This window comes from Chrysoperla carnea, chromosome 3 (assembly GCF_905475395.1).
Source record: "Chrysoperla carnea chromosome 3, inChrCarn1.1, whole genome shotgun sequence".
Lineage (NCBI taxonomy): Eukaryota > Metazoa > Arthropoda > Insecta > Neuroptera > Chrysopidae > Chrysoperla > Chrysoperla carnea.
Window position 1 is genome coordinate 998,918 of NC_058339.1, and position 72,089 is coordinate 1,071,006.

Here is a 72,089-nt window from a genome sequence, read left to right on the forward strand (position 1 = left end):
GCTAGAAATTGGTGAATTTCCGCTGGAAGCATATTCAACTCTGCAATCTCTCTCTTACATGTTTAGAACAATGAAGGTAGGCTGATACAAAAAGAAAGCGCTAAAAATTGTATTAATTAATTACATACAAATGAATGACTGTGCTAGAAAGTTAGTGGATGAAGGCATACTTCACGTTGGGAGCAATGTGGATTATATCCAATGGAAAAAACGCGTAAAAGCTCGTGTGGAAGATTTTTATAGAGATAATATGCTGAAAAGTGTTGCAAGCAAAAGGTCTCTACAAACCTTTAATATAATAGGAAAATTTGATAATGGAGCCCCATATTTAAAAATGTTAGATGATAGGAGTTTGAGAAGAGTATTAACAAATTTTAGACTCGGAAGATTTGCTTGGGAAAACAAGGCGAAGAGAGATGGAGAACGTGTGTGTGTTTTGTGCAATGGGTGCGAGTCAGGTCATCATCTTCTCTTAGACTGTGCGGGAGTTGACTTAGTAATGCGAGACCATATTATACGTGTATTGGGTGATACAGCTGACAATATTTTAAATGTGAGAGATCCGTCTATGTGTGTGAAAGTTTGTAAATTTATAAGTGGGTTTTTGGAAAAAAGAAAAAATTTTCTTGTGTAAACTGTTTACTTTGCATCTTTGTATTTTTTCTAACTTTTTAGTTATACGATTATTATATTATTATTTCTGTTATTATTACTAGTATTATTGCTTTCTTAATTTTTTTTTTTTAACTATTTGTCAGGATTTGTTATTTAAGTTTGAACTTTGTTTGATTCAAATTTTATTAATTTATATCAATAAAGCTTATTATTATTATTTATAAGGCACATTTTTTACATTTAAGCTTTTGTTCTATCTCTAACGGTTTACAAGACCCAATTGACCTATGATGCTCATTTACGAACTTGACCTCACTTTTTACGTCCTGAGTACGCTGTAAAAATTTCAGCTCGATATCTTTTTTGGTTTTTGAGTTATCGTGTCCACAGACGGACGGACGGACGGACAACCGGAAATGGATTAATTAGGTGATTCTATGAACACCTATACCAAAATTCGTCAATGTTCTTCGTGGTAATTGTTTTTGTTTATTGGAATCAATATAATCAACCGAGCAGGTTCAACAACAAGAAAAACTCATAAACAAATTTCAAATTTCTCTTGATACTCAAAAAGAAAATCTTTATATTTACACTTTTGAATATTTCCTACAAATATATCACACGGTTCTTAAAAAAATATATTATCAGTTTTTAACAAAGATTTTAAACTAGTGCAAGCAAACAATTGACTGAGGTAATTGTACAAATACCATGTATAGATAGTGTTGATGGCCCAATCGTTTGTTTTTTAAGTCATGTAAATAAAGAAAGATATCTACACAGACATATAAATCACACTCAAATAACTGCGATATTCTCATATAATACATACTATATAATTTGCGCTCTCACGGGTAAATAGTGATGTTTACGAAAAAATATTTCAAACAAAAGTTGTTTATTTTTTTATAAGGAATATAAAAGGAATGATATCTGTTTTCTTTCTTGAGTTATCGTGTTTACAGACAGACAGACAACCGAAAATGGACTAATTAGGTGATTTATGAACACCTTTACCATAATTTTCTTGGTAGCATCAATATTTTTAAGCGTTACAAACTTGTGACTAAACTTAATAAACCTTTGATATATTTATATATACATGGTATAAAAACCATTAATTTTGATTTAATATTTGCCGCTCTTTACACTCATACCATATATAGACAGAGTGTCTTTCTTAGGTTGACATAATGCTTGAAACTCAATTAATAAATTTAATCGAGGAAAATTCTTCAAATGAAAAATATTAATTTCAAAGGGACACATGCTATACCGGTATCGAGTTCCATCTAAGTTTTTTCAAGTTCAGTTAAAATGGATAGCAAAAATCTAGCTTTTTGTGCGTTTGTTCATTCAATTTGAACTAAAATGGTCTTCATAGAAAAACGAACCACATTTGTTGGATTTATTAGAAAATTTTTTTGAAAGAGTGCCTAGATTTCGCAGAAACTATTATACGAAATAACAATTTTGATACGAAAAAACAGTTTTGGGTAAACCTTTTTTGTCTAAAGTGTACGGTTTGCTGAAAAATCTTTCGAACAAAAAATGTTACTTTTTTTATCAAAAACAACTTTCTAATTTAAAAATAAGTGTTCATCTATTTATTTTTATCGATAAAAGTTATTTTTCGAGTTTCAAGCACATGTCAACTTAAAAAAGCACCCTATATACAAGGTATATATATTATATGTCCAGGTTCGCTTAAATACATAGATTCCAATGGTGTTTTTAGTGTTTTATTTTATTAAAAAATTTAAATGAATTTTTCCACACAATCCCAGTTCTCGGAATAGCCCTGGTCTTATTGAGTCCTGATTATTGAGATTAATGTATATAATATTTTATGGATTTTCCGCCCCACATTTTAGCCGCTCGCTCCCCTCCCTGGATCGGGCAATGCTTACATGACAATTCTATAGCGGATAGCCGGATGTATGTAAGTATAGTTTTATAGTAAATAATATTTAACATTGATTCTCTATTGGAAATGCTTTTGAAAACGGTCTGTAACTGTATATATTTAATGAATTTGCATTAGTTTGGCAGCTGAAACTGGAAATCGGTCCAAAATGAAGCCAACCAGGACAAATTTTTATGCTAATATTAAAAGCACTGAAGCTCTGACATGTCATTATGAATTGGAAATTGTCTTTTTGTTTTTCAATAAGTAGAACGAATAAAATGATAATAATTTTATTGAAAACATTTTATACGATTATCATATTTTAAAAAAAATACAATACATTATTAAATATTTAATTACATAACATAAACTAAGCATTATTTAAAGTATGACTTTGGTGTGACGTAACCTTTTCACGCATTTTATTATACCAATTCTTAATTTTAGTATTACGTAAAACATCTTGAAATGCATCACAACCTTCGATACTATTTAAAACACCAAATACGGCTAAATCGGCTAGATTTGGTTCTGAACCACCCATAAATGTGGTACCTTTCTTCTTCAAGGAACGTACCCAAAAATCACAATCTTCGTATAATGATATGCGAACATCATCTTTTAAATTGTGCCTAGAACAAAGAACAGACCAAGTAAATTAGAATTATTTGTTTAATAGCTCTATAAAGCATAAGTTTAATTTAAGGTAGTATGGGTAAAATATAATTTTATTATATTAAAGATAAACATCTACATAATAAGTTTCAGAATGCCTTATCGACCTTTTTAATGAAATATTGAAAATTAAAAATCAATGGGATCCCGTGCGTTATTCTTTATACAAGACCGAACTCTTCATTTTTCCAAAAAACTTCGTTCACATGATCATACACATAACCAAAAAAGCGCTTAAAGTTTAAAAAATTTATATATATATATATATATATATATATATATATATATATATATATATATATATATATATAAAATACATGTTATCGATCATTATCAAAAAATATTAACGATTGATCATAATTCACATTGCAATTTCCGTATGTTTCATTATGAGTATGATAACTTTAAAAATCATTAACAGATGTCGTTGGCAAGTTTAATTAATATGTAACAAAAAATTGTTTACATAAAATAGACAATCGACTCCGAAAATTTAAAAGAAAAATAACTCGACCCTTTAAACCGTTGTAACGTTGCCAAATCTATTATTTTCCTTATGATACAGAATATTTCTAGAGTATAATATGTTGATAATATAGGAGTTATAACTACAATAATCAAATGAATGGTCAAAATACTATTTATTTTGTAATATAATTTTATGTATTATTAATTGTTATAAAATCAGTTTAATTATTATGATAAATTATGGTGATGTGCAAAGCTTGATTAAGTAAGAACAATGAAGCAATGTCTCTGTATATGTGTTTTGTTTTCACGTCATTTACAAATTTCTTACTTGAGCACCCTTTATTAAAATCTAAATAATTGAAAATACCTTGATTTTAATCGCTTCCCAATTATCCACATGGCAAATGCTCCAACATAAACAATTAATGCACGTTCCCAAGCAGGAAATAATCGTTCCCATTCACCAACATCTGAAAACCATGTGAATGCTTGTAAAGCTTCAGTTGGTGTTCTATACACATTTGGTGATAAAGAGTGTACTAATTTTGTATCAGCCCATTTTCTCCATTTCCTTTCTTCTCTAAAAATGGCAATTATTTTAATCAATTAACTTATTCACACAGTTTTGTAACCATAAAATGATTCTACAGAAAATTGGATAATTCGATAATTTAGTCGTATTTTTATAGAATATTATAGATTACTTTTATGATTCAGTCAAATTATACATGATATGTGGGTGAACCTTGCATCAAATCAGGTCTTTTTGTTTTTTTGATATGTTATTTGCAATAATAAATTCGATGTCTATAAAGGCAATGTTAAATTTAAGTTTTCGACGTTAGCAAACGACTGAATCATGCCGAAAAATACGAAAAACCTCGAAAATTTTGGGCTTATTTCAGTTGTTGCCGATTTTGACCTGAAAGGACTGGTTTTTCATAAAAAAAACTGTAGTATTTATTTTTGTACTGTAGTAACAATCTGAGATCAAGCCGGTTTTTATAGGACCGATAGTTTCGGAGATATAGATTTTCAAAGTTTATCTATTTTTTCAAGTTATAGGTTTTTTTTGCAAAATTTCGTCTTGTAAACCGTTAGTGATAGAACAAAAGTTTAAATGTAAAAAATGTTCCTTATAATAAAATAAACAACTTTTGTTAGAAACATTTTGTCGTAAACATAACTGTTTACCCGTAAAGGTGCATATTAGGACAAAATTTTGGTGTCCATTTTCTCCAAAACTATAAAAGATAGGGAGTTGAAAATTTGCAGATGGCTTTAAATAGTGCTTTTGTGAAATATTCAGGGAAAAAAATTATAGAAAATACTTTTTCGCAAATTTTCGAAATATTCGAAAACCAGAGATCTTTACAAAAAAATGTTCCAAACAAAACTTTTATTTTTTTATAAGAAACATCTTTTATGTTTAATATTTTGTCCTATCTTTAAAGGTTTACAAGATGAAATTTTGGGTAAAATCGTTAACTTGACAAAAATAGACAAAATTTGAAAAGCTCTATCTCTGAAACTATCGGTCTTATAAACGCCAATCTTATCTCAAAATGTTGCAAATTTAACCTGATTTTAAATGAATTATACAATTTTTGATAAAAAAACAGTCCTTCCGGGGTCAAAATCGGCAGAAACAGCAAAAGGATCAAATTTTTAGAGGTTTTTCATATTTTTCGGAATGATCCGGCGTTTCCCGTTTCGTAAACTTGAATTTAAAATTGTTTTGTAAACAACATAAAAAAAACCTGATCTGATGCAAGGTCCAATGTTTAATTTGATTTAATTATTAATTGTCTAGCCAACATCTTCAAAAAATAAGATATAGGAATAATGGTCGTAAAATACGTTTGACAATTCGTTGGATTCGGAATGATGTCTAGAAAAATGTACCGCAAGCGTTTTTGGCACATACAATTTTGCTAAAATTATAAACAATTAAAGATAAAAAAGATATTTCGTTTTTCGCTAATATTTCATAAAATATTAATATTTAAGAAATTTAAAAAAAAAGAGAGAGCAAATTGCCAAAAAAAAATCCCCACTCACGAAGCTCTACCTCCATTATTTATAATTTTAATTTAACGCTAAAAATAAGTTCCATGAACCTGGAACAGCCAAAGTAGCACAACCAGGAAAACAATACGGGGTTAATTAGTACTCGATTATTACTAATTAATTACCCAAAAATTGAATTTATTACTCCATTTTTTTAAAAATTAACACTAGTTGTGCTGGCTTCCACCGGAAGCTAGCACAACAGCTTCAAAAAACTTCGTATTGGTACAAAAAATTAAAAACTCATTTATTACTAATTTATTACCATAAATTTTAATTTTTTACTAATTAATTACCGAAAAATTGAATTGATTACTCCATTTAAAAAAAAATTAACACTAGTTGTGCTGGCTTCCACCGGAAGCTAGCACAACAGCTTCAAAAAACTTCGTATTGGTACAAAAAATTAAAAACTCATTTATTACTAATTTATTACCATAAATTTTAATTTATTACTAATTAATTACCGAAAAATTGAATTTAATACTCCATTTAAAAAAAAATTAAGACTAGTTGTGCTGGCTTCGAACGAAAGTTAGCACAATAGCTTCAAAAAACTTCGTATTGGTATAAAAAATTATAACGCATTTATTACTAATTTATTGCCATAAATTTTAATTTATTACTAATTAATTACCGAAAAAACAGCCAAAGTTGCACAACCAGGTAAACAACACGGGGTTAATTAGTACTCGATTATTACTAATTAATTACCCAAAAATTGAATTTATTACTCCATTTAAAAAAAAAATAAGACTAGTTGTGCTGGTTCGACCGAAACATAGCACAACTGCTTCAAAAAACTTCGTATTGGTATAAAAAATTAGTACTCATTTATTACTAATTTATTACTACACATTTATTTGTATTTATTACTGGTATAATTTTCCAGTAATTTGACATTGTTTCATTTTCTTTGTGAACCTGGAACAACCCATCAACTTATCTGTTTACCACCGTGGCGTTGCAGACCAATTTGTTGTTTTTAACTCATAACGGCTTTTTCATTGTTTGGATTATGAACGACATTTCAATTACAATTAAAAAATGAGTGTCGGACGAAAAGCTGCAATTGATAAAGAAAAGATAATTTCTATTTTAACGAGTTACAAGAATGATGTGCTCGATAAACAAACAAAAAGTGCGTTAGCAAAAGTCACCCAATTTGGGATCAGATTTCACAACAGCTTCAATCTTTGATAAAACCATCGTCGCTTTATGTGTATGCCTGCAAAATGTTTCACAACAATTCGACGTCGAGGAATTTCTATTTAATTTAATCCTTTTAGTCAACATTACTGAATGTTTCCATATTGCATAATTTTCAAAGAAAAAAAAATTAACAATAATAAAACAACTAGTTGTTCCAGGTTCACGAGAAAACTAGAACAATTTTTAATTACTAAAGAATTTTACAAGTAGTAAATTAAAATTTATGGTAATAAATTAGTAATAAATGAGTTCTAATTTTTTATGCCAATACGGAGTTTTTTGAAGCACTTGTGCTAACTTTCGGTCGAAGCCAGCACAACTAGTCTTAATTTTTCTTTTAAATGGAGTAATAAATTCAATTTTTCGGTAATTAATTAAAATTTATGGTAATAAATTAGTAATAAATGACTTCTAATTTTTTATGCCACTACGGAGTTTTTTGAAGCACTTGTGCTAACTTTCGGTCGAAGCCAGCACAACTAGTATTAATTTTAAAAAAAATGGAGTAATCAATTCAATTTTTCGGTAATTAATTAGTAATAAATTAAAATTTATGGTAATAAATTAGTAATAAATGAGTTCTAATTTTTTATACCAATACGAAGTTTTTTGAAGCTGTTGTGCTAACTTTCGGTCGAAGCCAGCACAACTAGTATTAATTTAAAAAAAATGGAGTAATCAATTCAATTTTTCGGTAATTAATTAGTAATAAATTAAAATTTATGGTAATAAATTAGTAATAAATGAGTTCTAATTTTTTATACCAATACGAAGTTTTTTGAAGCTGTTGAAACTTTCGTTCGAAGCCAGCACAACTAGTGTTTTTTTTTTAAATGGAGTAATCAATTCAATTTTTGGGTAATTAATTAGTAATAATCGAGTACTAATTAACCCCGTATTGTTTTCCTGGTTGTGCTACTTTGGCTGTTCCAGGTTCATGGAACTCTAAAAATAGGTCTTTTTGCATGATTTTTAGATAGTTGTAATTGAGACAAAAAATGAATACGTCACACTAAATCTTTTTTTTATTAATTTAAAAATTTGGAAAATTATGGTTTATTGTGACCACTTTAAAGAATTTATTACCTTTGTAAATTTATCTTAAAGTTAACTTTTCAACGAGTTAGACATTTGTTTATTAACCTCTCTCCCAGGGGCGTACCTAACCTCCCAAAAAAGGAGGTTAGGTACGCCCTTGAGAGATCGACTTTTTTTACGAAGTGTTTACACCCTAATATACAATTGTGGAAAATTTCAAAGATGCATTAATTTTTTATCTTTAATTGTTTATAACTTATTCCTAATCAAACCAGCTATCACACGTTTATTCGACCATTATCTCTATAACACAATTATTTTTGTCAGGTATTTGGACAAAAATTTTTATTTACGACTAGTTTCGGATTATGTTTAATCCTTCATCAGGTTATACAAAAAGACTATACATATACAAATTGTTATTTTACAAAATTATTAGATTCTGAAGAAGGATTAAACATAATCGGAAACTAGTCGTAAATAAAAATTTTGTAGAAAATTTAAAAAAAAATTTTGTCCTGAGAAAATAATTTTATTTAAAAAAATAATGAATGATATTAATAATTATTATTTCTATATTCCACCAATTTGAACTTGTTGACTAGACTATAAGGCATATTATCAGAAATTATTACAAGAAATTAATCCAATTGTTATCAGAAAACAAGGGGCTAAGTTCGCAAAAGTCAAAAAAACAGTTTTCTTGCTATTAAATAAAAAAGTTGACGTCGAACGCAAAAAAATTAAATAAAAAAGTTCTAGATCTCAAAAAAACCTATCGATTGACGTCTGGTAGGTTAGGTTATATTGGTTATACCTAACCTAACCTAGCCCAACCAACGTCTGGTAAGTCTGATTTGGTGCTGAGAAAATTTGAAAAAATGAGCGAAAATAATCGTTTTTACATTTGCTTATAACTTTTTTTCTTTTTCGATTTTAAAGTTAATAATTAATGAAGTTATGAGTAATAGTTCCACAAATTTTCAGATTTGTTTTAGTAAAAAAATTTGAAATTTTTTTGAAATGTAGCTTTTTTAGGAAAAGGACATCTTTCGTAAAAACTTTCCTCTTGGTCGAGGGCTAGACTTCTTCGAGCAAGGTATCTTAGCGGCAAGTGACATTTTTTAACTAACACACCTTTTGTAAAAACTTTCCTGTTGGTCGAGGGGCTAATGGTAGAGCGGTTTTTCGGGGCTCATTCTCTTCGTCTTAACTTCTTCGAGCATGATATTTTAATAGCAAGTGAAATTTTAGTGAGAAAACACTCGATTTTAACGGGATCATAGCCGTCGTTACACAAAAGATAACAGTTGCAAATAATTTTTAAATTTAAAGTAAGTATTTATTAGTAACGTGTGCAAATTTCAGACCTTTACGAGTTTAAATTTTTACCACAAAAAACCCATCCCAAAAAAATGCACTTTTTCGTTGCCCTGTTTCGGCATTAATAATTTAAAAAATTCACTTGCCGATGAAATATCTTGCTCGAAGAAGTCTAGCCCTCGACCAAGAGGAATATTTTTACGAAAAATGTCCTTTTTCGAAAAAAACCGACATTTCAAAAAATTTTCAAAATTTTTTACTGAAAAAAAACTGAAAACTTGTGAACCTATTACTCATAACTTCACTAAATATTAACTTTAAAATCGAAAAGAAAGTCATAAGCAAATGTAAAAACGATAATTTTCTCTAATTTTTTCAAGTTTTCTCGGCATAGACGCACCCAAATCGGACTGACCAGATGTCAACCGAAAGGTTTTTTTTTTTGAGATCTAGAACTTTTTTTTAAAATTTTTTTTTTTGCATTGGACTTCACCTTTGTTTTTAATTGCAAGAAAACTGTTTTTTTGACTTTTGCGAATTTTTTCGGTTAAAGTAGCCATTGGCCGAGCGGTCTAAGACGCTAGCCTTAGAACGTTGGACTATTTGGACTTAGGTTGCGGGTTCGAATCCAGGCAGCGGCAGTGTGAACAATTTATAATTAATGGGAGTGCAGAATTGATCACATTGTCGTCGCTTCGATAAGAACGAAGTAATCGCCCCCCTCACATCAAAAATGTAATTGTAAAATATGTTTGTAATTGAATAAATAAAGATTAACAAATAATGATGTGGGTGGCCTCTGTGATAAATCGTATGTCAAAAAAACGGAGGTTAAACACCCATTATTATTATTATTATGTTTTTTGGCTTGTTTCCTTCTATAATAACGTATTTTTTGTTTTTTGATAGCCATTTTGTCATCCGTTTCGTAGATTAATTGAATTAAGTACACAATTCATTTGTTAGACATTGCTTAGAATAAGATTCAGAACAATTTGTCCATTTTAGTTTTGGAATATATCTATATCAAAAATTAAATTTTTTATCAAGTTTAGAGGCGTACCAAAATTTTAAAAATTATTTTACAACAAATTTGCAAAGACAACTCGAAAGTTTGTTTATTTTTCTTGAAAATGAGCTATAAAAATTTCCTGTACGAACTTTTTGGACCCTTTCCAAGCAAAATTGACACTTCGGGATTTAAAATCCTGCATCTTCTGAAATAATCATCGCACAGAAATTTATAATTTATGCTTGAGTGCCAATATCTTGGCCCAAAAAGTTCATACGAGAGCTTTTAATAGCTCATTTCAAGCAATAAAAACAAAATTTCTAGTCGAGCCGCTTTATTGAAAAATAATTTTTAAAATTATTGTACACTTTTACGTTTCTTACCATTTCAAGCCTCAGTACAAAGTTGCAGGAGGTGATAAAAACTTTTAAACAATAGTTTCCAAAACTAGAAAGTACAAGTTTTCAAATATGCTATTGCGGATTCAAATTCAATGAGTTTTCATAGAGATATACCTGTTTGAAATTTTGGTACAATTTTGTATTAAGGAAATGTTTTTTTAATACTTTGGTTGTGTATACTTGCGGATAATAACGTTCTTTGAAAGCAAGTTAAAAATAAAACTAAAGTTTTTTGCTTATTCTAAGCAGAGTGAATAAAATAAATAATTACAGATAAATATAATCAACATTTTTCCAATTAAAATTTAAGGGAGTAGTGATTTGGGGTCAACACTCCAGAGTCTGTTATAAAAACTTATAATTTTATCCCCCGTCTTGAATTTTCGAATTCCAGGATAACACCTTGAGTCTTAGAGTTATGTTTTACTAAGAGTATATAATTGATGATAATGAGAATATAAAAATGTATTAGAAAAAACTTACGCCATGTCTTCAGGTGTCCTATTTGCAGGTACGGTGCCTTGGAACATTAAGAAATAGCGATTCATTATTTCAACTTTTTTTGTGCCATCATCATCAATAAACGAAACACTAGGATAAAAATTGATAACTTGTGACAATGTTTGTTGATTGTCTATTAAAAATGACGATAACGCTGATATTATCATCGAACTATCGTTTATTTGCTAGAGAAAAACATCAATCAAAGAACATATTTCAAATTTTACATAAAAAGTATAAAAACATCTACAAAAATCATTTACAAAAAAAGTATAAAAACAGAGTTATTCTGGCCAATTCTTTTTGATAAAAGAAACTAACTTACTAAATAATACAACAATTTGGACTAATTATTTTTAATACACATAACATGCAAGTTTTTTATCTATAGGCATCGAAATATACTGTCCTACCAAAAAAGGTATGTTTCGGCAAAAAGTGATTGGATCTGAATGAAATATAAATGGTTCAAAAGCTTGTACTTTTACTTTTTGAATCAATAATTACAAAATTTCATTGTCATTTTCATTCATTTTTCAAACTATTTTTCGTATCTAGAAATAATTAATTGGTAAAGTAAATTAAAAATGAGTTATTAATTACATTAATAATTAATAAAATAGCCAAAATTATATAAACAATTTTGTACAACAACAAATATATTTAGTTTTTATGTCAAAAATATATTTAGTTTTAATGTCAAAAATTATATTTAATTTTAATGTCAAAAATATATTTAGTATTAATGTCAAAATAATATTTATATTTAGTTTTAATGCCAAAAATAGATTCAGTTTTAATCTCAAAAATATATTTAGTTTAAATGTCAAAAATATATTTAGTATTAATGTCAAAATAATATTTAGTTTTAATATCAACAAGTGAAAACAAACAATTGACTGAGTTAATTGTTGAAATACCATGCAAAGTCAGAGTTGATTTCTTTATCACATTACACATACAAACATGTGACACATACATAACTGATAATCAAGTATAGTACATATTATAAAATTTCCGCCTAATTGGCGCCCTCACGGGTACAACAGTGATGTTTACGAAAAAATGTTTCAAACAAAAGTTTTGTATTTTTTATAAAGAACATTTTTTACATTTAAACTTTTGTTCTATCTCTAACGGTTTACAAGATGGGTCCTACGGACGCAAGACCCAATTGACATGATGCTCATTTACGAACTCGACCTCACTTTTTACGTCCTGAGTACGCTGTAAAAATTTCAGCTCGATATATTTTTTCATTTTTGAGTTATCGTGTCCACAGACGGACGGACGGACGGACGGACAACCGGAAATGGACTAATTAGGTGATTTTATGAACACCTATGACAAAATTTTTTTCCTAGCATCATTATTTTTAAGCGTTACAAACTTGGGACTAAACTTAATATACTATGTATATTTCATATATACATGATATAAAAATAGATTTAGTTTCAATGTCAAAAATATATTTACATTTAATGTCAAAAATATATTTAGTTTTAAGTTAAATATATATTTATTTGTAATGCCATAAATATATTTAGTTTTAATGTCCAAAATATAAGGATAATACTTTAGTTTTAACACCATATCAAAAAGTTAATTAGAATAGATGGACCGCGTTTTTAATAATGATTGTTCACAGAGTGAACAATCCATGGATTACAAAGTCTGCGTTATCATAGGGTGGACCAAAGTACAAAAAAAAAACCGCACATCTGTACTAAAAAGACCCCATTAAAGGTATGGCCAACCTGTAAATTACAAAATAGGGGTGATGCAAAATGAATGCGAGAAATAAAAAACTCGCACACTGATTTGTTCACCCTATAATTGTATTCATACTGGATGGCCATAACTGTAATGAGGTCGTGTTAGCACGGGGCTGTGGGTTTTTGGCCCTTGCGTTCATCCTGTGATCCACGAACTTATTTATTAATGCAAAAACAATATAAGAAAATACGGTAAATACATTGAGTATGTTAGGTATATATTTCTTTATAGTAGCTTTTTAATCCAGTATACGGGAAAAGAAAAAACGAAATATCTAAATTTTGACCTATTGCACCGATTTTAAAACTAAATATGATTTTGACAATAGAATTAAATATATTTTTCATATTAAAACTACATATATATTTCATATTAAAACTAAATATAATTTTGACATTAAAACTAAATGTATTTTTGACATTATAAAACAAAATATATTTTTGATATTAAAACTAAATATATTTTTGACATTAAAACTAAATATAATTTTGACATTAATACAAAATATATTTTTGACATTAAAATTAAATATAATTTTGACATTAAAACTAAATATATTTTTGACATTAAAACTGAATATATTTTTGACATTTAAACTAAATATATTTTTTCGTTTTCGTAAATTATTTTTATAATTTTGGCTATTTTATTAATTATTACTGTAATTATAAAGACAGATATGGTCTGAGTACAATCGTAGGCGTTCCGAAGATCTTATATCACTTCCAAAGGCCTTTATTAGCAAAATTGTTGCTGCTACTACAGGACACTGGCTAGGTAGGTGTCAGGGACGCTTAACACCTGGGTTTGATATTGTATCATGAACACTGCAGGAACTGCCACAGTGAGGAAAAGGAAGAAACGATGTTTCACCTTTTCTGTTACTGCCCAGCTTTTGCCACGAGGAGGTGGACTCACTTGAGCCAGCTTTTCTTTGTCTGATGTCAAAGAACTCCTGCTGTTCCTAAACAGCTCCAAATGGTTCATGGAGTAGTGGCCGGGAATGGGCCGACCTTTTTTCCGACTCACAACGGATCCAATGGTCTAACTGTGTCCCAACCCAGGACAGCCACTCTAACCTAAGGTAATTAATAACTCATTTTCAATTTATTTAACCAGTTATTTATTTCTAGATACGAAAACAAGTTTGAAAAATGAATGAAAATGCCAATGAAATTTTTTGATTATTTGCGTCAGTTAAATAAAAAATCCAGTAATTTGGTAGGTTTTTTCTTGACGTTCTAGGAGCATTTTTAAGAATGGTCGCTAAACTTTGCAAAGTATGTCAGTATTTATAGAGACAAATATTAATCAAAATCTTCCTGGAAACTTTTTGTCTCATTTTTTACAATCGTTGAGTAAAAGATAATCAATTTTCATTAAAAATTCGAATTAAAATTAAAGAGGATTTCATAACTTGATTTTAAAAAAGAAAATAAGTTTTAAGGACATTTTGTTTCAACAAAAACTTTCTAGACAAAAATATTGAATGACTCTGTTTTAAATATTTTAAATCATACCTGGTAACCTTTATCGTAGCTTGCAACTAAAATAGGTACTTTTTTATATTCTGACCATCGAATCGATTGTCGAAGAACTGGATCGACTTCTACCACATCATAAGAAATTCCATGATAATCTAAAAATGCTCGTACCTTACAACAAAATGGGCACGTTTGATATTGAAACAATGTTAATTTTAAGCCAGAAGTGTCGTTTGGATACTTTACCTAGAAATAGAAAAATCTTATAGTATCAATAATTTTAACTGTATTCTATGTACAGAATGCCACAAAAAATACGTAGCTGGTTGGATTTTGGATTACATGAAAATAAATCAAAAATATTTAATATCTTCTTTGTATTTAATAGTTTTTGTTGCGTCTAGTTTTTAATAAATTTTAAATTTTTAATGGACTTTTTTAGCACCAAAAACTGTATATCAAAATACCAAAGCCATAAATTAAAAAAATTCTTTAACCCTTCAGAACGGTCGCGTAGAGAAATATTCTCACGCTTATTTTAAAACCTTTTTTTCAAATGGAATGACTATTTGAAATTTTTTTTACCTTCACAACAGCCATGAGAATTTTTTATCACATTAGCAAAGTCGGTAAAAATACTGCATTTGGGATGACTTTGTTAAAATAATTCGGCTTATAATAATCTCCGTAGTTTCCAACCGTTATTATAAATTATACAGTATGTTTATTTCAAAAGTATCCACCCTTAATAAATTTTAACCTGATGTGCATATTTTTTTGAGTGAAAACACATCGATTTAGATATCGAAGGGGAAGTTAAAATACGATACCTAGAGAATTTTAGGTTTCCCCCATAGCCTCCCTAACTTCAAATTTCAAATGGCATCCCCTGTCTTGTTGATACCTTATTCGGAAGGCAATACAATTCTATCTTCAACCATGACAAAAAAAGAAATCGATCGATTGGTTCTTATGAAGTATTGTTAACATTTTCGTTACTCTCTTGGCTTTCTAGATTCAAAATTGACCGAGATATGCAATTTTTGCTTTCAATCAAATGAAAAAGTATCCATCTTGCAAACCGTTTGAGATAGAACATAAGTTAAAATGTAAAAGTTATTATTATTACTTTATGTTTTTGTTGTTTACTTTTAATCATCCATACGATATTTATTTACATCATGGTCTCTTCGATTATCATTGCTATTTTTAATATGATGCATATACAGTGTAAACTAAATTGAAAAATAGACAAATTTCAGGTTGATATCTCATTTTGTTTTTGAGTTATCGTGTTGTCAGGCGGACAGCCGGAAATGGACTAATTAGATGATTTTATGACCACCTATACCAAAATTTTGTTCGTAGCATCAATATTTTTAAACCTGGGACTAAACTTAGTATAACTTGATATATATTACATATATACATGGTATAATGACAACGGGAATCGGTAGAGCAATGAAATATAAGTAAAAAGTATCATTCAAGTATATTTCGAAAAGTCAAAAAAAGGTATGAGCAATTTTCTTTCCGTTAACTTTCATGCAAATGACAAAAAATTTTCATTTCAAGGCTTTTTACGGTACTTTAAAAATAATATGAAATACTTTTTCCAAAAAACATCAAATTTTTCAGTTATTCGAATTAAATACTTCGAATTTCAACCTCCAATAACTTGAACACTTGAAATATACCTAAAAGATACTTTTGGCTTAGAATTTTTCACTCTATCGATTCCCATAGTCATTTTCCACATATATTTTCCCATCCCTGCACAAAAGCACCACTCGACACCATATAAATTTTGATTTAGAGGGTGAGAACAAAGCTTAAAATTAAAAGATTTTGTCTTTTTTTCTTCTCGTTTACTGAAGTATCAACAGTAAATGAAAAAGTGATGTTAAATAAAAGCTTGGAACGATTTTATTTTTTTATTTGGATATGACGTAATATTTAGTAAAGTTGCAGAGATGAAGGTAGGTGACTCGCCAGTAATAGAAAATATTAATTAGTAGATGATGATTCAAATTTTGAGTATGTTATAGTTAACTATGGGTACACGTGCGCGAGCTTAGAAGTTTTGATGAAAATTTGATACTATCGAAATTAACGATTATTTTTAAACAATTTTTGTCTCTTGACTCTTTTTACTTCTCGCCACCATTGTGAAGATATGAGCGTTGACGATTATCGTATGATTGTGATCAAATATGTGATTTAAAAATGATTGAAATTATGCTTTAGACTATTCTCAGAACTTTTAGTGTCTTGGCATTTTCACCTTACCTCACCATTTTCCGAGACATAAGAGTTTAAATCTCGAAAAAGGGCGGAAACGGTTGAGTAAGTTGAAAAATGATAAGAAACAAAAAGTTCTTAGAATAGTCCATAATATAAATTTCAATCGGTTTTAAAAAAAAAGTAGTTGATCACAATCATACGATAATAGTCAATTTTGTTGATAACAAAATTTTAACTTGCGCATTTTTTTTATAACGCTTATATTTTAAAAACGATGAAGAGGTGAAAATAACCAACAGACAAAAATTGTTTAAAATCATCCAAAATATGAGATACAAGTTTCAAGTTAAATATTTGATCGAAACTACACAATAATCGTTAATTTCAACAATTTCAAATTTTCATCGAAATTATGTTTTGTTTTGTTTTTTTTTTTTTCAATCCCTTGTACCTCAAAAACGGTGGGTTTTAGGAAAAATGTCATGAGACCAATCACCGTTTTCTCAAATTTCATGATTTTTCAGCAGAATTAGCTTGGGTGAACTTCAAAGTGCACGCGAGCGAGCGCTTATAAGAAGAACACTTTCTAATCAATATGACTTTGTTCTACACACTCATACGAACATTTTGAGCCGAGTCCCATGAAAAGTCATATTGTTTCATAGAATTGCAACCATAATGGCTTCATTTCCTAAAGTAAGTACTTAATTAAGTAATTAAAAATACATTAAATAACATAGCCTGTTATGAGGATCATTATGTTATTTAGTGTATTTTTAATCCATAATTACTCTCTTAATTGGTCGGTAAGGTACCCAAATTTTTTATATAGTAGCATGTTTTATATAGTACTAATTAATTTTTTTCAATTATTTGCAATGGACCATTCTTAATCGTGATTAAAGTTAAAAAAAAAATATCATACTCGTCTTGATGGTTCAATTTTGGGCATATCCTTCAAAATAGGATGCAACATTGTTTCATTGATAATATGTCCTCTAGCTTCATTTAATTTGTATATCGAATATCCTGTACCACCAATTGCACCAGCTGTAATTCCAATAAGACCAATTTTCAAACCTCCAGATTGTTTCACCTTTTTCTCTGTAGACATTAACCTCATAATCGGTTTAAATTTCACATTATTTCTTGTCATTTGTTTAAATAACGCTGTTGCTGTTGCAAAATTATAAATTGACTTTAATGAAATCATTTTATTTATTTTAATCACTTGAAATTGTAAAACTTTTTTTAGTAACTATATAGTCATCAGCTGATACTAAACGTTGCCATCTAAAATTAGTACAATGATTTATGCCGGATCCGGATTTAGGTAATGCCGATTTTATAGCATTTTATTTGGGTTTAATATGGTAATCCACAAATGAAAACTTAAATTATAGTTAGTTAATTTAAGTGACATTCAAAAAATAAATTTTTAACAAAGTACAAAACGTGTTAATTCGATATTTACATGCAAATAAGAGCACTCCACATGACATTAAAGTTAATCTTTGTTTTTGACAGCTACTGAAACGTAAAGGTCATTAAAGGTCCTATAGTAAGAGGACCTCCGTGACCCGGGCACCCGTAAAGAATAAAATTTATTGTTTCATAATAGGGATTTTCATTTAAAAAATGATTCTTTTTTATTTCGGACAGATGTAAATCAAGTAAAGGCATATCACATATCTTCTATCTTTGTAAAAAAGCGCTGTTTGATAAAGATAAAATATATTCGATTTTCTTTAGTTGGATATAGTTTTTGAAATAAATACCACGATAATCCAAATAAAATTGTATATTAAGAATTTCTATTTAAAAAATACAATCAAAAAACAATTTAACAGACTTACATGTCGCTAAATCTGGATATTTCGATCGCAACGCAATCATCTTCAGTAGCTAAATTTGTTCATATAACACATTACAAACATTTTACACACAATTTTTATATTTGATAAAAGGGATATAAAGAGTGCAATTACTGCTCGTAAGATATTATTTATGTTTTTATGTTAATAATTTTTAATTTATTGTTTTAAAAAAGTTAATATAAGTTGCAAGTTTTTGTCATAATCAAACAAAAAAGTAATATCGTCCATTGAACAGCGTGCAATAATTGCTCGTAAAGTATTATGTAACTTTTATGTTCTAATTAATAATTTATTTATTTATGATAATCAGGAATGAATAAAATTAAAGCGATAGTAAATAGATTTAAAAAATATTAATATAAGCTTCAAAAGTTTGTAAAACCAAACAAAAAAATTAATATTCAAAAACAGCGCACAATAAGCGCTCCTAAAAAAAGATTTTATAATTTAAAAAATGTAAAAAAAAAAAAACTTTGTAAAAATAAATAGAAAAAATAAAAATTTGTTTTTAATTATTTCTTCAAATTTATTACCTTAAACGTTTGAACTGCGATTGATTATATTTATATTTGAAAATATTTCAGTTATCGTTGTCATTATAAATTCGTCATGTGAAACTTAAGTATCCAGTAACAAATTATTTTGCAACACAGGAATGTAATCCGCAAAAAATTTTAATAAATATAGAAAATAAGTCAGAAAAACTCTGAATAATTCTTTTGACATTTTTATAAAATACTTTTTTTAAGTATTAAAAACTGTTAGGTACTAATTCTTTTGACATTTTTATAAAATAATTTTTTTAAGTATTAAAAACTTTTACTAATTCTTTTTACAGCCTATAAATTTACTATTGAAAGTTTTAAAAAGTCGGAATAATTCTTTTTACAGCCTCAAAAAAGTTATTAAAAACTTTTTTTAAGTATTAAAAACTCTGAAAAAGTCTTACTAACTCTTTTAGTAAGTTTTATTAACTCTGAATAACTCTTCTGGCAGAGGACGAAAAGATGGAATAATTCCTACTTTTTACGTATTATTAGATCTTATTCAGAGTTTATAAGACTTTTTCAGAGTTTGTAAGAGAAAGTAAAACTTTGAGAACTCTTATTTAAACTTTGTAACAGTTTATTTTTTCCATAAGGGATTTCAGTTATCGTCGTCATTATAAATTCGTCCTGTGAAACTTAAATATCCAGTAACAAATTATTTTGCAACACAGGAATGTAATCCGCAAAAAATTTTAATAAATATAGAAAATAAGTCAGAAAAACTCTGAATAATTCTTTTGACATTTTTATAAAATACTTTTTTTAAGTATTAAAAACTGTTAGGTACTAATTCTTTTGACATTTTTATAAAATACTTTTTTTAAGTATTAAAAACTGTTAGGTACTAATTCTTTTGACATTTTTATAAAATAATTTTTTTAAGTATTAAAAACTTTTACTAATTCTTTTTACAGCCTCAAAAAAGTTATTAAAAACTTTTTTTGAGTATTAAAAACTCGGAAAAAGTCTTACTAACTTTTTTAGTAAGTTTTATTAACTCTGAATAACTCTTCTGGCAGAGTCCGAAAAGATGGAATTATTCCGACTTTTTACGTCTTATTAGATCTTATTCAGAGTTTATAAGACTTTTTCAGAGTTTGTAAGAGAAAGTAAAACTTTAAGAACTCTTATTAAAACTTTTTAACAGTTTCTTTTTTCCATAAGGGAAGAGGATCTAGACCAGGGTTGCCCAACCTTTTTTTGTCCGTGGGCCGGATTCATCATGACATACGATTTCGTTGGCCGGATTCTTTATAATTGCATATCTTAGTAACACCTTTGAAAAAAATTCAACATTTTCAATGAATTCACGAATATGTTTGTGCTGATTCATTTTTTTTAAATATTTATAAATTTTATGAAAATGTTGCGTTTTTTAATTTATTTTTAGAATTAAATGAAATCATAAAAGGTTAAAATTTCAAAAGAACAAAATCTGTACTCACGATTTATTAATGTGAAGTCTGATGTTGTTTTTCAGAAACTAATTTTTTAATATTTGGTTCAAGTTGAGTGACGTTCATCCTTAATATGTGAGCATCTCCTATGAAATAATTACCACAAGTAACTCCATGATTATAATTAACTTCACTCTGTAGTCACCTCGACTATCGGCCACTCGCGGCAGCACTAGTCGACATCGGCATGACACACCGTGTCATGCCGATGTCATGTACAAATACAAATTATTCAATCAAAATACATATAACAATATCAGAAATATTGTAGTTAATAAAATTCACAGAAAATACTTTAATAAATTTAAAAAATAGGCGGTATTTGGTCAATAATTTACGAATATCCGACTAGGAGCTCGCGGGCCGGATTGAGCTTCTTCGCGGGCCGGATCCGGCCCGCGGGCCGTAGGTTGGGCACCGCTGATCTAGACAGTGGAATATTTATTAATCTATTTATTAAAGAATGAAAAACTGCAAATTTTTAAAGTCATAATTTTCTATACCCGTTGATCATGAAGTATTTTTAGTTATATGCTAACGGAATGGCAACTATTACTATTTCGAGTAAAATGACTACTATGGGATATCAGTGTATTGGGCATTAAAATTTGAAGTAAATCAATACCAAAAAAATTTCAACGCGTGTACCTAAGTTATTTAAGCATCAAACTGTGGCACATCTTTTTCACAGTTAAATTATGTTCGCGTTTATTTATCGCACCCAGACTCGAGTTTATAGAGCTATTCGTAAATATAACATATAATACCTAAATGAAAAGCAATACTGATAGTACGATAATTACCCTGATAAAAAAGTTGCAGTCATGAATCTAATATTTCGGGTTCAACCAATTGGAATGAATGCGCTTCAATGAGATTAATTAAAATTTTAAATTTTGAATGAATTCAAAATTTAAAAAAAGAAAAAGAGTTATTAAAGTTAAAACGAATTCAGACTTTCAATCAAAATGTATTCCACATAAGTTCGACAAAATATGGAAAAGTTTTTTAAAAATCTGACATAAAATAAGATTTTTATGCACATTCTCATAGTAACCGTTGTACGTATAAGATGTATATCTGTCAAATGATTATTTTAATGTTTTATTTTCTTTAAAATTAAATAATTATTCGTTCTACGAGTTATAACAAGCGTGTGGATTCTATTAGTGCCAGTGTATATATGACAAATAACGTTCATATACACCAGTGATAAAAAAAAGAAAAAAGTATTGTATCAGGACCGCTCCCAACCAATAACGGTTCTTCTAGGAGAACCACCAAGTGAAAACACATCATGACTCACCCAATGAACTACACCAAAGCACTCCTAACCGAATCAAGGAACCAAGGAACAAGCCATCATCCTTGACGCAATTGATGGAACACCGATTCAAAATTATGCAACAGCTGTTGGTGCAAAAATTGGACCCCAACACATTCGATACATATCGCGAATTGCAAACAATCGGATATGTATGTATGTAGCAAGCAAGGAACTAGCAGACGCCCTTATCGACCCTCACAAGAATGTAATAATTAATAATAACAAACAATTGTAATTCGACCCCTGGTTTCCCGGAACAAGAGACTTATACTATACGTGCCACCAATAATACCTACAGAAATAATTGAACTTAAGCACAAGGAGACTGATATAATCCCAATGTCTACGGTTACTACGTTAAGAGCCGGTTTAAATAGCCCGGGCTACCAACACATACTTAGCTTCAGACGCCAACTATACATTAAACCCGAAGATGTCAAGAAAATCCCAAGTTCATGGAAAATCAAATATGATGACACTACGTACTGGATTTATCCATAGCTTGATAATATGTTATGCTTCGTGTGTAAAGAAGAAGGCCACTTGGCAAAATCGTGCCCAATCAATCTAGCTAACAATGAAGCCTAAATCCCTAGTGAATATACCACTTCAACCAATCACAGCATGCTTATAAATAGCGAGCAACAAACCAAATCTAATTCTTCTAAGCCACTTATTTCTACGAATCCGCCGCTACTAACTCAACAACCAAAGCCCAGTAACAGCAACATAATCAACAATCCCATTAATTTGCAATCCAAAAAACTCAAAGAAAGTGAAATGACTAATAGTGCGAAAACTTATCAACACACAACAAATAAAACCGAAGAAATTCTTAGAAACGAAATAGAGAAAAATCCACTAGAATATCCATACACCTTCAACCAACTATTAGAATTTCTCAACAAGTGCATTATTAACAAAAACATAGAACAAGTAACCACTGAATGCAACCTCAAGCCCACAATACTAGCACAAATGTTACACACACTGCATCCAGCACTAGAAACAAAACCCAGCAAAATCAGGTTCACCAAACTTATTAAGCGATTAGAAGCTGAGACCCTCAATGATGATGTCTCGTCAGTGAACTCATATACATCAGACGGTAGCCAAATAGATCTCGATAAAAAAATCAATGAAGAAATCAATTAGATATATCCAGAAAACCTACTTACACATCCGTAATTTAAAACCACCTCACCATGAATATATTACAGTGGAACTTAAATGGATTCTCGGCCAAACGGGAATATCTTCAAATCCTATTATCACAAACAACAATACACTGTGTATGCCTACAAGAAACAAACTTTAAACAAAATAACTACTTACACCTCAAAGGATACAACATAGTATTTAAAAATAGAAGTATTATGGGACGCGTTAATGGGGGAGTGGTAATATATCTTAAAAACAATATAAATTTCAGCGAGATAAAACTAAACACAATGCACGAAGCAACTGCCGTCCGCATCAACACCCATACACCTATTACATTATGTAACATTTATCTACCAGATAGCATATTATTCTCACAACAGGACCTAGAACAGATAATATTTCAACTACCTCCCCCATTCATAATTTTAGGTGATTTTAACAGTTGTAACCCTATATGGGGTCCCATAACTACAGATTGCAGAGGGAAAATACTTGAAAATCTCATCAACTCTAACGACGAGCTAATTATACTCATCAATGGAGCAAACACACACCTGAACATCAATTCAGGTCAGTGCAGCGCTATCGACATCACTATGGCTTCACGGGATATAGCCCCCTTTTTAGACTGGATGGTTATGGAAGATCTTTACGATAGTGATCACTTTCCCATTATTATTACTGTACAAGATATTCGAAAATGAAGTCCCAACAAACGCAGCCCCCTAAATGGCAACTTAAAAACGCTAACTGGGATGAATTCCAGCAACTTACTTTAAAACATCTGATCGACCTACCCAACCCAACAATATTCTACACAATACCAATAAATGAAATAATCAACATTTTTAACAATCATATAACCGGTGCAGCAATGTACTCAATATCAAGAAGAGAAAATTGCAAATTCAAAAGATCTGTACCCTGGTGGAATATCAACTGCAGAAACGCTATAAAAGCTTCAAAAAAAGCATACCACACACTTAAAAAGAATCATACCGAAGAAAATAAAATTATTTTCAAGCGATCAAGAGCAATCGCTTGAAGAACAGTCAAACAGAGCAAAAAAGAACATTGGCATGAATTCACTTCATCAATAACACCAACCACACCAATGACAAAAATTTGGACCAAAGTTAGGCGTATTAATGTTAATTACTCATCATTCCCAACACCACTTCTACCAGGTACAAATAGTAATACTCCACCAGATACAATAGAAATTGCAAATCATCTCGCAGAAAACTTTGCCGCCAACTCTGATGAATTCAATTACTCGGATGAATTTAAACAAAGAAGAGAACAAATGGAACATATACCGGATAAGCCGTGTTACAACCTTGACCCAATAAATTAACCATTTTCCATGAATGAACTTCGTCATGTTATTAGAGATAGTAAAAACACCAGCCCAGGACCATTTTCCAAATGAGTGTCTACAATATTTACTAGTAACCTACAACCATATATGGGTGAATCAAACATTCCCAGACCAGTGGAGAGAAGCTATAGTGATACCCATCCCCAAACCCAATAAGGATCACACCAAAGCAACGAATTATAGGCCTCTCTCACTAACATGCAACTTATGTAATATTCTCGAAAAAATAGTATCTAAACGGTTGAGATCGAAACTCGAAATTGAAAATCTTATCTCACCCACACAATATGGCTCTCGCAACATACGCTCTACCACGGACCACCTTATCAACCTCGAAGCAAAAATCTGCGACGCACTAGCAATAAATGACTATCTATTAATGGTTTCTTGAGACATAGAAAAAGCCTATGAGATGACATGGCATACTATCGAAAAAGATACCGATTTAAAATGGCGTACCCCAGGGATTAGTCCTTAGTGTATTACTATTTCTAATAGATCTAATAGAATAATAATGAGATGCACACAATCGTACAGACGAACTATTTGTTGATGATGCCACGATCACACTCCGAGGAAAAAACCTCCCACCAACTCTCAAAACTATGCAGAAAAGTCTCCTTAAACTTCAGGAATGGACTAAAACAAGTGGCTTCAAATTTTCAGCCTCCAAATGTAAATTCATATTATTTAAACGAGGCCATGACACTAATGAACCCATGGAACTCACACTCAACGAACAACAACTTGAAAGAGTAAACAATATGAAGGTGCTGGGACTCAACTTCGATAGCAAAATGTCGTGGAAACACCATGTCAAGCTGCTCAAGAGCGAAAGTCAATCCAGGCTGCGGATATTAAAAATACTAGCAGCTAAACGAATCGGGGCAAACCCTGACACCCTTCTTATGATTTATAAAACCCTCATACGCTCAAAAATACATTACGCCTCTATTATTTATGATTCAGCTAACCCCACGATACTACATACAATAAATAGTGTTCAAAATACTGCATTAAGAATTTGTACTGGCGCCTTCAAAACCAGTCCTATCTCACATTCTTAATCATAGTCATTCTTAATTATAATTAATACCACTAGCTAATTCTTAATTATAATTAATACCAAATGTGTTCATATAATTAAGTCATTGTTCTTAATAAACTTGAAGAGGCTCGGGAAATATCTGGGATCATTGAGGATATCCTTGGCTTCCGAGGGTAATCTATTTTTGTTTCTTTTATGCTATTTTATGGTATAATTATAACACATGTAAATAATGTATAGATCTCTGCGGTCGCTAATGACCTAGACGTTAAAAGCGACCTTAAATAAAAAAAAAAAAATTTTCTGCAATTTGCACATGTATATATGTTGTTACTGTTGCCTAGATATAGAGTAGAAGGAAACTATAGCGTGTTCATTCATGACATTCTTATTTTATTTAAAAATCCCTCAATTAACGCACATTCTAAATGTAAGTTAAACAAGAACACTGCAACAGAGACTATATCAGTAAACAGATGAATATCTTAAATGCGTAAGTTTAAGGCGATTTTTATTTCAAATTGACGTTGATAGATGGTGTAACAAGCTTGTAAATTATAAATAAAAACAAAAAGAATTTTAGTTGGTAGTACTGAAATATTTTAGTTGTAAAATATTAAAGTTTGTAACAACTCACTATGAAAAATTTAATTCAAAGAGGTTATATATCATATATCAATTTAAGTATCATATATTAATTTTGAATTATTTTGTAAACATTGACACATTAAAATAAAAATATTTGTCATAAAATTAAAATATGGCATTGCGTTCAATTCGTTCAAATTTATTTCGTTAAGTGTTGAGAACGTTCACAAAACCAACAAAAATATGTTATTTAGAACAGACAAAAACATTTCATTTCTAAGTAAGTTTTTAGATGATATATTTATATTTCAAAACGAAATTATGTAATAATTAATATTAGAGTTCTTATCCAAATAATATAGAAATAATAATATTGAAGATGGTAGTCGTCGAGACGAAGATGAGGTTATTAAAAGTCACCCACATTTGCCGTTCACTGTGGCTGATGCGGAAGTACGGCCTCATGCACATCATTACTAATTGTTAACCTACAGGACTTTATTAAGAATATTGAAGGTTAATGAACAACGATATCGCAAATTTTTTTAAAAGCTGTTGGCTAGACTTTAAAATTAATAAATTTCATTCTTTTGATTCGAATCGAAATTTTTATATTCAGACATCTAATAAATCTTTATTAAAAGCCATCCGTTCTAAAGATGAAAATTTTCTAGATCGTGAACTTGTTTATTTAAATTTTCTTGACCAATATGCATTTGTTATTGAAGAAAGTAACAAGATTATAAATTAAATAGCGAATATAACCTTTCCCTTAAAAATAGACTTCTATATTTTTAGTCTATTCTAGGTCTTTTAGAGTATTACTAACCTAAATTATTTTTTAGGTTTGATGTATCAACATGCCACTGGACGAACATCAATTTTTAAATATCAAATCGACCTGGAGTCGTTCTTCATTCTTCTCAATTTTAGTGAGGGTTTTAGTTACCCAACTTCAATGAGTGTTTTAGTGGCTCAATTTAAGTGAGTGGTTTAGTGATCTTTAAGCCAGTTATTGTTATTATTGTTGTTATTGTATTTTATTTTTATATTTAGGAAACTATGTCAAATTGAAATAATAATTCTAGATATTTTCATATCAATATTTCTTTTCTAGATATCAATTTTTAATATTTTTCGTTCTTTTTGCTATGTTTACGTTTCGTTTCAATTATTTTCATTTTATTTTAATCTATAGGATTGAAGTTTTTTACGTGGTTTTCCTCTTAGTACGAGTATTCATTATTTCTTTTCTTTATGTTTCTTATTATTTAATTATTTTCTATTGACTCTCGAACAACCTTCAATCAAAATTTTAATTAATCTTGGTTGGTTTCTACGATTTTTTCTTCGACAAACATTCATCACAAAATAAAATTATACTTAATTCTGTATGTATTTCTATACAAATTTGAGCAGAGACGGCAAAGACTATATAATTTGAGTTATTGAAAATTGAACACATTCATCCTATTTGCAAGACATTAGAAAATTTATAATATTTAATTAACTTTGAAAAATATCTAAAAAATTCAATTTTAAAAATTACATAAAACTTACTTATTATAATTGAATTTTATAAATAAGTTTTCAAAGTTAATTAAATATTATAAGTTTTCTAATGTTGATGCATATAGGTCATAGGATAAATACCATTTTTATGCAAGATAATATCCCTACTATTCAAGATAAGAACCTTATTATATAAGATAATAATGAGATCTATTTTAACGATTTTACTAATTTAGTTTGCGTTGACCTTCAGAGATGGCATTCAATGGCATGCGATAAAATTAGCATTGACTTTCGCTTCTGTTTTACCGATATATTCTCTGACTGCAACTACTGATTTAATATTATGTTAAACAGACCATACTTTTAATATTCTCAACATCCACTTAAAAGTCATATTTTATCACGCATTTGCGTCTTGAGATGTTAAAAGGGGAAGGAAACAAAACTTTTTCATAAAATATATTTCATTTCTAATAGTAAAATTTATATCGTTGTTTGGCGTATATATATTACCACCGCTATATTTGAACTTATTGGGAGTAGTTTTATTAACAACTTGCAGTAGGTACTTACTTTTGAAAAGTAATCCTATTCAGCTTGTCGTTGGTGGGTCCACATAAATAGAAATTAAAACTCGTCGTTTTTTTACATTTTTCGATCTCAAATACTATAAATCAGATAAAGTTAATAAACAGAAACTCGCTATACATCAGAAATTACGAAAAGTAAATAATGAATGAAATAATGCGTTTGCCAGTGTGCGAGACATATAGAAGGAGTATTATAGGTATATATGGTGTTTGGAGCCATTATTCAATTTATGAAGCATGACATTTTATAAAATTGTTGCCTTTTAGTCTGCCTCATTAATTTTTCTTACCAGTCGTTTTTAATATATTATCGTAAATGGAGAGTAGTTGAATAGTATTTAATTGTATAAATCAGATTTGTCAAAAAGCGGACCTCTAAGTCTCCCACTCAACCATTACTATGGAATAAGGTGGTCTATTCATGGGAAATAATTCAGCTTCATATTTTTGTCTAATGGAAGGTGCATTAGGTCTTGCCACTTTCTTTATACCGAGATATTTTCGACATATTTAAATTATCTTGGATTGAAGACACTCCCTTGATGTGGCGAATACATGTTATAGATGGCGGTAGCCCAGAGCAGAAGCCATGTTGGTATCTGTCTATTAACCGACGGTAAGCAAATGATGACTTCTGTTTGATTATCAAGGCCCATAACGTAAATGTTTGATGGCACATCATCACAAGAGGTATTAATGGAATTTTACTCTTTAAAGCTAGTACTTTTACTTGGTCGTTTGTACTTAGATTTGACTCGTTTATTACATTGGCACCCACATTTTAATTTTGCCATAAATCCGATAAGTTATTTTACAGTACTGCATGTTAAAAAGTGTTAATAATACGGTGAAATGTTGAAGGCAGCCTCCACCCAAAATGAAGTTTGGGGGAAGGTAGACATTCCTCATTCTCACTTCTCCCAAACGCCCGAAAAAAAAGGTAAGATGGCTTGATTGATATTAGTCGGAAAGGGAAGGAGAAATATATCGGCTAGCATTACGGAACATTTATACGAAGGGAACTTATTTGGCAAGGAGCAGAAACTTTTCTCTATTTTTACTAATTTTATTTCTCTCTATCTCGAAAATGACCGCTCTGCCATATATATACGCTCTATGAGAGAAAATGTTTTACATCGACTCAGGAGCTTATTTATCACGCGCCGAAAAGTTAGGGTTCATCGATTTTTTTTACGTACCATATCCTAGAAGAAAACTAATTATAATATGTTGTTTTTATTTTCTTTTTAATTAATTTATTTATTTAGTAATTTTACTAAACATGGTTCATGTGCCGCTTTGAAACTCTGGTTTAGAAGCTCTGCGCAATGCCCACTAGCCGTGCACTGCCATCTTCAAGTTAGCGTGTTATAATTAAACCATGTGATGAAACGTCGATTAAGAAAATTTTAGTTTTATATCGTTTTGTAATTCGTTTTTGTTAAACATAATAATTCAAAATGAAAACTTTAATGAAAGTTTATATACTTTAAATGGCACGCAAATTTACAGTTTTTAACCAAATAAAACGTATTTATTCTACAGCTACATGTAAGAAGAATACCATAGAAAAATATAACCTATCGGATAGAATGAAAGGAGTCTTGTTATAACTCTATAAAGAGTATAGACGTGTTTCAAATTTTGTCTGCAAGATAATTCAAAAATACAAAAATTTTGTATTTTTGTAGGAAATGTGTGTTGAACTTGTTTATATATACCTACCTGTGGTGAGTCGGATATTTTATTATACTATATAATTTTATTTGTTTTTTAATAATACTAATTAATTTTTTTTTTTTTTTTATAAATATAATTAAATGTACCTATATAAATATTTTTAAATTTTTGTCTTAAACATTACCCACCTTTAAAAAGTGGTTGAAGATGATCCCCCCCCCAGACCCTTCTCGGGCGGGTCTGGGTAATCTTACCTCTGGAAAAACACAAATAGATAAGCCACCCATCCCTTCCGTTCCCTCCGATCAAGAAAATAACTCCCACAAAGAAAAACTGGTTTACAAGTATCCTATTAATTCATTCGAGCCATTTAAAATTTTTATTGAGTCCAATGATCAAAATATAGGTAGATTAAATCCATTGGCTATTGGGCGCATTTTATTCAATAACAATGTGCAAAATATTATCATGGTGGAAAATTTGGGTCGCAACAGGATTTGCGTCCTATTGAATTCCAGTACATCTACGAATGCATTTCTTGATAACGAAGTACTCAAAAAAGAAAACCTTCATGGCTATATACCTAACCACTGTGTTACACAAGTATGTATTGTTAAAGATAAAGAGGTTAATAGCGATAGGGTACTCTTCTCGAAAATATGAAAAATAACAAAAATATTAAAATAATTAAAGTAAAACATATGTCAAGGAGAACAATATCTTCCTAGGGCACAGCATCCTATAAACTCTCCACAACAATTCAAGTTACCTTCGAAAGAACCTCGCTCCCAGAATATGTCACTCTCTTCTACTGCTCCCGTCCCGTCGAAACCTACGTATTTGTCGTGACTCATTGCTACAATTGTTATAGATTCGGTCACATCACCAAAAATTGTAAAAAGACCAGCTCGCTGCGCCATCTGTGCTTGCCCACACGAATCTATTCATTGTCCTAAAGACACTCCCAAAGGTTGCATTAATTGTTTGGGAGATCATTCTGCAACATACAAAAATTGCCCAGAATATAAAAGGCAAATTGCAATTAAAAAGATTATGGCTTCCAATGGCCTCACCTATTTTGAAGTTAGTGGCGAAGTGCCGAAAATATTGAGTAATTTTACTATCCCCAATCCAATTAATGCAACATTTCAATTAATGACGGCTAAATCAATAATTAGACAAATAATTAGACGGCTAAATAAATAATTAGACGGATTCATTCAAAAGTTACCACTTCGACAACTAACCTCCCTATCCTAATGAGACTTAAGGATTCCACACCCCCTACAAGCCTTGTTGCGACTCAAATTAGTAATTTTTTTACTAACCCAAATAAAAATAGATAGATCAAACTCCTCCAGAGAATATAATTTCCCTTCAACGCCTTTTTCCACTTTACCGTTATCCAATGGTCCAATCTTTTACACACTTATCTCCGTATTAGACTCCTTTAATTTAGACCCAGCTATAAAAAAAAAAACATCGTCCAAACTATGGGGAGCAGATTCAATAATGGATCAGTTGGCTCAAGAACTCAAACTGCTCCAATGGAACATACGATGCCTCACTCAAAATCAAATTTTTCGAAATGATACATATGATGGATATGGTAGTACCTCAATTCTTGTAAGAAGGGGTGTTCTGCTCAAATCATTTCAGTTGAGTCGAATAACCCTCTCTTCCAGGTAATTGCAGCGAGAGTCCATTATCTATAGTTTCCATTTATAATAACTCCTCTCAAAATAGTTTTGAAGAACTTAGCTTAATGTTTCAAAATCGGGGCTAATAGATAACCTGTCAATGCTCTTAACCGATGTTCAAATTTCTCTCTCTGAGAATGGATATCTGGTTTGTTGTTTTATAGACGTGAGAAGAGCTTTTGATAATGTTGATGTAAATATACTCACCAACATCCTCACATCTTTGGCGGCTCCTCCTAAATTAACTACATTTATATATGCATTTCTAAAATTTCGTTATCTCGTCTATCAATTACCAAAATCATTTAACCGGGGCTAGAACTTAATTATTGGGCTTACTTTGGGCTCCAATATTTGCAAACAGCTATATATCATGTTTCAAACGCTCTATCCTTACTACATAGCCATTTAATTTTCTCAACACATCCATTCCTTGTCAAACATCCGTGAAATTCCTCGGAGTCATTTTTGATGGAAAGTCGAAATGGAACTCACATGTCGACCATATTGTAAGTAATTGTAGTCCACGAATTAACATCATCCGTACCCTAACTAAAGTTTGGTGGGGAGCTGATCAGAGTACTTTACTTACGATATATGGACTAATAATTCGAAGTTTCATCGATTATGGTTCTTTCTTCTTATGCTCATTAGCTGACCAACGTTCTTATAAATTAGATAAAATCCAATTTACGCATTGCTTTAGGCAAATGCGGTCCTGTCCCACCATCTCCCTTTTGATTGAGGCACCGGATGTTTCACTAAAAGTCCGTCGTCTGCATCTTTGTACAAATTCCTCCTATTGGAGGTATAAAAAACTCCCTTTACTATTGGTGGCTTATCGAGTATTTGCGTTAATTCCCATTTACCAATCATTTTACTCTCCTTCTTTTCCTTTTTCTCTCCTGATATTTAACTATTCCGATCATGGTTCATCCTTTGTCAATTCCACTTTCAATAATTATCTTAACACCATTCTCCCTAATTACACATACATCTCTACGGACGTTTCCAAGGTGGGACCAAATTCACGTGTATGAGTCGCAATCCATTGCACTAACAGTGCGCATTCTTCCACTCTGAGCATTTCTAAACACTTTTCAATTTTTTCAGCAGAATGTGTCGCTATTTTAACACTCTCATACGTGGGCGTGGAGTCAAATGGAATTGAAATCGCAGCTATAATATCCGACTCACTTAGTTCCCTTTCCCTCCTAAAACAAAGTTGTATTTACTCCAAAACCCCATCTCTTATAGTATTGATAAAAAATATTGTATTTAAACTAATTCAAAAACGTTTCTGCGTTGCCTTTGTGTGGTGTCCGTCACACATTGGTATACTTGGAAACAAATTTGTGGATATGTTGGCTAGGGATGCAGTTCAAACTGGTCCAGAAGATGAATCACTTCCAAACGCACAAGATCTGTGGGCCGTCTGTAAGAGTTCTATGCTGAGTGATGATCCAAATGTGGAATACATCGCCTTGTGGGATACAAGGGCGCAAACTGTATGAGCTACAGCCGATCCCATTGTTTGAATCATGGTTCCACAAATGGGATGTTGGCAGAAAAAATATAACTATGTTTGGCCGTCTTCGACATCAGATGTAGATGTGAGTATCATTATTATGATATAAATCATATACTGTTCGCCTGCCCACTCCTTAATCAGCATAGACAAATGCTACTAAGCTCCCTAGCCCGTATGGGTGTTTTTGGTCCTACTTTATTCCCCACCTCCTATCCTTAAATAAGTATGAAATCCTTTCTGCAATTTGTACCTTCCTTAACAAGTCCAAACTCCGAATTTAAATGCAATATATACACCCCCCCCCCCCAACCCATGTTTTCTTCTCTTTTTTTAACTATTATTTTGCTTTGATTATAAACATTTTTATGTATAACTCACTCTATTGTCAACCCTTCCGCGGCCCCCAACCTATGTTTTTACGTGTTATGTCCTATGTATAAAGTCTCAGTGGGTCCCGACGACGAACTTCCTATCTAATTTCACATGTGTTCCTGTTTATATAAATGTAAAATAGAAAAGTATGTTTTAATTTTTTCAATTTTTTATTTGTTTTCTCCTAACTGAAAATTTATCTCGTTTGTTTTATTTTTTTTTTTTTTTTCTTTTAAGATTTTGCTATTTGGTTTAATAAATCCAAAAGAAATTTTATATATATATATCTTACATGTTTATTTATTTTATTTTTTCTAATTGAAAATGTATTTATTTATCTCGTTTGTTTTTTTTTTTAAGTTTTTTTGTTTTTTTTGTTTTTTTGGTTTTTTAAGAATTCATCTGTTTAAGAAAATCCAGAAGATAAATTTTGCTTTTTTATATCTTTATTACAGTTTTTTTTCTTCTTTCTTCTTTCTGAATTGTTTATTTATTTATTATTTGTTGTTACTTAATTGTAATTTTTTTGGATAATGTCTGTATAGCAGATTTGCTGAAGAAAAAAAAAATTAAAAATTTTATTGCAAACACAAAAATTATATAATAATGAATTTACATGAATTTTCTTATAAAAAGATTATTATTTAAAATATAAAATTTAAAAAATTTAATTACGATAAAAAATTATTTTAGGGCTGTTTTCGTAAAATTAATAAGCATAAACACATATTAAACTTTTAATTCTTTATAATAATCACCAATTACGATTTTTATTGAAATGACATTAAATTTCGTTTCTAATTTATATACAAAATTCTGAAAATAAATTAGCTAGCCGAAAATGCATAACGTAACCGCATAATTGTGCACAAAAAAATAGTAATTTTTTATAAAACTTTTAAAAAAATTTCTCATTTAATCAATTAATTAGTAATTGTAATGAAAAGTGATCAGTTTGTGAGTCTTTTATTATTTTCTGTTTAAATTGTTCTGGTAAAGGTTTTTAAGTGTTTAGAATATATTTCAACATAACATTAATCACGTCATTTTAAGTGTAGTGAAAGGTGCAATTTGACATATCAATGACCATAACTTTGTACAACATATAGTGGCTTAGTGGTTAGAGCGCTGGTCTTCTGTGTAATGTAGTTCAGTTGTACTAGATTCGAATCAGCGTAAGTATAATTTTTTTTTCTTCGTCTTATTGTCTTTTAATTACCAAAAATTTATTTACTATGGAGTCCCTTGAAAACAAATTCGATCGATTCTATTATCGAAAATTGACATGTTGAATAAAAATATTGTAGACACTAACACTAAAATATCAACAATCTTAGGAGAAATATCCACTATCAAAGAAGAGAACAGATCTTTGAAGCAAGAGGCAGAAATTAAAAGAAGGAACTTAATTTTCGATTTACCAAAAGATTTGGTTAACAATAAACAATTAAATTCAGTTATAAAATCGTTTCAGTAATAAAAGAACGGAAATTCTGAAAGCTAGACGAAACCTCAAAGGATCTAATATATATGTCAGAGAAGATTTCACAGCTAAAAAAATGAAGCAAAGAAGAGCGCTAATGCCTCAGCTTCGTCAAGAAGAGAGAAGTAACCCCGGAAAAAATATTTTACTCTGGCTTAGTGGAAAACAAAGTTAAGTCTTATAATAACGCGCAAACTAATAAAACCGATAAAACCTCAATCCCTAACGTTTCTGGCAATGAAAGAAAATCTCCTTCGTTTTCGGAAACGGAATCTCCAAAGCAGAATTTACCAGCGAGTAAAAAAAGAAAAAAAGTTCAAAAAGCTAATATCCATGGTACAGATTCTATATGAAATTTCTTAGCACGAATGTCAAAAATCTGTCGCAGAGAGGGTCCTCTTCAAAAAAACTTTGCTCCAACGAACTTCGTCAGCTCAGTTTAAAGGATGTGGTTATACGGTTCTGGAATGTTGAGGGTTTGGAAAATATGTTTAATGTGTGTGTTACACAAAATGTTGATGTGTGGTGTATTTGTGAGACGTGGTCAGTGTTGGAAAGGTTTGATCTGCCTGCTTCTTTTTAAGACTACAAATGGATTAGATCGGGTGCAATGAAGGGGTGTAAAGGCCGGGCCAGTGGTGGTCTAGCCATTTTATTAAAAAATCTTTTCAATTTGAAGTTCTTCCATCCACGACTCAATGGTGGATTATAGTTAAAGTAAGTATTAATAGTTTTGAATTTATAATAGGGAATGTATATTTTAATCCTAGTTTAAACTTATGTCACTTTAATTGTAGGGTGGGTAGTTTGGGAAAATTGTGTCCTGAAATCTGTGCTAACACAAATTTAGATTCTGAACGAACGTCGATTTGGATTTAGTTCAAAATCGCAGAGGAAAAGATTGAAATAATTTTATGGAACTAAATGGATTAATTCTATTAAACGGGAGGTATTTAAGTGATTCACCAGCTCAATTTACATTTTGTAGTGCTGTTGGTAAAAGCACTATTGACTTAGTATGGTGTCATTCAAACTTTTTGCACTTCATCAAAAATCTTGCGGTACTCAATGAAATTTCTCTATCTTACCACTTTCCAATAGAATTGACTTTAACTGTTAATTATAACACCACCATATCCTGTAATACTATTTAGGCAGTCAGTAGCATAAGATGGGATCCCATGAAAACAGATGAGTACAGTCAGCTAATGTCGGTTGCGTCACGAATTTCTCTAGATTGGCAGTTAACTTCCATTAATGCTCTATATGTAAATTTTTTAAACGCAGTTGATGAGGTCTGCTCATCCTTGAAACTCAAATTTGATTTTAGGTTGCAGTCTAACAAAACTCAATACAATAACAAGCCCTGGTTTGACTCAGATTGTAGAGCCTCTAAGCTTGAAGTCAAGTGTAAACTTGGAATGTGTAGGCGCAGCCGGATTTGTAGTGCTTCTGTAACTGACTATTTGTCTCAAAAATTCAATTACAGGAAGTTATTGGTAAACAAGAAGTAAAACTATCATGCTTTCATTTCAGCAAAATTATCTTCTGTGAAAGACACTCGTGAGTTTTGGAAGACAGTAATTCATTTAGGCCCAAAAATAAATTCGATGAGTATATTTCAATACACGAGTGGGATAGTTTTTACTGTGATTTATGTCAAAAATCCTTAGACAATAACAACTTCATCTACTTCTCGGACGTAAGACACCCCTACTTGGACAGTGATATTTCACTTGATGATGTTACGGATTTTATTAGATCATGAAGCGATGCTAGTAAGTGTTACGAATATTAGATGTGGTAATTAAAAAAAAATAATGTAATGAATTTCTTTAATTACGATACCAAATTCCTCCGCAACCCCCAGAACACTGAGATTGATATTTAGCTAAAAAAAAAATATAAATAAATTTTCTTAAAGGGAAACATCTCGGTTTGTAACATTTAAAAAATAAAGAATAAGATTTTCACTAATGTTCGAAACCGGAACAGATAAATTCGCGTGCTAGGCCCAAAGATAACGCCGAAGGCGATTACCCCCCAGAGAGTCTTTAAAAAAGACAGAAAAAAGTCTACGTTTAAAATTAAAAAAAGAATTAGTTTATTTTATCAAATCAAAGAATATAAATGTCTGACATAACTTAAAAAAGAAAATATTAATTTACAAGGCGTCAGTCATTTTGTGACTTACATGAAATTTTAACTAGTTGAATATAAAAAATAAAGTTATGAAAATATCTTATGATAATAACTTTAGAAAAAAAATCTTAAATATAAAAATAAATGTTCCTGTATACAATTTATAATCACAGTGAATTCAGTTTTTTTAAATTACATTCTATAAAAGACTGAATTCACAGACAAATTCTAGCAGTCACAAAAAACTATTAAACTACACAATTTTAATTTATGCCAGGATGTCCTTTTACATCCTGTACAATTGTGCGTATTTAATAAAACGACATTTAACAAAAATATTTGTTTAGATTGTCGTATTGAAAAAAAATATAAATTCTTAATAAGAATTAAATAAAAAAAATTATAAAAATTTAAGTAATATAATTAATGCCACACACTAAAATGTGTATTGAAAAAAATGTGAATCCATGTTGGAATAAATAATTTAAATTAATCATTCCAACATCCTTCTTCCGTGACGGCTGGAATTCAAAAGAACGATTTTAATTGAAAACAAGACTCAGCTTAGTTAGTGTACCGACTGGTGACAATATACAGAACTATCAGTTGAAAAATAAATAAACTAAAAGTTGAAAAATAAAGTACAGTCACAGACAGAGTAAACTTTTCAATTGAATATGTACCGTCACAGACAGATTTAAAAATGTTTGGTATTTACATTATTGTTTACATAATTCATTTCTAATTAATTAATTTTAATTAATTTGCCAACAATTTGTAACAATGAGCTATATGTAAGAATCAATAAGGCGAAAGAAAATAAAGCCCCTGGAACAGATAACTTGACCTACGTGTTCCTACAAAAATCTTCCCCAAAATTGGATTCTGTATCTGAATCAATAAAATGTTGAGCACAGGAGACATACCCAAGGGATGGTCACAAATTTTACTTACCATGCTTCATAAAACGGAAAACCTGAACAACCCAGAGAATTATAGGGGTATTGCTCTATGCATTACCACGTTTCTGCCAGTCTACTAATATACTAATAACTATTGAAAAATATCTTACTTGAACGTTTAACACTTTGGGCTGAGGAAGCTGATATTTTAATTGAAAATAAATCAGGGTTTAGGAAAGGGCGCGGATGTGCTGATAACATTTTTATACTGAATTCAGTAGCTCAATTACATTTACAGCATTCAAAAAAAGGTATATGCTGCATGCATTGATTTTAAGCGGGCATTTGATACGGTCAACCGTCAACTGTTGTGGCATAAGCTGTATAGTTACGGCGTCAGCTCAACAATTATACGAATTCTCAAAGCGATTTATGATAACCTTCCGAATAAGAATCAACGGGGAATTTACTCAAGAGTTCCATCTAAAAGAGGGTGTACTACAAGGAGAATCCCTGAGCCCGTGGTTATTTGCAATGTTCATTAACGATATCGAGGCATTTTTTCGTTGCCACGGTGTTCAGGGTCTTAAACAGAAAGCTGGAGATCTTGAATAAGTATGCACAAACGAACAAATTGACCATTAACTGCTCTAAGTCAAAAATCGTGGTTTTTCGAAGGGGTGGAAAAATTCGCAAAAATGAAATATTTAAATGTGGTACGGATAAAATTGATGTTGTCGGCAAATTTGATTATCTTGGAGTTACATTTTCCAGTTCCTCGGTATTTTACGAAACTTGCGCAAATTTCGTTCGGAAGACTAGAATTGCGACAAGTGCAGTTATGTTGGCTAGCTCAAAGTGTGTATCATGGACAGCAAGATCTCAGCTTTTTGATAGTATTGTGTCGAATTCTCTTTTATACTGTGCGCCAGTGGAGTTTGCGCTATCTCGATGAAACTGGAGAAGTCTCTTCTATTCTGGAGAAGTGCTCAAAAATTAAATAATTGTAGGCTACCGAAAATTTGTTTAGACCGTCTTTTTTATTTCGCCAACAATGACGTCGATATAACGGCCAATAAACATAATTGGGCCTTGCAGTTAAAAACATACTGTACACAAATAATATGGAACAAATTTGGTTAGAGGCAGATTAATCTTTGGTAAACATAAATAACATATGAATACGCGAATTGTTTATATTTAAAAGATGTAGACAGAGCTAAATCCTCCAGATATAGCCTAGTTTACCATACTTTTGAATATCATTGGGAATCTCATGCATATTTAACATCAAACCTTCCAATTTCATTTTTGAGGATCTTTTGTCAATTGCGTACATGTGGAAGGACTAGACTTGGACTGGCAATCGGCGGTATTGTTTACGTTATTGACACTGAGGCTGTATGTACTGTTTGTAACCTAAATACTACGGAAGATTTGCAGCATTTATTACTTGCGTGTCCGATTTACTCATATGCATGAAGATGCTTCCTATCTTCTAAGGGATGGGTTGAACAAGTCCCAAGCCTTCAAGAGTTGCTGGAAATTAATAATGATATAAGCTATGCCTAAAAGATTTTTAATTTCCTCAAAACTGTACTATGTTCAAGAGCGTTCGTTCTGGATGAGTGACTGCGTCATACTCAATTTTGTCCCTTTTGTTTCTGAAATTGAAATTTTTTTATATTAATGATTATCTGATATATTTTCATTTTATATAAATGAATTAATTTTTTGTTTGTTTTTTTATATATCTTTAATTATTATGATTATTATTATTATTTTAAAGATATATTAACGAATTAATGCCTGCCAAGGAGGGAGAGAGAATACAGGATTTACACCCCAGAGCCTCCCATCTCCTTGGGAGACATAAATCTTCACAAGGCAGCTATGTCTTTTGAAGAAAGTTCACTGACTTGTGGCCGTGTAGTCTGTACGTCCGTCAGTCCACGCGACGTCCGTTGGTCCTTCTGTTTTCCGAGTCGGTGGAACGTAAGTCTGTCTAATGTCCTAGTCAAGCAGGCTTCGTCCCTGCACCGCAGCGATGTGGAACCTACTAAAAGAAAGAAAAAAAAATAGAAATAGAAAAGGAAAAGGAAAAAGAAACTTCAAGGGCTGTTACTTGAAGACAGTCTGATGCGATCTCAATGTACGAAGGGTGCCTATAATGACAGCCTTCTGCATAGAAGAGATAAGGTGACGAAGATGAGACCTGCAGACCGGAATTTGAGAAAGATTCGTCTCGAGAGTGGGACGAATTCCGCCTAGGCAATCGATAATGATGACAACCATTTTGACTGAGTATCCAGGGTGTAGTTGTCGTAGTTCTTGTAAAAGATCAAGATATTTAGTCCGTTTTTGCTCCTCCTTCGTGACTATGTTCGTTTCTGCAGGCACAGAGAACTCGATGACGTACATAGTCTTAGATGAGATATCCTGGAGCACTATATCAGGCTTAGTAGCAGAGAGCTGCCTGGTAGTTGGAAACGAGAAATTCCAGAAGATAATGCATTTCTCGTTCTTGACGACGGACTCGATCTCGCCTGGAGCATATGGTAGGACTGGCGTAGAGTCCACTTCATACTTGTGTCTCAAGAAGTAGTACAGCACGCGGAGGGCAGCGTTATGGCGATGTATGTAGGTGTTCGTGGCATAATAAGGACATGCCGAGATGAAGTGCATCAGCGTCTCCGGCTGAGATTTGCACGCTCTGCACATTGTGGTGGAGACTGCTTCCTTACATACATACTTTTTGTGGGTTAGCGTCGCTATCACACCATCTTGGACGGCGATGATAAAGCATTCTGTTTCGGACTTAAGTCAAGCTGATCGGAGAAAAGAGAACGTAAGATCAACGGAAAGGCTACAGGTGTCTACATGAAGGTAGAACATTCCCTGGTGATTTTCAAGGAGGGAGCGTATTTTAGCTCGTTTCACAGCTGGACGAAGTCGAGATTTGGAGAGAAGGACCACGTTATCATCAAGATCACGATTAGACGGATCAAAAGCAAGGCCCAATTTAGACGCTGCATGTTGTGCTGCAGAGAACAAGAATGCTCCTTTACCCTGTAACTCGGGATTGCGCACGAGTTCCATAAGAGGGTCAGAACTATTTATGACCTGACAAGCTATACCTAAAACTACCCTATCATGTAGACATTCGACGGATAGGAGACCTCTACCTCCTTGCTGGGTGCAAACTACGATAGACGTTCATGAGTTTGCGAGTGCCTCTATCAAGTTCCTTGAGCTCCTCTATTGTCCATTTGATGGAACCAAAAGAATAGAGAAGGATGGGTATTGCAAGCATATTATTAGCACGGATCTTATGGATACCTGCCGCGAAGAGCTTTCTTGACAGTAGACACACTCTGAATGTGGTTTTCACCGACACCCAAATATGTGTAGAACTCTTCTTCATCGAGATGTTTCACGATGCTTCCATCTGTGAGCTGCACGTCTGCATCGTAAGGGACACGACCCCGCTTACAATGAATGACAGCACGTTTATCGAGACCAAATTCCATGCCAATGGCTTTCGCGTACTGATGGACAGCTTTGAGAGCTTGAGATAGACTGCTCTCAGAAGAAGCATAGAGTTTCAGGTCATCCATATAGAACAGATAAGTTACCTGATGCTTCCTATCTGTCGGGGGATCACAAAGGTAACCAGTTTCTTCTCGCAAGCGCAAGGAAAGAGGCATAAGGGAGATGCAGAATAAAAGCGGGCTAAGGCTGTCGCCTTGATAGAAACCACGCTTATACGTTACCAGATCTGTTGAGACAGTACGTTTACTACATCTAATGGTAATCTTAGTCTTCCACAAAGGTAACAGCTCTTCGATGCATCTGATGATATCGGGGTGAATTTTCAAGCATTTGAGCAGCACCAATATGAGTTGGTGAGAGGTAGTGTCAAATGCTTTCCTATAATCCAGCCTGGCCATACTCAGGTCGCGTTGATACTGACGAGCGTCTTGACAGATATATCTATCAACAAGAAGATTATCTTTGCATCCTGATATACCTCGTTTGTAGCCGCGTTGCTCGTATATCATCTGCCAAACCGGTTCTATGGTTGTGAGTATGCGTTCATTAAGAATGGAGGTGAACGCTTTGTACACGGTATTGAGACATATAATCGGGCGATAATTGCTCGGAACTGAAAGGTCTCCTTTTTTGGGGATCAAAACTGTTCGTCCTACCGCGAACCACTTTGGAAAGGTCCCGTACCCAAGGATATATGAAGTAAAGTGCCCAGCAAGATGTGCGTGTGTGGAAGGTAAACGTTTCTACCAGAAGTAGGACACAGCATCCATGCCAGGCGCCGAATGATTCTTCTTGTCTTTGAAAGCAAGGAATACTTCATCAGCGGTAACAGATGTTAGGACCGCTTGCTCTGCTGGGCGCGCGTTGCAGAACCTTTCGAGCAGTTTGATTGGTCTTATATTTTTATCTACACTAGTCGACTTTTCATACAAATCAAGCCAGTAGCCATCGATTTGCTCTATTGAAGGTGGATTCTCGACGAGAGAAGAGGGTTTCGCAAATAAACCGGAAGGATTCGATACAAAGATCTTGTTGTCTCGAATAAACTTCTCGCGTTTAACTAGCTTTTTTTCCGAACGAGAACTAGTGCACGTATCTTTTCAATGTTTCGCTGCTTGATAGTGAGCAGGATACCCTTGTTGAGTGTGTGGTGTTGGTGCTTGAGTTCACGCGCGAAGGCTCGCACCTTTGGCGTGAAAGGTTTACCAGCTCTCTGGTACTCTAACACCCACTCGATACGTGATACCGTCTGTCGAAGAGGGGTTAACTTGGAGTCAAGTTGCTCTATACGCATTCGTGTTTTCTCCTCGGCTGTCTCAGTAGACTTGGGGGCAGGAGAAAGAGCACACATTGCAGCATAGACTGAGCTATCGATCTCGAGTAGGCTACTAGTATTTGTCAGATGAACGTCGACGATCTGATTGATCAAAGCAAGGTCTTGTGCTTTGGCAAACGTTTTGCGATACTTAGGACGTTTGCGTTTATTTATTTATTTATTTATTTTGTTTACGGAACAAATCCATTTACACAAAATAATACAAAAATTTATGTGCAAGTAGTAAGAAATAAATAACAGAAATAGAAAAATGTAAAAACTATCAAGATTTAACAATTAAAATAATAATGATAATAACAATAATAATAACAAAAACAATAATTATGAAAATAACATTAATTATGAACAATGTAATAATATAAATATAAATTAATAACAGTAATCAATTTAGCTAATATGAGTGCGAAGTATATTTTTGAATTTTATAATGCTTGTGCTAGAATTGAACAGATCTGAACTAATGCCTATGTCATTACATCTCAACATCATTCGGGTCATAGGGGATAAAGCATGTAATTGGATTTCTGAGGTGGGATGTAAAATAGTTTTGGGGTTCTAAGTGTAATGGAAGGGACTTGAAGTTGTAAAAGGGAAAGGAGTTCAGGGGAATCGATGAGGTTGTGGAGTAATAATAATAATAATAAATTACTGTATTTAAATCCATTAGATTATTACAGGGGATGACATTTATTATACAAAAAAGATCTATTATTGCTTGATTAAAAAAACCAGCAAAAAGAAAAAAAAGATAAACACAATCATATATTAATCTTAAAAATTAAATAGAAAAATAAATATAAAATTTGATTGAATTGAATTATGAATTATTGAATTATGAATTTGATAAGAAAATAAAACATAACAAGTATAAAATTAAATTCAAGGAATATCATCCGAGAAAAAAAACATAATAATAATACCAATAGCAATAATAATAATAATAATAACAATAACAGCAAAAATAACAGTAAAAATAACAATAATAGCAATATTAACATTAACAACAATAACAATAATAATAATAATAATAATAATAATAGCAATAATAACAGTAAAAGACACTATCACAATCACAGCACCGTGTACCCTGATTAAACACAAAGTCAATTGAAACAACACAGATGCTAGTTTCTTATTCTTCTAGAAAAAAAGCTCGAAGCTTTAAGGCATTTATACAAAAAAAGAACAATCTGTTGACTTCATTAGGTCCAGAGTGGGAAAGCAATTCGGCTAGTGGATTCAATGATTGTTTGTTGACTACCTCTCCCAAATATGCGCATCTCAAATGTGCTAAAACTGGACACTTCAGGATAAAATGTTCTAGCGTCTCATTTTCCCTGGTATTACAGATTTTACACTCCTCCTGGCTGCTCCACTTGTAAACCACTCCTCTTAATAGGAGCCTGATGTGTAAATTTCCCATTAGGCGCAGTTGGACAATTAACCTCATGTGTTCTATGTTAATAGGCAAAGTTAGATAGTCGCATGATTTTGGCAGAAGATATTTGTATAGGGAAGAATAAGAAGACTCAAGAATTCTTGAATCATCCTGTTCTTTTATATTTTCTATGTATTTCTGGATCATGGCTTGTTGGTGTTCTTTTAGTTCGTGTAGACTTTGACTAGCCCAGATTGACTCAAACCCTAAGCTTAAAACAATTTGTTTTAGTTGGGATACCCAGTTATATTTTATAATAACGCTATCACTATTTGCGTTATGAAGTAGGTGTAAGTAGCATTTTTTCACAAATCTAGTGTCAGAACAAGCAAGAAGTTTGCTCCACCAATTCAAAACCATAGCAAGAGCATACGCTCCTAAGTGGTCTCTACTATGTTCTTTGCGAATCATATAATGTGGCGTATTACGTGGTAAATTATAGATTCTTTTGAAGAAGCAACTTTGCACCCTATCTAATTCACTTAGATGCCTCAGACCCCACACTTCTACACCGTATAATGTTGTGGAGGTGACAATTGTAGTAAAAAGCCTAGTTCTAGCTAGTTCAGAGTTACATCTGGCTTTCACAAATAGCTCCCTGACACTACCAATAGCTATGTTTCCTTTTTTAATCGCAGTGTTTGCCGCTTCTGTGAAAGTGCCCGAGCTAGTAAATATAACTCCTAGATAGTTGAATGCTCTCACTATTTCGATAGGGTTATTTTCAATGCGCAATTGAGTATCACTCTGTAGCCTACCACCTTTTCTGAACACCATTGCCTTTGTTTTTTCAGGGTTGATAATAAGTTTGTTAGCAACACAATAATTGTTAAAGACGTGAAGGCTTTCTTGCAGTTGTTTTGCAGAGTTAGCTAAAAGCGTGGTATCATCAGCGTAACACAAATGACTCACACACGTACGTTCATCTAATTCAACTCCCCTTATTAAATTTTGTTCGAAGTAGTCTTGCAGATCCGACATAAAAAAATTAAAAAGAAGTGGACTTAGCGAATCTCCCTGCAGAACTCCTTGCGAGATGTGGATGTTTAAACATTCATGATTTCTGGCAGTAAAAATTATTTTCGCATTACTATATAGGTTGGAAATCACAGATATCACTTTCCTGCTGATACCCAATGCATGTAATTTATACCAAAGGCAGGAATGGTTTATGGTATCAAAAGCCTTTTTTAAGTCCACGAATACTACAAACAATTTCCCTTTAACTTTTGTGAGATGATCATTTATTAAACTATTTAAAACAAATATGTTATCCAGGCAACCTCTTCCTTTTCTGAATCCTGACTGGTTCTCTGGAATGGCATTAGACAATTGTGCCCATTGCTGTAATCTTTCGCTAAGCATGTACGTATAAATCTTAGTGATACTGTTTAGCAGAGTGATACCTCTATAGTTGTTAGGGTCATTCATATCACCTTTTTTGTATATAAGACACAGTTTACCAATGGACCAATGTATGGGAGCCTTTTCAGAATTGAAGGCTTCGTTAAACATATTTAGTAGAACACTTTGCCATTTACTTGGTAAATTTTTTAAAAATTCATTTGAGATTAAATCTATTCCTGGGGCCTTACCTACTTTGATATGCTGTAGGGCTTTGAATAATTCATGTTTACGGAATGGCACGTCTAGAGAAGGATGAAGAACATCCAAGAAAATATAGTCTGTGGGAAATTTGGGCGGAAATAGAGTATTGAAGTAAGTTTGCCACGTTTCGAGAGATATGTTATCAGATTTAAGCTTATATTTTCTTTTTAGATCATTTACCGCTTTCCAAAACTGTCCTCCGTCCTTTACATTTCCTAACCTGTCTCTAATTAAGTCAAAGTATGAGTTTTTTTTCTTTTTGACTAGCTTTTTATAGTTTTTTTTGGCAGCCAAATACCCATCAGATGTTGTCATATCAAAATGAGAAAGCTTTGCCTGCCTGAACGCATTTTTAACCTTTGCTTTATGGACTTTGCACTCTTCATCAAACCAAGGTTTATTATTTTTAATAGTGCAAGTATTGGTGATGTAGATTGTTCTCTCTTGAACCATGTCGCAGTTTTGAGCTGCACTTGTAATATTTTGAACTATCGCGTTGTACATATCACTGGCTGAATATTTATCAAGTGCACATTCAGACTCATTTAATCTGTCAATATATGATTCAGCATGATCATCATTCCACTTTAGGTTCTTGAAAGTATAAGTTTGAGGGACATGATTTACTACTCTGTGCGATTGTTTCTTATCAGTATTATTTAACGTTACTATACAAGGTAAGTGATCTGACTTTAGTATAAAATCGCTTACTTTAAAATCAAATATTTCCAATAATGCCAAATCATTTGCCCATGTAAGATCCAACAAACTGTGTCCATTGGAGTTGTGGAATGTGAACTGTCCCCTATCATCGGATTTTGACCTGCCGTTTATAATATTAAAACCAACATCCTCTAGAAAGGCAGTTAACAGCTTTCCTTTTCTATCGGCAACCTTATCTAAGGAACTCCTTACTTCATTTAGATTGGTTAGCTCAAAAATTTCCTTATTGGTTTGACCCAGTAAACCGACTCTGCAGTTCATATCGCCTATCAGAAGAACAGGAATTTTATTGAAATTATTATAAATCGAGAGAATATGATCGTTGAGTGAGTCAATAATAAAATCAATGTCTAGAGAGGGTTTGAAATAAACGAAAATTATGACATATGAAGGTTGTGGAGTAATTTGAATATAAAAATAATATCAAAGTATTCCCTTCTAGATTGGAGGGTAGGGATGTTGTACATGTTTCTAAGGACAGTATAGGAGTTATCGTCGGGTATTAGATTAGATTTGAAGGCAAGTTTTTTTAGGAATTTGTTTTGAACGGACTGAAGGAGTGTATTGTTATTAAAGTAAGTAGGATTCCATACCGGGGAAGCGTATTCAAGAATTGGTTGAATTAATGCTTTATATAAAACAACAAAGCTAAGAGGGTTTTTAAAGTTGTACGAATTTCGTATTATGAAGCCTAACATTTTCATGGCGTGATTTCTTACTGTAAGTATATGACTATTAAACGTAAGCTTGCTATCAAATATTACACCCAAGTCTTTGACACAACTTACCCTAAAGAGAGGAGATTTGGCTAGATAGTAGGAGAACTGGATTGGCTGATGAAGACGAGAGAAGGAAATAATAGAACATTTGGAAATATTTAAATGAAGATAATTTGAGGAACACCAAGCAATAAGACTGTTTAATGTCGATTGAAGCTTGTTGCAATCGGAAATAGAAGAGATTCTAGAGTATATTTTAAGATCGTCAGCGAAGAGTAAAAAATTGGAATCTGGAAAAATATACGAAATGTCATTTATAAACATAAGGAATAGAAGAGGGCCTAAATGGGATCCCTGGGGGATACCGGAAGAAGCATGAAAGGGGAGTGATGTAAGATATTTTATTTTTACGATTTGCTGTCTATTTGTTAGATAGCTGCGCAACCATTTACTAAACGGTTCCGAGATACCCAGGGCTATCAATTTTGAAATAAGTAAAAAATGATTTACTTTATCGAAAGCTTTTGCAAAGTCTAAATATATTGCATCTACTTGATGTCCAGAGTTGAAGCTGTCCAAAATAAAATTTTGGAAAGTAGGAAGGTTGGTAATAGTTGACTTTTTAGGACAAAAACCATGTTGTTGAGGTATGATAGTGAATTGTAAATCACTACGCAGTTTCTCACATATTATAAAATCTAACAGTTTTGGGAATACAGACTGGATGGAAATAGGTCGATAATTTGAAATTGTGGACTTTTCGCCAGTCTTAAAGATAGGAACGACGTAATTATATTTCCAAGATGTAGGACAGATTCCAGTTTTTAAAGACAGATTGAAAATATAGTGAAGAGCAGGAAGAAGAGAAGAAGTACAACTTTTCACCAAAATTGGAGAAATATTATCTGGACCAGAAGATTTTCGTTTATCTAATGTTGATATTGCAACCTCTATATCAATAAAAGAAATGTAGTAATTATTTATGTGTATATTGGAATTATTGTCTGTAGATCTAGAGACTGACGATACTGCGGTGTTGGGTTCATAAACAGAAGCAAAGTATTTTGCAAAAAGATTTGAAATTTCGTTTCCATTATGACCAGTATCATTATTGTAGTACATAATCGAAGGCAAAGTTGTATTTGAATTTACTGAATTTATGTAGTTCCAGAACTTTTTTATGTTATTTTGAATTGAATTTTCTGTTTTTTCAAGATAGCTATTGTAGCAAAGTGCGGATAGTTTTTTCATTCAGCTCTGAGATGTGAAAAATTGTTATAATATTCAGTTTTGGTGCTTTGTTTGTAGAGAGTGTGATTATTTTTTTCCGTATTTTTTTAATTAGTTCATATGAAAACCATTTGGGATACAAGGATGAATTTTTAGTGACAATTTTCGGCACATAGACATCAATAGCTAATGAAAGGATGCTATTTAAATAATTAACACAGTCATCTACATTTGATAAATTAAACAAAGTATTCCACGGATAATGAAGTAAATAATTATTCATTGATTCGTAATCATCATTGGAAAAATTATATTCAATACTGTTGAATTCAAGATTATGATCAGGAGAAGACTGATAATACGCATAAATATTGAGAGTTGGATGATAATTATCTTCGTTAACAAGATTAACATTCGATTTTTTAACCACTACATTAGTATTAGTAAATACAAGATCAAGCACCCTGCCTAAACTGTTTACTGTCTGATTCACCTGCACTAAGCCAAGAACGTTAATGAAGGAATCAAAAACTATACGTGTTGAAGATGTTAGATGAGTTGGAACGGTATATTCTTCAGGATGTATTGGCCAATCGGGTTCATTAAAGTCTCCATATACGATAACTTTGGTAAAAGGATTTTGATTACAAATTTGTTCCACTTCATCACATAATTGTTGGTAAATGTCAGTTTTTTGATTAGGTGGGATGTAAACAGTACCAATAATGTATTTGGTAGCACCGATGACAGAAGACACAAAAACATGTTCAATTTTTTGAAGATTTGGACAATAAAAACGTGAATACACCACCACCATGAGTTTTGATACTTGTTTGTACTGTTCTATCACATCTATAAACACAGTAATTTTCAAAACCAAGTTCCGAGTCCAAAATATTAGATGATAACCAAGTTTCATTTATAATTATTATATCACAACCAGTAACAGGAATTGCACTTCTGAGTTTATTTAACTTTGAATTAAGGCCCCTAACATTCTGACACAATAACGAAAATAGAGAATTTGAACCGTAATTTACAAGTTTTTTTATTGTTGATTTTGAACAATTTGTGGTAGACCATTGATGTGCCGAATTATGAGGTTAGCCTCACCTGATGATATCCGCTTATTTAAATCTTCTTTTACTAATTTATAATAATTTTGTTGCATTTTGGTTCGGTCATTTCTGACGGATACCAATATTTTGTTTGCTTTACTAGCAGAGCGAAAGTTATCAATTAATACGTTTGCATCTTCTTCGTTTTCACAGATAATTTTAATAGGCCTGCATTTGCCGGGAGTTGGGTGTTTACCTAGCCTGAAAGTTCTGAGCGGCTTATTAAATGTTGGTATGACACTTTTAACAATATTTCCAACCATTTTAATGTCGTGATCGAGCCTCTCTTGAGGATGGACAGACGAGGATTCATCAACATCGTAGAGAATTAAATTCTTTTTGCGAGTTTCTCTTTCCTGAAATTCTGCGAAAATTTGTTCCAGAAAATCGGGTTTGCCACAACTATAGGAGTTATTTGTAGACGATATCTTAGATTCTAACTCCTCAATCTTTTGTTTCAGTGCTGTTAAATATTGGTCCAATTTATTTATATCAGAGTATTTATCATTCAACTCACTTATGTTTTTCTGCAAATCGATTAAATATTTTTTGGTTTCCATATCGTAACGAAAACAATAATACACTAGCTGTTTCGTAGAATCTTTAAGAGACTTCATCTCATCGCGAGATAGTTCCATACATTTATTATGAATAGGTAATTTGCAATTATAGCACGTAAATGTATCATTTGTACTAATATCATTTTGACATTTTAAACATAATGTTATGTCTAGTAGTACCATTTTAATAAAATAAAATAAAATAAAAATTTTATGTATACAAATTAGGTTAACCGGTGCCAGGATTCGAACGCACTAGCTGATGTATTGTAGATATATTACGCCAATCACTTATCCACAAAGCTACTTAAGTACTTAGAAGTAATGTCAAAATTAAAACACTTATCACATATTCAATAGCAAACGCTATATTATTTAACAATTTTAGGCGTGATAAACAAAATTAAGAACAAAAACAAAGTGTGATTACGTTAACACTAAAGAATCGATTTTTCACCACCAAACAGTTTTCCACACAATAATTTTCATTGATATCGCACGTAATATAAAATTGTCTATACTTTCACAACTTATAATTAAGATTATAAAGGTAAAACCACTAAATTTTACTTATTAAATACTTACACAGAGACACATCAACTTGACATTGACATTTTGTTTAGAAGGGTCATTTTCGGTTATAAACAGGACATTTTGAAACCGTTCTTTAAGCTCTTCCAAACGAGTGTTTGGTGGCTCAGCAGGAAGGATTGGAGTTTCCTTTACGTTCGCGTCCGTGGTCGAAGTGAGTGGCGTGGCTGTTTCCGCCGTTAACACAGGTAGTGCTGGGATATCTCCGGATATCGAAGGCGTAGGTGGTGAAGCCTCTTACACAGGTGGTGGTGGGGTATTTTGACATACCCTTTCCTGTGTCTCAGTATCACGTGTAGAATGATCTACACCAATAGCAGCGGCCTTTCTCTCATCCCTTCCTCTCATAGTCTGTTTCGTTTCATAATGCCTGTTGGGGGTTCGTCAAATCGGGTTTTTTTTGAGACGGGATACTTGATCGCGAAGATGTTGCGATTTCATATGGGAAAGTTCGGGATGCTTTTCGCACCAGAGGGTGTGCATCTTGCCCATATAGCCACGTCAAAAAAACACTCAAATGCGCCCCCATACACATTGACATAAAAAAATCTTCTGCTATTCCTAACGGTTTAAACCAATTTATGTGTATACATTGCCCAAATCGTATATTTAGGAGAATATAAAATATTACCGATATCCAATCAATAATGAAATAATTAATTTTGTGTTTCAATTTATTTCTCGGGAAATAACAGAAGGATTGACTTCAGTTATGGCCGTTGTTATGAGTAGACGTGTTTCTTGTTGTTTAAGTTAAAAAAGTTTAATGAAGTTTTTTTTTTTTTTTTTTTTTTTAATCAAATTTTATTAATGAGCGCTAAGTGTATCTGTGTTTAATTAATGGTGCAAAATTTAATACTTCTTCTCCTCGTCATTAATCGTTTCAAATATTAGTGAATGTTGTTCTGTTTTAAATTTCAACTTGTTTTAATGCTGATGCCATTATCAATCAAACAATCAAATTGTGAAAGCCACCGTGGCGCAGTTGGTTAAGGCTACATCCAAGAATTATAATGCGTAACATTATAATTCCACCTAGTTTCTCGCATAATTTTTATTTTTTTTGTTTTATAGTTATTTTAAACTTTTGTGGTGCATTTGAAATTTTAGTAAAACAAAAAACTGTTCAGACTTTTAAAATTATGGAAATTGGATTTTAACTGTGTTTTATTTAACATTGTCAACTATATGTTTTTAATTTTTAATTTACACTTTTATAATTCCACTTAACTAATAGCTAAGTCCGACGAGTTACGTTTAATTAATTATTTTCCAATTGGATTTGGTTTAAAATAATTGTAGTGTTTTTAAAATTCTAATAAAACAATGACTATCTGAGCTTTTAAAATTTTTGTGGTTTAAAGTGATTTCTTAACTCTACCTTATTTAAAATTGTGAACTAAACGTTATTTTAATACTTATTTTCAACTTAAATTTTTATAATTTTACTTGTGTACTTATTTATTACTTTTCTTTGTGCTAATTTTATTATCGCAATTATGGATAAACAAATAGAAAAATTAACAGAAGCCATCGTAGCTATGAATACTAACTTAGCTGCGAATAATAAAGCTTTAAAAGACTTAACATCTTGTGTATTGGATATGAAAAAGGGAATGAAATCTTTAAAAAGCGAAGTAGCGACTCTAAAAGCGGAAAAGGTGAAATTAAAAAATATTATTCAACTACAAGACAATAGCATAAAACAAATAATGCGCGAAATGCGAAATAAAAATCTGATTTTTTATGGGCTTCAAACTGTAAATAATGATAATTTACTGGATATCATTTCCGATACATTGAAGTCAGAGCTGAAAATTGATGTCCCCAAAAGTGACATAGTTGAAGTGCAAAATATAGGGAAAAACAGTGCTATGCTGCTTGTAAGATTTGCTAGTGTGGAGGTTCGTAGCTTGATTATTAAAAGTAAGAGATTGCTAAAAGACTCTAAGTCAAAACTTTATATCAGTGAGCACTTTAGTAAAGAAATACTCAACGATCCCCAAAAACTCCTTCCATTTTAAAAAAATGCGCGAACTAAAGGAATAAAAGCTTCCTTAAAATACAATAAATTAGTTTTAAATGGTGATGAACTAAGTGTTTTTGATATTGACCGTATTGAATCGGCAATTTATGGTCAACATACTGTAGTCTCTAATAATTATAATCAAGTAGATGCAATCGTCTCTTCGGAAATGGAATCCACGTATGAGAGTTCACAATTGGCTAATTCTCAAGAAAGTTCAAAAAGAAAAAGAACATTTAAAAAAAAAATCAAAAACCAATTCACGTATAGAGCACTATTTTGGTGACGCAGCAACTGGATTAAATTTGATAACTCCTGCCTAGCATTTTAACAGTGATTGTAACACTTTCTCACATAAAACTGCGGAATTTAGGATATCCTTCTGGAATATATCAGGTTTTAACACACTTTTTAACATTGATATTGATTTTTTAAATATTTTGCGCAATGCAGACATAATTGGGTTAACAGAAACGCATTTGATAAACTCAAACATAAACTTACCCGAGTACCTCGCAGATTACATTGTGTTAAGTAGTGATGCTTCCAAGATATATGCTAAGGGTCGAGGCAGTGGGGGTTTGCTGTTACTCATAAAAAGAACAACAAACGTGCAATATGAAGTCCTTAGTATTTCAAAATTATACATATTTATCAAAATTACATACGACAAAACATCAATGGTAGTTGGTCTTGTATACTTGAAGCCAGATTTGAACGATAAACAGTGCATTGATATATTGTAAGTTCAGCAGTGGAAACCATACCCATTGAAACCAATGACTGTCTATGGACCATAATGGGTGACTTTAACAGTCGTATCGGCCAACTTAATCAAGTGCCTGACGAAGTATTTTTCGAGACAAATTTAAGTTCAAACAGGATCTCGTTGCATGAATGTGTGACCCCTCGTGGTACATTCCTTGTCGAAGCAATGGAAGAAGAAGACTTTGTTGTACTAAAGGGTAGATCTCATTCTGACACCCCTGCGAACCCAACCTGCTTTACCTATAACAGCGGAAGTAGTGTAATTGATCTGGCTTGGGTTTCTTCTGCTTTCCTGAATTTGGTTAAAGATTTTCAAATTTTTCATGGATCAGGAGAATCTGTTCACTCAATATGTACCATTTGCTTTGAAAATGTTTTTCATTTTTCTCCTGTTGCAGATAAATTGCACCAGAAAAAGTCTGCTAACTATACAGAAATATTTCAATGGAATGATGAACAAAAGGATTCATTTCAAAGATTAATGGAAGATAATCCTAGAATTTATTTTCACCATCCAAATCCAGCTAACCTGTATTCAAACCTTCTAAAATCTATTGAAGAAGTATCTAAGGAAACTGGTATGGTTATAGTTCGAAATCAACCATGTTTTAAGGACCGATTCGCATTCAACAGTAAGCCCTGGTTTACCCGAGAGTTGCGTCTATTGAAAAAACAAACGGTGGAACACCGCAAAACTGCGAAAAAAAAATGAATACTCCGAAACATTTCTTAACATTTACATAAAATCGCGAAATACATACCGAAATATGGTTAAGAATGCAAAGAATAACTACGAGAATCAGGTTATCAAGAGCATTGCTAATACTAAAAACAACATTGAATTCTGGAAAACGGTAAACATACTAACACGTAAACCGTACAAAACAGGGTGCCTGGACATAAAGGAATGTGAAGAATATTTTTAATGTGTTTTCGCTACAGCCCACCCATATTTAGATAATGAAATTCAACTTGAAGAATTAATGGTTTCTTTAATTAAATGTAAAAACAATAAGTCACCAGGCTTAGATCGCGTTCCATATGAGTTTTATAAGCACCTACCACCCAATTGGACACATTATATTACCAATCTGTTTAATCAAACACTTTCCACCGAAACTACTCCACCAGACTGGTCAGAAATGCTTACGACATTATTACACAAATCTGGTGATCCAAAGAACCCAGTTAACTATCGCCCTATAGCGCTTTTCAATAAACTCCTGAAGGTATTCTCTAACATCCTCAATGCTCGTCCTACACACTGGGTTGATGAAGAAAAACTTTTACCAGAGTCCCAAAATGAGTTTCGTCCAGGCAGAAGTTGTTTGGATAATATTTTTATACTGAATACTTTATTGACTATTCACACTCGCCTGAAAGGTAATTATGTTTATGCGGTTTTCATTGATTTTCAAAAAGCGTTCGACTCTTTAAATCATGAGCTACTTTGGTCCAAATTGCACGGTATTGGAATATATGGAAAAAGCATCCAAGTTTTGCAACAAATATACAATACGGCTAACATAAAGTTGAAAATAGATGGTGGTTTATCCGACCCGATTAGAGTTCTTTCGGGTATACTGCAAGGTGAAACAATGCCTCCACTATTATTCAATCTTTTCATATCGGACTTGGATGACTGGTTTCGAAGCGCAGGTTTCAGTGGTTTTAATATTAATCAAAATTCAGACGTTCTAACTTTGTGCTATGCGGACGATATTATTCTATTTGGATACTCCCCGGGTGACATTCAGAAAAAACTTCACCATCTAAAAACATACTGTTTAGCAAATAAACTTACAGCAAACACAGCTAAAACTAAAGTCTTAATCTTTCGAAACTCACCCAAATGTAAACGAATGCCTGTTTTTAAATACGGAGATGTTCCAATTGAGGTGTGCCCACAATACATATATCTAGGAGTGACTTTCTCTTCCACCTGCAAATTTCTCCAGGCCACCCAATATGCAATTAAAAAAACTCATGCTGCAAACTCATGCTGGACGCGTTAAAAGAATCCTTTATGCAACAAAGTCCGACTCATGGCCTTCTAAAATGAAATTATTTGATAGCATTATAAGTGCAACACTGCTATATGGTTCCGAAGTTTGGTCCTATAATTACCTCAATATGCTGGAAACTGTGCAGTTAAAATATATAAAAGCCATATTATGTTTACCAAAGAATACACCTTATTTCATGGTTCGTTTGGAATCGAACAGAGACATGTTATCGGTACAAGTTTTCAAAAGAATGTATAGGTACTGGCTTCACTTACTAAACTCTCCAGAACACAGTTTAATTAAACTGTGTTATTTGCGCCTGAGGGACTTGCATTCTTGTCCAAAAAACATAACAGGTGGAAACTGGTACTCACAATTACAAACACTTCTGCATTTTTCTGAAAACCAGGATCTTTGGAACGATCAATCTATCATAACTATCAAAATATCGATGAATACTGTACTGGAAGGCTACAAACGAAAGCTTCACGAAAATGATTTAATTTCAATGAATTCATCCAATTACAGCAGCATGTATCGACATTTATTCAACTGCAATACACACTCGTTGCTTGAGTTTCGTTGTCCCATCGTCAAACTCAGAACAATTTGCCAAATTAGGACTGCGAGCCGGTTTCGTTTCCGTTTGCTTGAAATGGTCTCAAATACGAACTTAACAGTGATCAAAATTTGTAATCTACAAGAACCGGATGACTTAAACCACTTCTTTGTTCATTGTCCTTTATATACAAGTTATAGATTACAATATTTGGACAAATACCTAAGTGAAATTTTATAATATTAATGATCTGTATCACCTGTTTAATATTGAGTGTGTTGAAAAAATTAATGACATTTTTAGATTTACAGTGTCGGCTTTTCGGTTCCGTGCATTTGTACTGGACGAGTAATTAAACTTTAATTAGTATTAGCAAAACGCCAACCAGTTTTGTTTTGTGTCTATTTTTTTGGATTTTGATACATGTTAAAAGACATTACTAATTCTTATTGAAATACTTTTGTTATTTATTTTTGTTAATTACAAACTGAACTCTATTTGTTACAATCGCTGTAAGATTATAAACAAATATCTTTTATTATTATTATTATTATATAGCCACATCTCGATGGTTCACTTGCTTCGTAGCAAGTGAGCAGGGCAGCAGGGCAGCAGTGCCTTCGTCCATTGAAAGCGCTGAAGACGACTGTTTTGGGTGTTCGCTCGACTCTCTTGTGAAGTGCCTTGAGATGACTCTTTGTCGTCAGCGGCACGTCTAGTCTCCGGGACTAGTCGGGGATCCACAGACAAATTTGATTGCTCACCCTCATATCCGTGAGAGCTACCCCCTATAGGTAAGGAAGAAGCGTCACCTGCAGAGTGGCGAGGTTCTGTAGGACTATGTCGACTACTACCCGAGGACCGAAAAATCTACTTCTCAAATTTGCTATTATTTGGATTTGACTCATTTAGCTCCGCTGAGTCAGCACGGACCCACCTCGTTAGCCCATCACTTAGAGCGTAATAGATGGTTACCGGGTATGGCACGTGTCCTAGGGACGCGAGGTTAGGGATTGCCTGCCCTTATTATTATTATGATTATTATCATAATTATTATTATTATTATTATTATATTACATTTTTGTTAATCAAAAAGTTTTTGAATAATTGAAAAAATCTTGCAAGATTTTCCCGCCCTATTTTTTTCCGTCGTAGGTACAGGCCTACTTTGCCTATGCGTTACGCCCCTGATTTACCTTAAACGGTACGGTAAAAAAATGTGAGCCCCAATTCTGGCAACCTACCTTAATTGTATAACAGTTTATTGAGATTCACGTATATACATATACGCACAATAAGTTCAATAAAAACACTGTGTGACTAGCTTCATAACTATTATATGAGTTATCCCATGATAATATATCATATGAAACTAAATATTTATTTATCTTGTAGGTATATGATGCTGATGTGAATATTTTTCAATTCCAGACGAGTGATTTGAAAGAATATTATCCGTTTAGTATGATTGAAATGGGACATGACATTTTATTTTTTTGGATAGCACACGTATGGTGATACTGTGTACAGAGTTAACTGGACAGCTGTCATTTACTTAGATATTATTTCATGGTATTATTTGTGATGCAGATGGTCGTAAGATGTCAAAAAGCTTAGGAAATGTTATTTCACCAGATGATATTATTCATGGCATTTCTTTAAAGGTTCGTTTTTATTTTATATTATAAATGCAATTCTTTGTTTAAAATTTGTTTTATTTATAAACTTGTCACACGTATATAAAGTTAGCTTACTTGACTATGCTAGCAAATGTCTGTGAACTTAGCATCTCAATTAATATACCTATATGTGAACGTAATATTGTAGTTTCCGTCAGATTGTTGACGGGATACAAGAAAAGCCGTTCCTCCCCGAAAAGGGGAGGGACTGACGCGATGAATCATTCGAGAAATTCACGCTGTGGCAACAGCCTTGCGACGGCCCGAGTAATTGTTTGCTAATTAGCAAGCCTCAAATCGGCAACACGGGGTATCTCCTCGGCAGATATATGGAGTCTGATTATACGACCTATGGGCCAAGAAAGTAGAAGAGATTGATCCCCTTTGATTAGTATGACGTCCTCAACTTCGGGGGAGCAGCAGGTACTTCCATACCTTGTTACGTTGAATAAGTGTGTTTAAATACTCACGAGACCAATGTCTCCAAAAACTTTGTACTAAATGTCGTTATTTAACAATCGGTCACTTTAACCATTTTCGGGTAAAGAAGTCAAAGATGTGCCGGTGAGAAAGTGTCCAGATATTAAGTAAGAGGATGCCTAGGAGGGATCAGCAGGCAGATCACAAAATGGCGACTATTCAACACCACTTCAATACGGGCGAATATCGTGAAGTAGTCTTCAACAGAGTAGGAAGACTCATTGAATATGCGTTTAAGCAGTGATTTGACGCCGCCTTCCCACAAGCCTCCGAACCAAAGGGCGTTTTTGCAATTAAAATGCCATTGTACGCTTTTAAGAGATAAATAGTAGGAGATACTCTCGCGGTTATTTTATAAAAAGAGAGAAATTTCGTTAAAAAGGCGTGAGGCGCCAAGAAAATTCCGATCTTGGTCGGAAAAGATATCGGATGTTAGGCTTCGGTGGGCTACAAATCGATCGAACGCTGCTAAGAAACATTGAGTGGTAAGTTCCGAGACAAACTCAACATGAACACACTTAGTAGAGAAACACACAAAAATTCAAACGTAACCATTGGTTAAAAGAGGCTTGCGGGGGTTACTGGATCGAACTACGAAGGAACCGGCAACTCAAGGCTCTGGTAAAGCGGCCATATGGGGTGCAAAAGGTACAGCACGAAACCTGTAGCAAGTAGAACAATTCCAAATTATTTTTCGAACGAGACCCCGAGGCCCAGGAATCCAATAAGTGGCTTGGACTGAAGCTTGGACTGCTCTAGGCTCAGAATGAAGAGAACACAGATGAGCATGTATGCATATTAATTGAGATATGTATGCCAATTTGGGTAACAATCGAATTAATGGAGACGAATTCAGGAAAGGATTAAGCGAGCTGAGTGAAAGACTTATATTTTTTCGGACATTTGGACAATCATTTTTCCAAACTGATGAAGGAGGCGAGTGAGCGCTCCATGTTGAAAAGGGAAGGAAGGCTGCCCGGACAAAAAGGAATAGCGACATTGTATCGACCCGTTGAATCACGCGAGCTTTTAGGTGACGTTCAGCCAGAGTATCTAATGGATTAGCTGGGATAGAAACAGAAACTTCTTCAGTTTCCCAAAAATGTTGAAGCTGAGTGTTGATATGAGCAGTACTGAAAGCAATACTGAGCAGTAGTGAAATGGGTTGAGTAGGGGTGTTGCCCCCAACAGGACCGATTATTAACCACCCAGAAATACTATTGATAGTGGAAGAAAACCCCTGAATGGGTTGTGAATCCGTACAGAATATTATTGAGGGGAATAAATCAGCCCCTATTAGAAAACCCACGGGGAATGATCTGTAAAATTTGCTGTTAGCCAATTTGAGTGAAGCGAAGCGACTAATGGCTTCTTGAGACAATTCGATTGAAGGTAAATTTAAAGAAATAGTAAACATCACATAGGCTGTTGTAGAAACTTTTATTTCAGAATATTTGGATTTCAAGACGCACGAATCAGTACCGTGACAGGACGTTTCCATGACGCCAATACCAGAAATTTGAGTTGAAGTGGGTTTAATAGGTAAACCCAGAGCACGACAACATGCTAATGAGAAGGGGGTATGAATTAAAATTTGAGCGGTGCTCAGTAAGACCCCTTGAGGGTTTTCGGGATATGAAGTGCATGATAGACGTACTCGATTTGTTCGAAACAGAGGCTTTAGATGCCGACATGACGATGATTGAACTCCGGAATGTAGAGTAGTATGATGTTTGTTTGAAAACACTTGCGACATATATTTCTTGAAGCGTATTGCGTTCTTAAGCCCAAGCAATTGAAACACCGATTGATTGATGGTACAAAACGATATTTATCGGACAATTCCATTTTTAAATACGATGGACAATTGGCTTCAAGATTATTTAACGTCAAATTGAAAAAAATAAAATCAACCAAATCTTGATGATCCATGGAACGAATAGATTTTACGGCGGTCTGATGAGTGGTAAGAAATAAATTTAAGTTATTTAAGTTCGACAGATGGGTTGTCTTGTATTCTAGAATTTTTTACAAGTAAAAGCTGGCTATACGCCTTTTATTGTTGTTTCGAAAACGCAACGCTTTGTAAGGCAAAGGATAATTTTCGCGGGGCAGTACGAAATCGGAAATGACAGCTGCGACATCACCTTTCAATGAAGTTTTTAAATAACGGAATTTACAAATGTTGTCCATATTTTTTACATGGACAAGACTGTCAAAGATAGAATTCATTCAACCAAGAATCTTTATCGCCATGAAATTGAGGGAGAGTAATTCGCGCTAAGTTATTGCCATGTGAGGCATGTTGGACTGGATCAACCGATGTTGAATCAGGAACTTTGTCTGGCATTAGTGCCTTCATTTTGTGATACTGCAGCTTGATTGAAAATGTCAACAGGTCATATGCAATTTCAGCTGAAACCATTTCGATTCGCTTCCGTTTTTCTAGTGTAGAATTAAAGTTCAAAAAATCGTTTTGAATGCTTTTATGATTTTTAATAAATGATGACAACCTTTTGTATAATAACTCACATTGCAATAATTCACATTGCAAAAGCGCTTTCACGATGAAGAATAAGGCTTTCTATCGCCGCTTCCATGCTTTCACCATACTGTATTAAGCTATCGCAAACTTCTGCCATGATTGCGTGAGAAGACGAATAAAGGATTTAAAATGAACTGTTGATTGACTTAAGAGAACTATCGATTGAATTTTAATAATTGATATATTATCAACGGCCATTGAGTTGATAATCTTGATCGAACTGCAGACCCACTGAAAGGAGTCTCGGTCAATACCGACAATGTTGAATAAATACTGTTAAATGGTAAATCAGGAACCAATTACCCGGACACTCGGTACAAATGAGTTAGCAATTGAAAATTGTTTTAGAAAACTCGAAAACAACAATAAAAGTGAACAAGGGAGAAAAAAGAAACAGAAAATAAAGAAATGATAAATGAATTTAATGGACACCCCGGTCCAATAATTCAAAAAACATGAGGCGAGCCAGTCAATTAGTGTGTATGGTCCTCTTGAATATTTAAATTTTCAAAACAACTTAATTTTAAAATTGAAATTAACTAGAATCATAAAACAGTGTACAACCCAAATCTAATTTTTTGGTTTAAAAGAAATTGAATAATTGAATGTCTTGAATAAAACACTAAATTCGTATGCGATTTAATCAAATGAATTTTGAAAGTTTTTACAATAAACAAGCATTGTTTGACACCAAAGTGAATGGTTGCTTGAACGTTTGACAATCACAGAAATAGCGTAGATATTTGAATTGGCACCAGAATGTCATTTTCTGGTCGATTAATGGAAGTTGAATTTTTGCGGCGCAGGCCAATTAAAATGGCGGCGTATAGTTGGTTTAAAACATGCGTTGTTTACACGCCTGTTTATTGCATAAACTTGTTGATTTGAAGAAAAAAAATTTTTTTTTATTAATGAAATGTTTACAAATTTTAAATAATGAGATTATTATTCGCGTGTCAATAAGGTTTGCTCGGAAAAACAGAATGGAAAAGTTGAAAGTATCTCTGGGGATGATCAAACTTAGTTGCAGGATGCGATTGGTCATCAAATTGTCATGTTTAAGGCGTAAGTATAAGAAAACGGTTCAAAAAATTTTGGGCCAGTATGAGCATTTAATTTTACTACTATTTATTAAACATTTCTGTAAAAATCCTCGTTTGTCCGACATGATGGGGGTGGAGGTTACGTCAAAGGGCCCAATATTGGTAGACCACTATTATTCTCTCTTATAATAATAATTTATTTTGCATTCAAGAAAAAAGCAAATGGTTATTTATATTTTTTTAATAGGTTGTTTAATCGACACATTTTCCGCCTTCCACATTTAAAACGCCCCAATTTTAAAGTAAATGTAAACGTTGTTGGTTACACTGAAATGAAGACACTTACTAAGTTTCGTAAGAGTATTATTCACTCATTAAGTGGGTAAAAACTATTCATGTTTACTGGTGTTAATGTGAACAGCAGGCTGTTTAGCGACGGTTTCTATTAAAAACGCTGGAGTATCACTAAGCTGGAAAACTCAATACCTATAACAAAAACCAAAATTTATTGTATGTCGTAGCACTGTCTAGAATAACTCTAGTATTTATTCACTTACAATAAGCAGCATCTCGCAGAAATATTTATAACTTCACATTTTAGTCAATTACATGAAGTAGTTATGTAAATTTTTAATATTTCTTATTTACAGTATTTTGTAAAAAAACTTAACAAAAAAAAACCGACTTCAATCAATTTTGCTTAGAAAGAGAATACCCAAAAAGCCTCGGCCCAATAAATTTAGGGATAAAATTTATCACCCTTTCCCGCCGAGCAAATCGGCAAGATGTGATAAAAACTTTTGAGCAATAAATTCCAAAACTAGAAAAAAAAGTTTTCAAATGAGCTATTGCCGGTCCGAATTTAATGATTTTACGCAAAGCAACTGCTGTTTTAAAATCTTGTGTTACAAAAATGTTCCTTTAAAGGAGTCAAGCTTACGCTTGAGGTTGAGTTTGAATATCGAATAAGGCCACATGGCCATGTAAACCGTGCCACCATCTGGGAAAAGACATAGCAGGGTCACATCGTAAAAAGCTAAATATATTTCGCTTTTGATTCTCAGGTATATTCTCACTCAGTATAACTATTTCATTCCTGACAGAGCATATAAAATTTTCTTACGCTTTACTTTTTGTGCTTCACAAATAATCATTCATAAACTTACTATTGATAATCATATTCACCAACCATTAATTAGAAAATTTAAGAAAAATATTAAGTTCAATAAATGGCGAAAATGCATATAAATAACGCATTACATTACATTTTTCTATGTAATATGTCATATGTCCTCATTTTTACAAATAAACGCTGACGCTTGACGCTGGGCATAAGTCTACATTGGAGCATTCATAATTTGACGCTCAGAGTCAGCTTCAAGCGTCGTCATGAGGTTACAACTTTGGTTGAGAATACATATGGTGCTAAGTTCACAGACGTCCATAGTCTACTATTATTGTAGTTTCGTTTTGTTTTATTTGAACTTACTTACTTTTTCTTGCAGGTTATGTTATGTATTTTTTCTTTATCTCATATTCTATTTTGTTTTTTACTTCCATTATTCTTTATTAGATTGATAATGAAACAAAAGATAATAAAAGTAAAATGTTTTCATTTAGTTTTATTATTTTAATTTTAAATGGCTTCACTTTTAAAGTAAAAAAGTGATTTTATGATTTTAAATATTCATTGTTTTAGAATTTGCTTTTGTATTCTTTTTATCAGGCTTTAATAACTTGTTGCAATAATTCTGATGAAGGAAGAAGAGACGTACTGAGAACTTAATTACTGATATTATGATAAATTGTTAATAGTTAATAGTGGTTGAAAATTTGCCAAACATCGGCCCGTTTCATTCTCGAAAAATTCTATCATGAGGTTGTTTTTCATCTTGGAAATTTTCCACAGTTGGTTATTAGGTTATAACACGTAACAAAAAAAATTCTACCTCTCAGGGGCGTACCTAAATTCCTTTTTTGGATGTAGGAGGGATGGGGGGTTTTCAACAGCTTTTTACAAATTTCAAAAAAATTATGCATCGCTGAAGTATTTGTGCACATTTTCGTTTTTTTCGACTTTCTATCTTCAAAGTTGACCGAGATATGCCAATTTTAAAATGAAATTATTTTGCGCATTCAATGAAATGAAAAAGTATCCATCTTTATTAGATGCATAGTTTTTTTGTAATTTGCAAAAATTTAATTAAAACCTCCAACTACTCTCCCAAAAAGGGGGGGGGGTCCTTGAGAGGTCGACTTTTTTTTACAAAGTGTTTACAACCTAATTAACAACTGAGGAGAATTTCAAAGATGTATCATTGTTTTCTTTATAACCATGATATTCTATTTAATTGTATTAGACTTTAAGAAGATTATTGATTAAGAGAATATTTTTTCCGTAACTTATATTGATAATAGTCAAATAAGAGCCGAAACATATTTCGGGTAAAAATTTATAATTTTTGTATCGCATATAGTCTATTCCATGGACCAAGAGCCTCATTATTTTACCATTAAGCGACCCAAGGTACTCTTAGTATCTACGAAGCACACAAAAATATTTTGGGGAATTTTTTTCTTTATGCCAGATAAGCTTTTACAAAAGAGCTTCTTTAAGGGCGTTTGAGTGGAAGTCATTTGATGTGACATATAGATTTTTCTCCCTACACTCGTGGTTTTTATATTTACCATATATGTGAATCTTGTCAAGTTCTCATATTATTAGAAAATTTTTCAATGTTTATTAAGTATGTTTTAATTTGTGAATAATGGCATTTCAACAAATTTTGTTTCTGCATTTCTTAGTACAGTAAATGCAAAATTCCCCAGTATTGCAAAAAAAAAAAAAAAATGCCCCGCTCGGGCTTATTCTATTCTATGCTATATTTGTTATTCTATTTTCGGTTTAAAAAAAAATTGGAGTGAAAAAAGTTAAAAAAGTCAGAAAGTGGGAAAAACCAGTTTTTTGCAAAAAAAAAAAGATTTTATTAAAAAAAAAACCAATACTTGTAGCGCTAAAAAAATTAAATTAATAGTTGAAGTCAAATCCGATGGGAGCTTGACGAGAAAACACTGTTATATCGTTCAAAATAATTTTTTCTCGGTTTGTGCGACTTATAGGAAATCCGCTCGAGCTTTTAATTGTAACTTTTAATGGTATATTTTTGTAAAAAACTTTCGTCGAAAAATAATATCTTCTTTATAAGAGTTCATACAATTTGCAAAAATGCAAAAATAGGTGTTTCGCAAAAGTCATGCGTGATCGGTAACGAAGAATCTTACGATAACTTAAAACAAATATTTTCTTCGTTAAGAGTTTTCCTATAATCTCATAATTAAAATCTCCTAGATGCATAATGGAACAGTGAAAACGCAAAGAAAAAATTTACAAACGGGAACAATTTTTGATATTTTATATATACCTTGGTTATATACAAAAAGCAAATCTATAATTAAATTCTATAATTAAAATAAAAATCAATCAATTACAAAATTACAGTATGTGTTAAGAAATAGTACAAAATTAAATAGTACATTTAGATAGTACGAAAAAACGCAAAAATTAAAAAAAATCACTAAAAATTCTTTATTACTTAATAATTACAAAAATCAGGAAAAATGGCTCTAATTGTCATATTTTAATGTGTGACTTGATCATCAAAACAAGAAACTTTTCCTCTTCGATAGTATGAACATTATATAAGTCGTCACTACTACTGCTTTATCATAATCAGAAATATTCAAAATATTCATTGAAAATATTAGGTTATTAAATTCTATTGCAAAAACTCAACTTCCAATTTCTACTAGAACACCTCTATTGCATGATCATTTTGCTATCTCTAATATTTCTTTAAAATTTATTACAAAATACTTCATTTCCATGCTCAATTTTTTGTGCTCTCCAAATGCGCCTACGATACGATATAATGGGTACCTATGGACTATGTGCAAGGGGGAGGGTCTTAGGTTGGCAATACACGTGGCGCGCCGACGGAAAATGCCGAACTATTTACACGCCAGCCGCCGACAATGTACATTGAAAATACATTGACAACTACTTTTAATATAGAGTACAAAATGTAGTATATATTGTATAGTGTATTTATATTATACTAGTATTATACTTTGGTAAATATTTCGAATTCTACCTATTTAATCTCAGTTTAAATATTAAAATTATTAATGTTATTTTCTCAATAAATTTTTATAATCAAAATAAGGACACAAAATATAACGATGTTAATATATGTGTCTTTGTTTAATAATTAACGTTATACTTTATAATATTCAATCGACTTCAATCTTTAAGTGTGGTTGTAAAATATTGTGAACTCTTTTTAACACACATCTAAATACTATAATGCTATTTCATTTCTACATTTAATACACATTTTTATTGAGAACGAGTTGAAATAGCTAACGAATGTTTATTTAATAATTACAATACCTTTTTTACTACATTTAATACACATTTTTATTGAGAACGAGTTGAAAGAGCTAACGAATGTTTATTTAATAATTACAATACCTTTTTTGGCGTTAGTAAATAATAATTATAACAAGTATTGCAAAAAACTTTCTGCTCTTTTTACATGCAGTTCAATGTACACAAAGAAAAACAATAGCCGCATGACAGGTGAATAGTTCTACACTTTCCACTAGTTGGCGCCACTTGGCTTCATGCACATAGTCAATAATCAGCGCATTTAATAACACCAGAATAATCTTAACCGGTAAGTTTTTGAGTTTATACTTTCTCAGAGATATGAGGACTTGTTTCGATTTAAGTATGATTTGCTCCTGATTAAATTTTCAGCTGCCATTATGTGATAATAATACTCCTACGTATTTAAATTTATTAATTATTTCGATTTTCCTTTCTCCAATGAAAAACCTTTCTTTTTGCTGATCCTGCTTCCTTTGTTTATAATTAGCATTTTGGTTTTCTGGGCGTTTATTGTTAAACTCCACTTATCGCAATATTCAGACACTGTATTTAATCCCCGATTTATATCGCCTAGATATTCAGAAAATAGCACTATATCAACAGCATACATTAATGTAAGCTACAATTTGAGATTTTCACAGATTTTCTGCGAGTCAGCAAGCCAATAAAATTACTGGAAAATAGGCGATTTTTTCGCGATAAAACCGAGTTTTCTCGTAAAGTTTCATTCGGATTTAACTTCAGTTAGTGTCATTTTTTTCGTATTTTAGCGCTACAACCCCCTAATTATGGATTTTTTCTTAAAAAATACTATTTTTCTCCTAATTATCGCGTTGAAAAACTCCTCCTATATTTATTTACATTCACACTGAAAAAATGGTGTATAGTTTAAGGGTGTATATATAGTATAGTTTAACTTATTATATATTTAAGTTTATAATAAAGATTTAACTTTTACATATGTGTTGTAGTTGATAATGAATGTTATAATATTTTAAATAATCAGATTCTGATTTTATTTAGTAAATCCAGCCGCTATATATATTTCTAATTATACGAGGTGTTCCAAAACTATTGCAGGTAGAATAACGGCTGAATAATGTTGACTAAAGGATATAGGGTCGACTCGGAGTTGCCTAAGAAACTAACTTAATCTCTCGGTTGATGGAGTCAGACACGATGTGCTGGTTAGGCAACATTTACATCGAACATCTAACCACAGAGACAGTAATATTTGATTAATTTATTTTGTAAAACATTTATTTCTTGAAATCTTTAAAGATTATTAAAATAAAAGTTAAAAAATATTTACAAATTAAAAAATTATTTTGTCCGTTAATTTATTGCATCTATGTCCCGAAACATTTGAGCAGCATCAATATGAATTGGTGATAGTTAGTGTCACATGCTTTCCTATAATCTTTCCAGACCATACTCAAATCGCATTGATATTGACGGGCGTCTTGACAGATACATTGGCCAACAAGAATGCTATCTTTCCAACCTAATAGACCTCGTTTGGAGTCATTTTGCTCGTATTTCATCATCCAAACTGATGATGAAATTCGAGCGGATGTGAGTATGAGATCGTTGAGAATGGAGGCGAAGGCATTATACACTGTATTCAAACATATTATTGGTCGATAACTGGGCGGTACTGAAAGTTCTATCTTTATTCCAACGAAGCTTACCAAAGGGTTTTCCAAACGAGTGTTTGTTCTACGTTCGCTTCAGTGATGAAGGTGAGTGGTAGGGCTGTTTTCGTGCGTAATAAAGATGGTGTTTGATCCCAACAACACCGGGTATTGATAGCTTTGGTGGCGTAATTTTGAAATTAAAATATTGAATTCTATTTAAATGGTAGAAAAGCATTACAAACTACCCCTAAAATCACTTTTTTGAAAATATCTCGAAAACATACGAATATATTGAAAAATGTTTTAAATAAAAAATGTATATTTTCTATAAAATCATTACTAATCACTTTTGACGTATTTGCAATAGAAATCGAGATATTTGCAATAAACAAATTTAAATGATAGCTCAGCTTCATAAAATATGAAAAATTTCACCCCCTCTCCCAAACCTCGGAAAAATCCTCCAAAATTACTATTAATTTTTCAGTTCTATACATGCTAGAAAAAAGAGGTTTTCACTAGTAGGCTGAGCTATAAATTACATTTGTTTATTGCAAATATCTATAAATACATGCTGTTATTTCTCTCAAAAAAACTTCTCTCCATAACCCAGAATATGAGACCTTAAAACAGTAATCCAAGGACAAGATTCTAAAAAACCTTAAAATAATTCGCAAAGCTTTAGACTAAACACCTGGAGCAATTATTTAGCACAAACAAATGAAACTTTGTCATGAAAGCTTTGTTTGTGTTTCCTTGACGTAAAAACAAAGACCACATCTCTGTTTACATGCTATCAAGTAACTTAATTAATTACATGAGACAAAATCTGTACAAAGTTGAATGTTCATTAAATTTGAATATTTTTAGTATATTTGTGTCTCACCTCATTTTGGAATTGTTTGGGAATATCCCTAAAATTTAGGGTATGGTACAAAAGTTTCACGTGAGATTACATAATGATTTGATATAAAAGTTTCTATATTAATACTTCGAAAACGGAATGAAAAATGAAAAAACGTTAAAACATCTGCTGACTTTTAGGCGGAATGAAAATAGCTAAAGAGGGTAAGACTTCATTGTTTTGAATAAAAGTTTTCAATTTTCCGCAGCTTCCTAGGTTATAGCCTAATATAATCTATCTATTGTGTTCAGAGATGACACTTAATCTGTCATCTATCTATCGTTGTTTATTACGGGTGGCATTTCGTTTATCGAACTTCATGGTGTTAAATAATTATAACTAACTTCAATATGTTATAATGTCAACCAATTAGCTTATAAAAGTCAGTATAATGGATAAACCCAATAACTACTTTACTGATTTTAATAATTATTTCAACCTTTTTATTAGCGGGTAATATGATCATTTTCAAAAAAGTAGGCTTTTAAAACCTATGACATTGCGAACAAAAAAGAGAATAAGCCAGGAAAGTGCAGCGAAGGGAAAGTGAAGTTCTTTCGATGAATGAAAGTTACTATATAAAATTTTTTTTTTATCATTTAAAAAAAAAGTAACAGCGAGAGAAAGTTGAACGAGAAAGATCAATTTCAAATTTTGTTAGAAAAAATGAAAAATGAAATAAAAAATTAAACAACGGAGCTAAAAAATTCTATAACTAACCCATTAATGAAGAAATTGGACGAGAAACTACAACCTATCATAATGAAAAATAAAAACCTAAAAACAAAATTAAAAACCTTCAGAAAGAGATCGAAATTTTGACAGTAGGAAAAAACAAAACAATTTAATAATTTTTGGGGTAAAAGAAGGCGAAAAATCACCCAAATACTAATACAGAAGCTAAGAAAAATTTCCAAAACTGACTTAACTTATATAAACTGACATAAATATCGGAGAATACTTACGAAATAAATAATATCTATCGTATTGGAAGGATAAACTTAGGCGACAAACCAAGACCCATTTTGTTTTTTTTGTGAACGGATAGAAAAAGAACGAAATAAGGGAAATGAACCTCAAAGATGTGTATAATACGGAAGATTATACTAAGGAAGTTTTAGAAAAAAGGAAAGTGTTGCAGCCATAACTAATAAAAGAGAGAAAGAAAAGAAATATGACATATTGAAAGTACGACCAACTAATAATAAAATGGAAAAATAATAAACCAAACAACGACAAAAGACAAAAATGTCATGATCACCTAAAATTAATACCCAAACAAGGAAACAACAAACCCAGATTCTTCTCTTGGCTAAAACTCTCCAAGGAAGCAGAAAAAAGACAAAAACAAAGGAGAAAAATGTAGGAGACCTTTACCATGCGGAGGGGTTCACATTAAAAAATAAATAAATAATAATATTATATCTAATATATACATATAAAATGAATTTTCCTGAATGACTGACGAATCAACGAACAGCCTAAACCGCTTACCGTGAAGACCTGTAACTGGGTGAGTGAGTTCTTTGTATGACGTAGACTGGTAAGAAGAATACCATGTGGGATTTTAAAATTGGTTCTATAAATTAATCAATGATTCATTAAATAAATCATGTATGGAATACATTGAAATGAATTAATATCAAGAGCGAAGGCGTGGGCAAAAGCTAGTTAATAATAAGATTTAATGTATTGTATTGTAACGTATATATTGTTCTAAGGTAAAACTGAATTGAAAATGAGGAATGATAAAGGTTTTATTATTTATTTATTTATATGAAAAATACTGTCGGAAATGAAGCATTTAAGGTTGCAATTCTATGGAACAATTTGACTTTGAGGCCCGGCTCAAAATGTTCGTATGAGTGAGTAGAACAAAGTATTTAATTCCGCTGAAAAATCATGAAATTTGAAAAAAAAGTTATTGGATCTCATATTTTAGGGTATTCTAACTATTTTTTATCTCGTAACATTTTTTTAACTCACCGTTTTAAACCTTAATTTGAATTTAAAAAAACCTTATTTTGATGAAAATTTGATATTGCCGAAATTAACGATTATTGTGTTATTTCGATCAAATATTTGACTTGTTGCATCTCATTTTTTTGGATGATTATAAACAAATTTTGTTTTCTGAATCTTTTTCCCTCACCTCATCGTTTTGAGATATTAGCTTTATAAAACAAATTCGCATTTTTAAGATAAAACTTTTTCAGCAACAAAATTGACGATTATCGTCTGATTGTGACCAAATATTTAATTTAATAACGATTGAAATTTACATTTGGGACTACTCTAAGAACTTTTTGCGTCTTGTAATTTTTCAATTTACCTTACCGTTTCCTTGCTCTTTTCGAGATTTAAGCATTTTACTCCTTTTTTTAACCCTTATATCTTAAAAATGTTGAGTTAAGGTGAAAATGACAAGACACAAAAAGTTCTTGGAATAGTCCAAACTATAAATTGCAATCAAAAGTTTTTTTAAAAAATAGTTGATCACAATTGTACGATAAAATTCGATTATGTTAATTGATGACAAAATTTTAGCTTAAAAATGCGATTTTTTTTTAAAACGCTTATATCTCAAAAACGGTGAGGTGAGGGGAAAATAGTTAACAAAATTTGTTTAAAATCATATAAAATATGAGGTACAATAAGTCAAATATTTGATCGAAATAACACAATTATCGTTAATTTCGACAATTTCAAATTTTCATAAAAATTAGGTTTTTTTTCAATCACTTATATCTCAAAAACGGTGAGTTTTAAAAAAAATCACGAGATGTGAACGAAAGGAGTACTAGTTAAACAAAAGTGACAAGGCCCATCATTCTATCGATTGCACTAATAAAAAACGGGTGATTTTGAGTAAAGGAAAAATCTTTTGATAGAATTTCAAGTGAAAAAATTAGTGGAACCAAATTTTAAGTAAGAGTTGTTTTTGAGGAATGTAGTAAAAAAACTGTTATTCGATACCTTTCTCCCCTCGTAAAACTTTCAATGGTGCATGGATGGATGATGCCTTTTTAATTTTTTGTGGGTCCTGAAGGGGATTTATTTTAACAAAATGCGTAATAC

At 31.9% G+C, this 72,089-nt stretch overlaps 1 protein-coding gene across 1 annotated transcript; it reads right to left on the bottom strand.

Moving 5' to 3' along the window:
* Positions 1-2,893: 2,893 nt before the first annotated feature.
* On the bottom strand, positions 2,894-18,252 carry LOC123294928 (prostaglandin E synthase 2). Its single transcript, XM_044876125.1, has 5 exons — positions 17,660-18,252; positions 14,527-14,736; positions 11,213-11,415; positions 4,041-4,253; positions 2,894-3,159 (listed from the first exon to the last, which is right to left on the bottom strand). The coding sequence occupies exons 1-5, from the start codon at positions 17,945-17,947 to the stop codon at positions 2,898-2,900; spliced, it is 1,176 nt and encodes a 391-aa protein (XP_044732060.1). The 5' UTR covers positions 17,948-18,252; the 3' UTR covers positions 2,894-2,897.
* Between the last annotated feature and the right edge of the window lie 53,837 nt (positions 18,253-72,089).

Excerpts from the sequence above, each read along its gene's own strand:
- LOC123294928 (XM_044876125.1), bottom strand. The coding sequence starts at position 17,947 with ATGATTTCATTAAAGTCAATTTATAATTTTGCAACAGCAACAGCGTTA. Across the intron at positions 14,737-17,659 it reads AAATTGAACCATCAAGACGA|GTAAAGTATCCAAACGACAC; the intron begins GTATGATATTTT and ends TTCTATTTCTAG. Across the intron at positions 4,254-11,212 it reads AGGACACCTGAAGACATGGC|AGAAGAAAGGAAATGGAGAA; the intron begins GTAAGTTTTTTC and ends TGCCATTTTTAG.